The sequence below is a fragment of the Enhydra lutris genome, unplaced genomic scaffold (assembly GCF_002288905.1).
Source record: "Enhydra lutris kenyoni isolate GAN:26980312 unplaced genomic scaffold, ASM228890v2 scaffoldscaffold2, whole genome shotgun sequence".
In the NCBI taxonomy this organism is placed as follows: domain Eukaryota; kingdom Metazoa; phylum Chordata; class Mammalia; order Carnivora; family Mustelidae; genus Enhydra; species Enhydra lutris.
Genome location: NW_019154086.1, coordinates 89,723,209 through 89,795,297, shown reverse-complemented (window position 1 = coordinate 89,795,297; position 72,089 = coordinate 89,723,209).

The window sequence follows — 72,089 nt, the reverse complement described above, 5'->3', positions numbered from 1 at the left end:
TAATCTTTTGTCACAACAGATAGGTAGGAAATATAGACATTCTACAACCTTAAAATCCTTCGTATGAATTTTTTGCTGATAGAGTTTATTGAGATGAGATTTCAACAATTTATGTGTCTTCTAACAATGATTATTCTAAGTAATTTAATACCTGTTAAACATTTGACACTTAAGCTGACCTCATATTTTTCTATAATTTCAAAGTTATATGTGTTTGTGTGCATGTATGTACATTCAAAAGGACAGAACATACTTCACTTCTTGAAATATTATTCAACAGATAAAGCGGTAATTCCTAAGGATAAAAAATGCTGTTATTTGGGTCATATTAACATTAACAGGCATTAACCTTTCCTTAATAATTTGAGCTCATGATTGACTATCATGTCAATTTTATGCTAGTTGAACTGAACCATTATATATCCTTTGATGAATGATTGATATTCTAAAATCTTTGTCTCATTTTTACACTAAGAATTACTTAAAACTACTACAGAGATCATTTAAATGCTATAAATACCTTTAAAATGATACAGTGTTTGAAACACGGCACATAATATATCTATTATACTCAGTATAAGGTTATGCATTTTTATGATACTCAATTAATTTTAAAATAACTACCGTTGTGCATTTAAAAGTGAGTCACACCAGAAAGAAACAAAAAGAGCATATCAAATATATCTTTCTTTGAAGTATAGAAAAATGTTACATGCCATGCTTTGCTTTTAGTCTTACCTTGATTGTACAATTTTGCTATCTAGAAAAGAAAGATTTCCAATAGACAAAAATTTTAATTTTTTAAATATTTTGATTTCTGAGCATCAGGTTAACCATTCATGTAAGAGATTTCTTTCATTTATTTTTGTATTTTTTAAATTAAGGTTATTAACCTAATAATGGGATAAACATATTTTGAATCAACACACATACACCAAAGAAAATCCACTACAAGCACATCTTAGCAAGAATTACAATTTGGCAATAATTTGAGGGTTTTAGGCACAAATCATAAGAACAGTATTGAAGAATAAATTTACTCTCTAGTTTTAGTTAAAAGCCGCCCAGATGTATTGAATGGTTGTGGGAAAAGTTGACAATTTTCCTACGATTAGGGTCTTTTGGTTAGAATAAAAATAGGAATGCATTAATGCTTAAAGCTTTCCAGAGAAACGCTATTGTTAGCAAAATGTATGTTCCTGCCAAGATGCCCATGGTGTGAGTCATCTTGTGCAATGACTGATGTATTACTTTGGCAGTCAGACACCATCCAGCCTGAAAGTGGGAGCACTGAAGTGTTTGGCAGTAACAGCTGTGTTTCTGTATGGAACGCTGGGAAGTTGAGTGGTATGATTCAGACAATGAGAAACAGGCCCAATCAATGTTAGCATCCTTCTCATTATGACATAGGCTTTCAGGTTTTGTAGAATGAAGCTCAACTCAATGATACATTCTTGAAGTATGTATTATCATTGCACTTGTTTAAAAATGTGTGGATAAAAAACTAGTTAAATAATATATTGATAATAGAAGAGACTTAACCTGAGGTGACTAATTGCTCCCTTTGTAGAAATGCAAAGCCCTTATAAAACCAGGTTCTGTGGAAAGTTAACAATGGCCTTTGCAGACGGGGCTGGTGATATAAACTTGAAGCTCTTCTCAGAGACCAGGAATAACAAAGATTTTTCAATTTGGGGTGCCTGGGTAGCTTAGTTGTTAAGTGTGGCTCAGATCATAATCCTGGGTTCCAGACATCTAGCCTTCTATCAGGCTCCCTGCTCAGTGGGAGGCCTGCCTGCTTCTCCCTCTCCAACTCCCCCTGCTTTTGTTCCATCTCTCATTGTGTCTCTCTCTGTCAAATAAATAAATAAAGTCATTAAAAAAAAAGATTTTTCAATTTTAAGTAAATAGGAATTGAAATTATTTCTGTTAGGTGTACCTACTAATATATTAAAATCTAAAAGGAGCTTATGAAGACACCAATAACAAAAACTTTTAAACTCAAAAAAATGATTGATTCCAGATAAAATATTACAAGCAATTGAGACAAGTATCAGAAAAAGTAATCTAAGTAAGTAATCTAAGAATATAGTAAGAGGGGCGCCTGGGTGGCTCAGTGGGTTAAGCTTCCGCCTTCGGCTCAGGTCATGATCTCAGGGTCCTGTGATCAAACCCCGCATTGGGCTCTCTGCTCAGCGGGGAGCCTGCTTCGTCCCTCTCTCTGCCTACCTCTCTGCCTGCTTCTGATCTCTGTCTGTCTAAATAATAAATAAAATCTTTAAAAAAAAAAAAAAGAATATAGTAAGAATGTGGGTTTCATCTGAGACAGAATGGAAAGCTTTTACTAAAAGTTGGCATTTTTCTTTGACACTTATTCCAAATACAACTCAATATTTTTCTTGTGCTATTAATTGGCTTTGGCGAGAAACCAACTACACCCATATACACACACGCACACACACACGAAGCCAATGAGAAATTTGGGGTTAGCAAGAACACTAGTTTAATATTCACTCTTAGAGGACCTGTGTACTTATTTTCTTCATAGAGGTTTTAGAGACATTTTACTGATTTTGTCCTTATAAATAATTATATGAAAGTGAAATTAAATTCTATGATAAAATGTGTGTAAATGATATGAAGGTGAGAGAATTTAGACTAGACAGATGGGTTTGAAATATTCCTGCAAAAGTTACTTGATAATTAAATTAAAACTGAAAAAAACAGTCATTTAAAGAGAAGAATCCAGGGACGCCTGGGTGGCTCAGTCAGTTAAGCCACTGCCTTTGGCTGAGGTCATGATCCCAGCATCCTGGGATCGAGTCATGCAACAGGGCTCCTTGCTCGGCAGGGAGCCTGTTTCTCTCTCTCCGCCTCTGCCTGCCACTTTGCCTGCTTTTGCGCACGTGCTCTCTCTCTCTCTCTCTCTGACAAATAAATAAATAAACAAAAAAATCTTTAAGGACAAGAATCCAGATATTTAAAAGAATGGCTTCTGACTAGAAATCAGCATATCTCATCCAGAATGTAATGTATTTGCTGAATGCCTGTAAGTGAATCATTTACTTGTTTGTTGTTGTTGTTGTTGTTTGGTTGTTTTTTTTTTTTTCCTTCAGTTACCTGCTGTGGAATGGAGTATATACTCTCTTCCTCCTCTCTTCTCATGACACCCTAGGGCACTGGATCTGAAATCTTCCCAAGCACCATAGAAAACTGATTGCTGGCTACCACACCCAGAGATTCTGAGTCAGTAGGACTGGGGTGGGCCCATATTTCTAACAAGTTCTCAGATGTCAGTGAGGATCTTGATCAGGGGACCACCTTTAAGAGCCACCACTCTAGAGTAATAACTAACACTTCAGGTAGGATAGAAATTTAAAAAGAAAACAGTTGGGGAGTAGCTTTTTCAAAATGAAATAGAAGGCAACTGGAAGAGATCCCCCTTGCCAAAGGTAGAACACTTTGAGCCACAAAATTAAAAAAGTAGTATTGGAATAAAATCCAAGGTAAAAAAATAAATACTGATGAGTCTACACTAATATGAATGATTAAATAAATAAATAATTGGAGAAAATAGGCAAAGCTGTGAAGAATTTTATACAATTTATGCAGATGCTCTGCCATCAAGATAAAACATAACTTCCCACCGTTAGGTGTGGGTTGCACATAGTGACTTACTTCCAAAGAGTGCAGCATGAAAAAGAGGAAAGAGGAATAACTTTGTAGTGAAGAAACCTGCCAAACACTATCTCAGCCAAGCGATGAACATTAACATCATGTCAATATGATGTCATGTTGACAGTTTGTATCCTTGATATAATGTGATGAAAATGACATTTTCCTTCTGTGATCTTCCCCCCAAAACTCCTAACCCCACTCTAATCAAGAGGAAAAAAATAAGACAAATTCTAATTGAGGGAGATTCTAAAAATACCTGAATCCTCAAAGCTGTCAAGGTCGAGCTGTCATCCAAAACAAGGAAAGTCTCAGAAACTGTCATAGCCAAGGACTTCAGGAGAAACGGAGGCTAAATATAAATGTAGTATCTTGAATAAGATTCTAGAGCATAAAAGGGACATCAGTTTAGAACAAAGGAAATATGAATAAAATATGGATTTTAATTAATGACAGTGTGTCCATAATGATTAATTAATTATGACAATGTACCATAGTGATATTAACATATAAACAATTGGGGAAATGGATGTGAGGTATATGGAATCTCCATATGATCTTCACAACTTCTCTCTCAATCTAAAACTGTTATCATATGAAAAGTTTGTTACAAAATGGGCACCTGTGTGGCTGAGTCAGCTAAGCATCTGACTCTTGATTTTGGCGCAGGTCCGATCTCAGGGTCTTCATCTCAGCTCATGGGATGAGCCCCACATCTGGCTTTGTGCTCAGCTGTGGAGTCTGCTTGAGATTCTCTGTCTCCCTCTTCCTTTCTCCCTCCTACTCCATGCAAGCTCATGCTAGCTCACGCTCTCTCTCTCTCTCTCTCTCTCTCTCTGTGGATCTCTCTCTATCTCTCAAATAAACCTTTTTTTTTTTTTAAGTTTGTTACCAAAAAAGAGCACTGGTGGTGAAATGGGGAGCAGTTGGGAGATTGGGAGAGACAGGCTACCATGGCATCTTTTATAGCCTCTTTGGTTTTCACTAAAAGAGTTTCTAGTAATGCATGCATTCACTCACAGAGGAAGAGAGATAGAGACAGACAGAGGTAGAAAAGAGAAAGAAAAGATTGAGGTGTGCCTCATTGGACTATTTTAGTGGGTTTTGAGCTTTTCCCCCCAAATGTATTTCTTTTTCACCCGGGAACTAGCCCAGTTTTCACTTAGGTATCCATGCCTTCTCTACTCAACTCATAAATTTTTAATGAACTGATGCCCCCCTTGGTTCAAGGACTGGAACATGCAGCTGATGTGGCTGAAATCTAAGATAATTAGCTGAATTTCATCATCAGAGCCATAGATATTAACAAGCACGGGATCTAATTTAGCCAGTAAGTCTGAATAAGATTAATACCAGAAGCATCTGGGGAAGAAAAATCTACTGAACAATATGCTACACAGACATGAAATCTGGAATAACTGTTGCAAAATTCCCAGCATAATGGCGTCCAGCCTTTAGATCAATCTGATACTACTGAAAAAAAAGGAGAGAGGGAGAGATGGAAGGTGAGAGGGAAGGAGGGAAGAAAAGAGAGAAAGAAGAGAGAATAAACATAGGTCATAACAAACATAGATCAACTTAACATATTTTAATATATATAATAATTTGAAATATATTTTTAAAGAAAAAAGTTATATAGCATTTAACCAATCTAGATAAAATACACAAAAAGCTTCAGCTATACTAAAATGTGGAAATTAGCTTGCAACAGCAATTTTGTGTCTAATAATAGACTATATTTGCTTGAGGCAAATAAATACATATTATATTTTGTCTTCCTTTTTCTCCCTAATTTTTAGTCACAAAATTTTGAATTTTTGCATTGAACTGTTATCCATTCAACTCTACATTATTACAAGAACATTCAAAATTTTTTAAATGTGATAATATTGAAAATTAATTATATATTTTCTAAGATAGTGACCAAATCACTAATTTGTAAAGATAGCTAGGCCATATTTAAAAATAGAAGATTTTCCAATTAATATCTGGCCAGAATCTATAGGAAGTCTTTATTATCAAAAAAATGGCAAGGACAACAGCATAGGAAAAAATTTGGTAGTGTGCCAAAGATGACATATTGAATATTTCGAATTTTTTTATTGTGAGAAAACATCTCTTTGGCAGCTCACATTAACTGAGGATGTTTCAAGGAGACTAATACGACTTGGGGACTCCTGGGAAGGAGCACTGACGCAAATCAGTCCCCAAAGATGATGGATTTAATTAAGCTTCAAGTAAAAACATCCCTCAACTAAGGTGCAACGACTCAGCAAAATCAAAATAAAAGTTCCTGGGTTGCCTGGGTGGCTCAGTTGGTTACGCGTCTGCCTTCGGCTCAGGTCATGATCCTGGGGTCCTGGGATTGAGCCCCACATTGGGCTCCCAGCTCCATGAGGAGTCTATTTCTTCCTCTCTCTCTGCCCTTCCCGCTGCTCATGCTCTCATTCTCTTTCTCTCAAATAAATAAATAAAATTAAAAAAAAAAAAAAAAGCTTCCTGAAATATATACTCAAATTCACACGGGATACTGCTAAGTATCTTTCTCAGAAAAAATGTTGGAAGTATAAAATGATGATGAGTCCCTGGGATTGTTCAAAAATGTATGCTTTGCCCACACCTTCACTTGGAGGAAAGCAAGGAAAGAGCCGCAGAGCTGGGGGCACGTCCCTCTCCAGCGTAAGTCTTGGAATTAGGAGAAGTGGCTCTTCAGTCTGATTTCATCAGTCTTGGTGCTTTGGGAGGCGTATCTGTTACTGTCATCAGAAGAGCGAGGGGCAGTTTATCAGTGGCGGCACAAGATATATGTCATGATTTACAGGGTTCTGATGCTCTGGAGAATTCTTTGTCTCTCTCTGTATTGAGCTCATGTTTGGAGCTGTAAAGAAGAAAATGATACAGCCATTCATTTTCCATTTCATTTTCCTACTTCAATTCACTTACAGCTTCCCAGTAAGTAGAGTCTGACAACTCTGACGAGTGTTTCAGGCATTTTATAACATAGACAAAGGTACAACAACACATATTTTAGATAATGATGGCTTTGGGCATCGCCTTCTTACTTTTGTTTGGGCCAAAACACTAGTAACAGAAGACAACAGCTTAACTCATTATCCCACTTTATAGTTTCATAGAGTTAAAAAAAAAATTCATAAAAAAAAAAAAAAGCTTGGGGCGCCTGGGTGGCTCAGTGGGTTAAGCCGCTGCCTTCGGCTCAGGTCATGATCTCAGAGTCCTGGGATCGAGCCCCGCATCGGGCTCTCTGCTCAGCAGGAAGCCTGCTTCCTCCTCTCTCTCTCTGCCTGCCTCTCTGCCTACTTGTGATCTCTCTGTCAAATAAATAAATAAAATCTTTAAAAAAAAATTAAAAAAAAAAGCTTTTTGGCCCTTTTTCCGTAATGACTCAATTTTTGCAACCAAGAAATTTAGGGCACTTCACTTTAATCATCTCACCAAAAGTATTATGAAAAGCAACGCTTGACCAATTATTTACCATTGACCATAAAGTCTTAACTATCAAATTATTTTAGTGTCATTCCTGAGAGTGATGAGGCTTTACCGTCCATTTTTCAATTCCTGTTACTGTGATGTCTTTTATTAAATAAATAATAATTTAGGCTATTATTTCATTGATTTGCATGTTCTTTCTACATATATAGATTATATACTATCTATGTTTGGGATATTAAAATGTATCACTCAGATATGACAAATAAGAACAAAAAAGTGGCCATTTATCCCACTTAAAGTCGTTCCATTTGTCACAGTAGTTAGCTTTAGATTCTGCTGGTGTGATAGAATCCCTAAATACCCTTTCCTTTAGAGAGTTTTAAATACACCAAATTGTTGGTTAATTTTTAGAAGCTGGAGAATGTGAAAAGGAAATAACAAAAACAACTTTGTTAATATTTTCTTAAGTTACAGCACTCAGCAAATTACAGTGGCATCTGTGAGTCTTATTGAAGAGAACTCGTTGACTCCTGTAGTCAACCTTTTTTACCGATACCCTAGGCCTTAGATGCTTCTCAGTATTCTTTTTCTTTATTTTATGGCTCCGGTGGCATTTCAGTGAGTGAACATACCATTTTCACTGATTTTCCATATAATATTAAAAATGCTTTCACATGAACCTCTCTCCACTGAGCTAGAACAACTCCCTCTTAATTCGCACAGATAAAATTTTCCCTAAATGGATATGTGTGTGTATGTGTGTATGTACTTGTATTCCAGTGATGTGTTTTATTTTGTCTTTAGAGTCCCGCCCTAAAGGGAAATGATCCTTGGTCAGCCCTGTCTTCTGTTTCTTTTCTTTTCTGAAGAAAGAAAGGTCTTTCTTTTGCTGATCACAATATGGCTAAGGTGCAGAAAGTTTGCTTCAAGAAGGGATTAAAATGTGGGCAGTTTCATTGGAAATGGGGTGGAGGTTGAGAGCGCTCAATGTGTTGAACGTCCTCAAATTATTGTAGCAAATGTGCACTTGGATTTTTAAATGTAGATTGTGCATCTGTTTAAAGAGCTTAAAACAACATTCAGATAGCAAAATGAGTGTTTGAATTTAAGACTTACTTCTCTTCTGAGGGAAGATCTAAAAACCTCCCTAGAAGCTACCCTTGGCATCTCTACTATTTAGATGATAAAAAGGTGCAGGCTCTGGGCTGGCAGTGATCATAGTGATCTGTGAGCCCCCTCACTCTTCTTTCATGGACAGGACATGATCTTTCTGCCCTGGCCTTAGAGGGAAAAGCCTGACAGCTTTCTGACCTTGCTTTCTCCAGAGACAGCGTGTCATTGGCTGCTCAGAAAGATACTGTCTTGCCCTAAGCCCCTCTGGTCTCTGTCATATGCCACATGACCTACGTTAACACACGGCAATTTTACTATTGATTTTCCTCCTTGTGTATTTAGCTTTGCCCATGTCAGATATAGATAAAAATTGTTATATGTACTGAACTTACCTAGGAACTAACACCATGACTAGATTCCAAGTATATAAAAGAGCTTACAAGACTTTAATAAAGAGTGCCTCCTTTCATGTTAGGCTTGGCTCTCCCATTCAAGTCTTGCCTCATGAATACATTGTGAATATATAGCAAACAAATCCGAATTTGCCTTGAAAACTGTATTGAGAAATTTGCCCAAGAAACTCTGTGTGTTTGATGGTCCATGACTGCCCTCCACAGGGTGCAATGCAGACAATTTTTTTTTTTTAATTGTTGTCTCTGTTTAATTTTCTTGAGTGTTCTGTCTTGGATCATTTCTGTATTAGAGAAAATTCATAAAGGCTTGAGAAGAAATTAAATTCCTTGATCTAATTTAGTGAAGGTTTAATCATTTAAGTTAGGAAGCGAACATCAATGCCAACCTAACCCTCACTCCCACTGTACATCAGCCCACTGCATCCAATTGCTTGAAAAGGAGATTCTGAAAAATGCTATTTTGCTTCTTAAACAACAGGTAATGGATTTTTAATAGTTTTTGTTTCAGCTCTTCTTTCTGTAGGAAATTGAGTTAAGAGCACAAATGTTGGCAATTACTCTTGTACTCCGTGGCATTTGTTTGGAACTAGTACTTAATAAATCTGCTGCAGCATTTATACTTTTCTAGACCATTTATCCCAAGCCCCCTGCTTAGAATCCTCATAAAATAGAGAGATCTCCTGACTCTTTCAAGGGAACATTGTGGGATAGAATTTAACCAAGAGAGAGCAGCAATCCAAATATACTCATATTCACTCATTTTGTAAATAATTTGGTATGGATAGAAAAAAATTATCACACATTGCCAGAATAAATAGAAGGGATAAAGGACATCCACATTAGAGGGAAATTTCTCTCGAACAAATAATTATGGCTCAGTTGGTTCCTTAGAGTCCAACCTAGATCCCGTGAGCTGAGAGAAACATTAAAGCAAATCAAACAAAAAGAACCCAACGTTTTGATCAAAATGGCTGTATCAAAATAGCCACTGAGAATTTGTTTTCATTATAAGAGCAGATTCAGAATAACAAACATCTTCCTCCAAGTATTTAAGAAAAGGAAATCTTGCTAGCAACACCATTGCATACCAATGCCATGTCCAACATTAGGCAACCCAGTATAGCTCTACTCTTTCCAGTAACATCCCAGATCTGATCAAACCTGAAGACCAGCCAAGCTGAAGCTCCTGCATCCCTCTGTTTTGGCCTGAGTCCTTGACAGAGAGTGGTACTTTCACGAGGAAAGCCACAAATGCCACACAAGAGGCCTGGAGTGAGATGAGCAATGTAGCTCCACTTTGTTAAAATATACACACACATACACACATATACACATATATTTCCTTGATATTGAAGAATATTTAGTTAGCCATAAATTCAATTTCTTAATTATAGGAAGGACAGGGTTACAGACAAAAATAAGGAGGCTGACCAGTGAGAGAAACTGAGGTCTGCTATGGCCAGTCTACCTTTTCAATCATCTCCAGAGAAGGTAACTTAAGAATTATGTGTTTTAGTTCATTTCATAATGACTTCTGGAATCAATCTATAAATTATCTTTAAGAAATTTGATAAGGTGAATTGTGTCCCATAAGTATTTTTAATAGAAGACAGCACATTCATAAGTGATAGGGGCCCAGGATTCTGTCTCTCACAGCTATGCCATCTGGAGCAGGAAACTCTCAAGGTTACTGCAGATGGGGAAGAGAAGCCTAGAGGATGTTGCAGGACGATTCTTAAGAACAAGGACTGGAGTTGGTTTATATTACCTCTGCCCACAGCCTATTGACCAAAACTCAGCCAGAAGTACCCCATCATGACTGCGGCTGGGATTGGGGGTAATATGGTAAATGTCCTTCTGTGTCCACAGTACACAGGATAGTGATTGTGTATCCTTGTTCCAGTCCCACTTTTCTCTATAAGATAAATACCTAAGCATAATTAAAGCACACCCTTTTCATTTTGGGTTCATTTTCCCAGTATTACATAAATCATCATTGCTTGCCTTGGTACGCTCATTTTTTTTTTAATTTCCCCATATTTTCCAACACAAGCACCTAAATTTTCAAAATGAGTAACTTTCTTTTGTCTTCTTATTCCAAAACCCTTTATTTAATAGGTGAATGTTTTCTGAGGTTATTCCTAAAGAAACAAGGCTTTGGGAAAATATATTGAAGTTTAATTTGAGATACTTCTCTTATTGAGGTAGAAGAGTTAAGAGAAAGCCCTTCAGGGCACTTACTGCGAATGGAACACACAGACATTTACCCAAATTTTACAGTAATGGGATAAAGCAAAAGAAGTCCTTGTCAGTTTAATAGAAAAATCATCACCAGAGAGAATTCTGTTGGCTTTGAGCTTCAGAGCAAGGCATGTTTATTGCTTGATTAAATATTAATATGATTAGAGGTCATGCTCTTTGGTAAAATCCCATTAGTAACACACAGTGGAATAAAAAACATTCAACTTCAGCATTATTTGTAATACGTTTAGAACTATATGATTAACAGCTAAAAAATGGAGACTTGAGTTTACTTGCACACAGAAGCCATAGACCAGACACTGCCATGATCCAGTAATGTCAGAGTCAAGGGGAGATTTAATATGCAAGAGATAAAAAAGGGAGAGTTTCCTTCTTCTGACAGTCTAGACAGTGCGAAACCATATTTCAAGCCTAAGTAGATCAAATTGCCGTTAAGTAAGTACATGTGTCTGTATTAACTAATCAACCATTATGATTATACAGAATAATTAGGTAGAGTTGAATTGTAGCCTATCATAAACTGGTGATTAAATGGTAAGAAGGAAAATCTGAAGACTTGGCTCTGGTAATAACTCACCATGGGAACGCAGAGAAATGAGTGATGTTCATGGTAACCTCCAATTCTCTAACATCAGGATAATACATACCTGGATCTGATAGTTTTAGGACATTTTTAATAATGTCCTAAAATGAATGAAGGTCCAAGTAGGAAATATGAAAAAGATAAATAATAACTAGACTGCTTATCTATGGTGTTTCTGATATTTTTCCATAAATACCAAAATGTAAACTTAACAACACTGAATTATTATAATAAACATGTTAAATACATGTTTAGCAATTGAGAACTAAGCTGCCACTTTAGGCTGGTTTCTAGCTCAGGGTTTATACTGAGGAAACATTTAGAGATTCATTTCAACTGCTATTGTTAAAAAACATCTCTCATCTATATGACGTGAGTTCATGTGATTTTTTTTTTTTTAATGAAGTTTCTACTTGAACAATCATCCTTTGAACTTTTCTGAGAAATTTCTCTTCTGGTATTCTAATTTGATTGAATGTATTTTCTGATGAGATATCTGGAACCCAGAATTATAGACTATTAACTTTTTAAATTTATTTTTCACTCATATGGTCTCAGGTTAATATATCCAAAAGATTAAATCACACATAATTTAAAGTCAGACACCTCTTAAAACCTGGCACATACAATTTTTTTTTTCTTCACAGGTTTAAATAAAAGGCACTGTGGAAATTAATGCCTCCTTATTTTGTTGTATTTTGAATCACATAAATATGAATGAAATTGAGATAATATTGTTTCTTAAGAAATAAGATAAATCTCCACTACTGGTGTACCCACAAATAAGAATCTGGGGATTTAAATGAACAAGATAAGCCTCTAAATGGAAAAGAAGATTTAATTCAATTAAAATTAATATCTCTTTCTAAATTGCATAAGGGAATACTGCATTTCACAAAGGAACGCTATATCACACATACATCAGACGGGGCGGGGGGGGTCCATGACTCCATAAAAGATCTGACTGACAGTCCTAAAGACCTCTCGCTTCAGTGTATCTGTAACACGGGCATCCACTGTGCAAATTTCTCCACAAACCCCACATTTATGTGTGAACTATACACATCCTGAACTGATAACAACAGGGTATTTGTTGCACTTGGTTTCCAGGGAAACGACACTTTCCAGGATCCCCACTTATCCTGCTCCATGCGAAGCTGCCTTAGGATTGCCTTCAAAGAGCCCTTGTCTCCATCTGTGAGCTGAAGGTAAGGTGCTGTGATGGCAGTTGCTAAAAAGCTGACTCGCCTCCATCAGGGCAGGCCTAAATTTATTTCTGCCGTCCCCGTAGGGAACTGTCAACCAGGATATGAGTGAGAGGAGAAGAAATTATTGCCCCTTCCCGGGAGCATGGCACTCTCACTAACATACTTGCTAATTTGATAGTTACAATAAAGGACGGATAGTTAAGGGGGAAAATCCATGTACATTTGCTGGTACTGCAATGTCAGCTAAGTGTTTCCTTCCTAACTTTTTCCAGCAGCAGCTTCTCCCTGCCATGCTCTCTGCATGTGCCTGTGACTCTTCCTTTTGCCAGCCGAGCTTGCTCCTAATTGCAGATTTCACGTTGTGTCTACCATTTCCAGAGGACTGTGTTGCCTTGCTCCTAATCTGTGACTGACAATGAAGAATTTTAACAGAAGCTCCTGGCAACACAAAAACATATGTTTAAGATTGCTGGTTAAAGACAATTTTTGTTAGAGTAATACTCATTAACTGGCCATTGCAATGAGACAGTATTAATGGCAGGTGGCCTCGGTTCATTGGGTTGTATGCCAGGGCCATTACTGCAAATTCAGAGTCACAGTAAGATATGCTAAGAAAGCCTGATTCTGGGGGACAATCAGATACATTCAGCTGAGACTGGAGTAGACTAGGTGAATGATAGTATGCTTCTGGTTTCCTATTTGGGGTAACTGTTATATTGCATTTGGAGATACACTGGAAAATAAGTAAAGGGCAATGGAATTCTTACTAAAGATACTGTAAAAGAGGAAGCTTTGTACAAGAAGGAATTGATCAAAGTAAGGCTGCTGACAAAATTTACAGAAGGTGAAACAATTGGTATCACTTGAGTTGTACACTCATTTACACTTCTGCTACCCCTTATCTAACTGGACTTACTATCTCTTATAGAACAATACATAGTCTAGTTCATGAGGGCTTATACTATTCAATTAAGAGAAAATAATGGTGAGATTTAGATCACTTAGGCTTCCAGAAGCAATTCACTTCCTCAGGAAACCTTGAAGGAGGCAGCAGAGCATATTAATAAGATAGAAGATCAGAAAGGGTGTGTGGGAGATAAGAGGGGTGTTACGGGTGTATCTGTGTGAGTGTGTGTATGTATGAGCACACGCACTTAAACACCTGCATACGAAAGTTTCAGGTTCTGAAATCTTTTACAGTAAAATTATAATAAGAAAACTATAGATTTTCCCCCCAGATAACTGAGAGTAATCCCTATGGCAGCATAGCTAGAGACTGTAGCTGATGGAAAAAGAAGCAGACATAGGAATGTCTCTGAAAGACAAGTTGAAAGGTGAATGGAATGAGAATCCCTTAAAAAATAACAAAAGTGATCTTATGGATAGGAAAAAAAAAAAAAAAAAAAAGCCATCTGTGGAGAGAGAAAAGAAATGTTCCAGCAAGTCCATCCTTAGTTTTTCCCCTTCCAAATTTTATTATTATTTTTTTCTCAAATGCCAGTGTAGCACTGACACAAGAAATTACAGGTTCTCCTTAAAAGACAAGGTACCCAACTGAGAAGTTCAGAATTACTGACGGTTTCTAAAAGAATTCAAGCTCATGTCCTGAAGTGAAGATCTGAGTTGTATCAGTTGGGATTCTCCAGAGAAACAGAAGCCATGGAGTATAGATATACATCAGGAGAGATTTACTACAGGGAATTGGCTTCCATGATTATGAAGGCTAAGTCCCACAATCGGCTGTCTGCAAGCTGGAGGCCCAGGAAAGCCAGCAATGTAGTTCATTCAGTCCAAATTCCAATGTCTGAGAAAAAGGGCAGCCCACTGGTATAAATCCCAGCCCAAAGGCAGAAGACCAGTATCCTAGTTCATGCAGGTAGGCAGGCAGAAAGCAAAAGAGGTGAATTCTTCCCTCCTCTACATTTTTTTTCTATTCAGGCCCTCAGTGGACTGCATAATACCCACCTACAATGGGGAGGACAATCTACTTCACAGAGTCCACCAATTCAAATACTAATCTCATCTGGAAACACCTTCACATATACACCCAGACATAATGTTAATCTGGGCACCCCGTGACACAGTCAATTTGGCACATAAAATTAACAATCACCTTGAGGTAAGCCATGTAAGAATTCTTTGCTCTTTCTTCTAAGTGGATAAATTAAAGGATACACATAAAAGTAATTTTGGAGAAATCCAGGGTGGCAGGGGTGGGAGGGGAGCAGGAATTTGACCTTCATGAGAACTATTGTGTAGATACTTAGCATTCGTTATTTAAGAGACCGTGATGAGGAGATATCATATTTTGTGTGTATATGACTCTTTCCTCTATTTCTTTGTTAAAGATGACTACTTTTCTAGTCAGAAAATTATTTCTGCGCCCCTTCCCCCCCCTCCCCCCCGCTTTGGGGCACTTTTTCTCATTCTGTGTAGTTACATTCCCATCCAATAGTGTGGAATCTTGGAGGAAATTGATCACATGCCTATTGACCCAACTTCCTAAAAGGAAAGCAAGTAAACAAACAAACAATGTATTTCTAATGTGTGTTATAAATAAATCAGAAAATGTTCCTCAGGAGGCACCTGGGTGGCTCAGCTGGTTAAGTGTCTGCCTTCCGCTCAGGTCAGGATCTCAGTGTCCTGAGATAGAGCCCCACAGATCAGGCTCCCAACTCAGTGGGAAATCTGCTTCTCCCTTTCCCTCAGCTACTCCTCCCACCCGCCCCATTCTTGCTCACTTTGTCTGTCTCTCTTTCTCTCAAATAAATAAAATATTTTTTTAAGATTTTATTCATTTATGTGAGGGAGAGAATGAGAGAGAGAGAGAGCGTGCATGAGAGGGGAGAAGGTCAGAGGGAGAAGCAGACTCCCCGCTGAGCAGGGAGCCCGATGTGGGACTCAATCTTGAGACTCCAGGATCATGACCCGAGCCAAAGGCAGTTGCTTAACCAACTAAGCCACCCAGGCACCCTAAATAAAATCTTTTTAAAAAATGAAAAAAGAAAGAAAGAAAGAAAGAAGAAAAGAAAAGAAAAGAAAAGAAAAGAAAAGAGAAAAGAAAAAAAGAAAACATTCCTCAGTCAAGTCTCTCTGGAGAAGACCAGTCAAGGATCTTCTTTGATTGACCTGCAAAAAGGAGGAGAGTATGGTCAAATATAAGCACATATGTGTATCTTGGTGCCATGGGAAATTTTAACTGCCATCTTAATTACTGACTAGATGTTTTCCATTAAATAAATTTCCAGGCAGATAATTTTATCATAAGAATATTCTTTCCAGGTATCTAGTATTCTGAGAAATGCTAGGAGAGTTGAATTGGTCAGTTAAACCATACTCCAACGAAAATGTGCCTATGAAATTTTTTTAAAAGTAAACTACCCTGCTGTTTCATATATGTATATTAGTTTTTACACTGATTCTGTAGGTAGTTGCCTCATATCATTTTGGAAATTAGAGAGGATGTAAATTAAGCAAACAATGAATCAACACAATGTTAATGCATGTGGTAAATTCCAAACTGTACAGAGTAGAGAGGGAAGGATTTGTCTTATAGATACCATGCCATCAGTGAAGTTTGATATTTATAACATTTTAGAAACAATTCACTATTGATTTCTTATTGGTCTTAGAGTTTTGAAAACATCTAAGGTTTTTTTTTTTTGTCCCCATTCTTTGATTTTGCACTTGGTTACATAGGACTTTCTATTTACCACTTTTTTGTTTGTTTGTTTGTTTGTTTATGCAGTCTCTACACCCAATATGGGGCTTGAACTCATGACCCCATGATCAAGGGTTGAATACTTTTCTGATGGAGCCAGCCAGGTGCCCCTCTATTTATCATTCTTAAATGTTACTGTATTAGATTCACCTTATAGACCTAACATAGCAAAATATTTTTGGAACTTGATGAATCCAAAAATCTAGGGTCCAGAGTGCCACTGTCTCCTGACAGAAGCCCAGTCTGCACTAATTTGGGGCGCTGCCTGTCAATATGAATTGGGGATCTAAATCGAGCTGCAAATATGGACATTGTGCTATTTATGTATTCTTCCTCATAACATCTGTTGAGTTTTCTTTGTGTCATACCCATCCCACCCATTCCCTTTTCATTTCCTCCTCATCCTGATGAATAAAGGAAATGTATCTTACTCGCACTTGCATGCCTGCTAGTATTTAATGTGACTTATACATTGCTGATCAAAAAATACATTCATTCAAGCATTTAAAAAGTATATGGTGAGCTCCTCTTTTGACTTATAAATGGTGGTATGTGCTTGATATACAAATATGAATAAGACACAGAATAAAATTGGAGAGCAGGTTTTCACAGTTTTAGCAAGGTAGCAGACTCAAAAAAGTGCAATTATAGCAACAAGCAAAGAATATGTGTCAAATGTTAAATTGAGTTGAAATAATCCTGCCTGCCCACCACCTCAATTATTTTTAGTCCTAAATTCCCAGAGTAGCAAATGGTGGTAAGATGTCCAAAGAAAAACAAATCCTTCCCACGATATACCAAGTTCTTCATAGATATCTCCTCACCCAAAGAGCACTTTCCAATGTAATCATGCTATATGATATATATGTTATATTACAGTATATTAACCATTAGTACTTGAAGAGACAAATAATGTTATATATAATTCTTATTCTAGTTCCATTTCATCTTAAATTACTTCATCCTGTTTTAGAAATACATAGGATTCCCCAAAGTTTCTATAATAAAATGTGGGTAACCTTTCCACCACGATTTTTTACAATAAAATCTTAAAATATTGTCATAAGGTACAATCAAATTATTGGGAAGAGATATAGGATATGAGTGCTCCTCAGGTAAGACCTTGAAAGAGGAAATAATTACAGTATTTGTTATGCACCTGCCACACATTTGTTTCTTATTTTGCCACATGTTTGTCAAATGGAACATAAAATAAAAACTCTTGCCCTGGAAACTAAAGTATAAAAGCAGATGGATGTACTTATTTGTTTCTTTAACAAGCATTTAGTGAGTGCCTACTTTATATCAAGCATTAAACGGAGATCTGCAGAAACAATAACTGATGTTCTTTGTCCTCAGTGATCCCTGACTTTAACAGAGGAAATAGATCCAGAACCACAATTACGCACTTCATAGCACATGCAGAAGCAGAAATGTGTAAGGGGTTTTATAGCTACAGAGAATAAGTACATAGCCTGTTTGCAGTATTAAGTTACTATGGAGATCTAGAGTACCAGGAAAGTCATCTCGAGGTGACCCTTGAGACGAGTTCATAAATTGGAATCTTTAGCCCTTCTAATAGCTATTAAAAGGGCATTTCATGCAGAGGGTTAATGTGACCAATGTCAAAAAAAAAAAAAAAAAAAGTTCTAAAATCCGGAAGATCAATTTAGGAAAGTATGGCAAGAGTTTTGGGAGAATATGATGTGACCTGCACTGGGACAAGAGATAGAGGTGGGGAAAGGAAGGAGGAGATTCAACATGTTTCTAGGTGTTTTGATGAAGAGAGGAAGTGAGTGAAGAGGAGGATTGAAAGATGATTCCCATGTTTTAAGCTTGACTGTGTGCATGATGATTCCCAAATAGGACTTCCAATCCAATGTGGTAATTGATTAAAATTTAGCAGACATTATGTTACCCTAAGATCTCAGGATGGTTAGTAGGACTTAGGAGAGATGAACCCCTCAGCAGGTCACCACAAACCTTGAGAAACCTGCTACATTTCTTCAGATGTATGCTATATATTTTCATGCCCTGTGAATGGTGTGGCATTGGAGCGGTTTACAAAAAAACTTCATGGAGAATTCAGACACAGATAATAAGAATAATATCCATTGTCCAAATATCATCCCATAATGGATCTCTCAGAAAAAGAAACACTGGCAGTACTTTTCCCATTATTGAACTCATATTGCTAAGATATACTTGTGTAGAGTGGATACAATTAAGTTTTTTTAATTATAACTCTGTCTTAAGAGTTACATAGCTTTAACTCCTAGAAGAAATCCAGGGACCTTAAAAAATATAAAATGGAACTCCAGTATATCTAAAACAGGATAATAGTTAATACATTATGAGATCAGGAGGTGAGTTTTCTCTCTGATAGTGAAATAGTAGCAAATATACCTTAAATCTTGTAAGCATCCAATGTAAATTGGATAATGATAATACATGTATTATAATCTTGAATAAAATAAATCCACAACCAAGCTCATTACCTCTGTCACTGTTCCTATCCATTTAATTCCGTCATAATTGCTCCCATCATCCAGGATTAAAAAAACCTTGCCATCATCTTTAATTGCTGTTCTGCTAGGGCTTGGGGAAAAGTATTTTTCTGAAGGAGGATGATAAATCAGGATTAGGAAAGGCTAAGCAGGGCTTGGAGATGAATATAGGGTACAGGAGTTCAGGTGGGCAGTCTATACACATCAACATAGCCTACACCAAGTTGATGGAGACAATTTAGCACTAAAGGAAGCAATATTTGATCAACAACAATTTAGGTACAGGAGATCAGAGCATGGTAGTCAATCAGCTAGACAGGCAGTTTGGGGGTCAAAAGTACACAGGTAAGGAGTTCCCAGAAAAGATGCTGGATGAGTGAAAAGCTGAGCAGGTAGTCGGGAATCAAGAAAATTCGGAGGAAGCAAAGAGCAGAGCAAGGTCACGGGGTCTCCATCCAGATCAGCACAACGAAAGAAAATTTGACAGGCATGAAATCTCCCTAGCTGCTCTTTCCCCAGGCATGAGCAAATACAACCAGCAGTTTTAGCTTTGTTGTTCATGAATTACCTATTATTTTAGACTTTGAATGTCTGGCTTTTAAAGAAGGAAATGTCTTTTTTAATACAGAAGCCCATAAGGCTAAAATGATGAAAACAGGTAGATTTGGAATATTGGTCAACATGCTCTGGCACTGAAACTCTTTTCAGGATTACCAGAAGTCTCCGTTTGCTCTCCATTTGTTATTTGATCTAAATAGGCACATCAACAGCAGTCTTAAACTGTGAGGTGGGTGGTTCCTTCTGTCCCCTCACCCCCACTTTTTCATCTCATCTCCCAGGACCCAAAGATAATTGAAGAAATCCTGGGTTTTATTGATTGACTTGTCCCATATATAATTTCAAAATAGATTTGAGCTAGCTAAAAATATCCCCATCTAAACCCCTAGTCTAACATACCTCTTCAGGCTCATGAGAACATGTATTATCACAGCTTTCCAAGGCTCTTGCTTCAGCCCTCTTCCAAACCCCTCTTTCCGACTCCCCTGACACTCTGTCCTTCAATTATGTTCTGTTTTGGATCTTTCTTTTCTCCTCCTTCTCTCTTTTCTGTTTGGCTGCTAGCATGCAACATTCTTTCCTAGATATTATAACATAATTATTTCCTAAGTAAAACATGCTTCCTAATATTATGACACAATATTGAAACCCAATAGTTAATGCTTTGATCCTAATATCCATTTGATTTCATTTCACTTTCTATATTCTCAAATTGTGATTTACTCCAACTTCTATTCCCCTCCTCTCCATTCTAAACTCACCAACATCTGTCTTCTATCTCTATCAGTTTGATGAAATGACACTTTCCAGTACAAAACTGACCTGTTCCTAATTACTTAGCTCCATGATATTCTCCCCATCCCTCTTGAACTATTTTTGGGTTTTTACATGAGGGGATTCCTCATTCTCTGCTTCTGATAAATTGATCTCTCCTATGCCTATCTAAGATAATAATGTTGAATTTTTCAACAGTGATTATTATTTCCCTGTTAAGTGTGGAGTAACACAGTTTTAGCCTTTAAACTCCTATTTCCTCTTCTCTCTTTCCTCAGAAATGTATCTCTTCCTTCTGGTTAAGTTTGCATTTCTAAATATAACCATTACATCTATACTGATCATCTAACTCCTTTCTGCAGCTCTGTCCTGCATCTCTGAGGAGAATTATTATATTTAATCAATGAAAGACATTTTACCATAGCTAAAACTGAACAGATTTTTCTCTTTTCTCCTTGATAAAAATCTACTTCCTCTTCTTTTTATTTCACGTCCTCTGGGTTTAAATTCTCATGACCGCTTCTCATCTTCTCTGCCTTCTGAGACTGCCACATTTAATCAACCAAAATCCATACTGTTTCCTATTTCCAAATGACTTCTATTTTAATCCTTGCTCTTCTATGTCCATTGCCACTGTCCTAATTAATGCTTATACCATCTCAAGTTTGTTCTATGAAACACATTCTTCAAGGTCTTCTATCGCTAAAGTTTCTCCTCATAAGAATCTATCTTGCAAATAGATTTGTCTTTCTAAATACTGTTTTGATCATGCCACACATCTGATTTAAATACTTTAGATCGAATCAAAGCATCTAAGCCTAGAATTTAAAATTGCACACAATGCATCCCAATCTAACTTCCTACAGTCCTCCAATTACTCCTTCCGACCCCACTCACCAAAACAGACAGATCTTTATATTAACTGGCTTCTGTACATTTCTGGACCACCCAGGTCTCTGACTCTTTTCCCGTGTGCTACCATCCTCACCACCCATCTGGACTTTTCTCAGATTTCAAGCCCAAGTTCAGATTCCACCCCTTGTTTCCTACAACCCACAATAATCTTCTAAATTCTGTATATACAACATTCTCCATATTTCTCACATAAAACGAGGCAATGGATGCTATTTTAGCATATCCAGTGTATCTCTTTGACCACGTTTCAATTATTCTACTTCAGAGAATGTGTCTTATTTTTTCTGTATTAGTCATTTGTTTTTTAGTTCATAGTGAGTGTGGTATTTTGTATTGATTTTATTGAAGGTCATAGTACTTATTAATGAAGTGTAATAATTAACTTAATTTTCTCCCTCTAAAATTTGTAGATTATATATGTGTATATAATCCATTGTTTAATTTTATATATTTATTTCCTTCAATTTTATGGAAAAAGTATTTTTTATTCCCATTTTTACCCCCATGTGTGTACATACACACCTGCATATTCATTCCTTCCTTAACTTCTCTGTGACTTAAACAAGCAATAACATTCTGCCCCTTAATGTCTTTCCTTTTAAATTGGTGATTGGACTACTGGTCTTTATCTTCTTACTTGGGATGTAAACATAAATACCTACTATGTGCTATGCTGTATTTATGAATACACAGTATATACAGCATAGCACTTCAGAGAAAAACCAGTCTATGCAGCTAATTTATTATTGCCATTATCTTACATTATAAGGTGTAGAAATCTTTACAATGAATATGTAACAGGATTTATCTAAGCAAAGCTACTATGGAGTGCCATAAATATCTTTTTCTTTAAGTCTATTTTTTTTTTCTAAATGTACATCCCAAAGACTAGTAGAATTAGTTCGATGGAAGTGTCAATTTAAGTGCTTACAGTTTTTAAATTGTCTTATAGATAATATTAACTGTAACAAATTTATTTTTCTTCTTTTAGAGCATTTCGTATCACAGTCCAAATTTGCCACGTTGAATTCCTAGGTTTTAAATCTTCAGTATTTATTATGGCTACAAGTTGGTTTTAAATAGAGCAGCAGTGCCCTCTAGTGGCTCCTGTCTTTTTGGAAGCTGTGTTTGTATTTATTCCCTTAAATAATTTGGACTACTTTTTCAACTCTTATTTTTCATAAATGTTTTCCAGGGAAGTTTGCCACAAAGTATAATTACATATAATTTTTTCAAGTTGTCTACTCTTTGGAAAATCTATCAAAACATATACAACCATTAATTATTTTTCAAGGCTGTTATTGTTTTTAATGTAGAAATCCTATGTCTAGAACATTTCTCACAACTTTTCATCCAAACCAGTTTTGTTTTCTTGTCAAATATGACTAGAAATTCAACATACATATGAAACTGAGGCAATTTGTAAAAATATTTTTCATTTCTTTTAAATGTGAAAATTTTAAATATAAAATGACTAAGGGGCCCATGAGGGAAAGGACTAGCCTAAGAGTAAGTCCAAATATTTATCCCCCAATTCTGTTGCCCAGAATACACGAAGTTGTTCAAATAATAATTCTCTTCCAGGGGCTTATTCATATACCTAGGAAAATGAGATGTTTATTTGTAGCTTAATTCAGTTAAATAAATATTTATCAAATATCAGTTACTGCTGGGTGGTGAAGATATACAAATAACTATGCTAGAGTCACAAAAAGCATTTCTCCAGCACTTGTTCTATTCAAATAATATCCCATAATAGTTTCATTAGGTTCTTGCATATCAATAATCTTTCCACTTCTTAAATAAGACAACTAAAGCATAGGAAGTTTAAAGTGTATTCAAATGCAGTTTGAACACCAGAGTAGAACCCTACTAAGCATTCAGCATTTCAATTTTACATTACCTTCCAACTGGCGTGATGTGTTAAAATACATGGTGCTTACAAACACATGCACATGTATACTTCAGTCAAAAATGTGAAAAATAATCCCATAAGAAGTGAGCTTTTTAAAGCTTCCGGAACACGCCTATAATTTTGAGAATATGTTATACACTTATGTTGCTTTTATTAACTCCTCAACTATATACAAAGAGTTGTTAAAAAATATTTTATTTTTCTGAGCTTATTTTGTTAATGCCTTCAAACTGCGAAAATGGCTACAAGCCACTTCCATGAAATAATTTTCAAGTTTCTGTTGCACTGGATCTCTTCTCTTCCACTGGTCTCTTTAGGTCCTCTCTCTACCCTTTTCAATTTAGCTCTGTATACTGGGATCCTCACATGCATGTACTAGGGAAGAAGGCTTTCTTGCCTTCCTGAGGCTTCTAGGAAATGGACAAAGGGAAGGAAAAATTCACTCCCCAGGCCTCCTTCTTCTGAGGCTTTGATGTATCTCTCTACCAATACTCACAGCTCCCAACAGGTATCCCTCTCCAAACAGTCTTCTCTGTTTCTGGGTTCATAAGCTGCTTCTTTTCCTCATGTTACAAATTGTAACTTGCAAAGAGCACTGTTAAAAACTGAATTGTATCCCCCTAAAATTTATATGTTAAAGCCCTAACCCCCAGCATCTAAGAATGGGACTGTATTTGGAAAGGAAGACTCCAAAGCAGTGATTAAATTAAAATGAGGCCATTAGTGTGGGCCCTAATCCAATCTGACTGGTGGCCTCATAAAAAGAAGAGATAAGGACAGGTAAGAGGGATGCCAAGGATTCCCTGGGCGCCTAAGAAAGTCCTTGTGGAGACACAGGCAGAAAATGGCCATTTGCAAGCCAAGGAGAGGGCCTCTGGAGAAACAAACTTTGCAGGAACCTTGATCTTGGACTTCTAGCCTCCAGAACTGTGAGAAAATAAATTTCTGTTGCTTAAGCCACCCAATCTGTAGTATTTTGTTATGGTAGTCCCCACAAACTAACCCAAGTACCCCCATCCAACTACCGCCTGTGGCTCCCTACATCCCACAGCTTTGTTAACAGTCATTTTGTTACATAGTCGTGAACACCCAGTCAGAGTGAGCCACACAGTTTCTGATTCACCCTGCATGTGTTAGTCTTGGGTGGTTTATATATATATTTTTTTAATTAATGGCATGATAGAGTATGAGTTTCCTAGGGCAGATGGGGTAACCAGAAATCTGAAATCAAGATGTCACCAGAGCCTTACTCTTCCTGGGTGCTCTAAGGGAGAATCCTTCCTTGTCTCTTCCAGCTTCTGTTGGCACCAGAATTTCCTTGGGGTGCATCACCCCAATCTCTGCTCCATTTTCACATGACGTTCTCCTCTGCCCTACCCTTTCTTCTAAGCATACCTGTTACTGGATTGAGGATTTAGCCTAACTATTCCAACAAATTTCCATTAAAAATCTTCACCTTAATTATATCTGCAAAGATCTGTTTTCTAAAGAAGTTCACAGGTTCCAGGTAGAAATATCTTTTGGAGGAGCACCCTCTCAACCTACTACAGACAAAAGAACAAATCGCAAAAGGAATTTACTATCTTCTTTACTGATGTCTTCTGTTCAGTATAACATCACTCTTGGGAAGAATAATAAAGGAAGAAAACATTATTAAAAAGCATAGGATCCCATAGAATTAACATAGAAGTAGAGATAAGTACAATGTCATACATAAATCACCTTTCTTAACTCAAAATAAAGCACTTGGAGCACATGAAAATGTTAACTAAAAGAATTTCAATAAATAAAATATGTACTTAGCACATTTTAACAAGTATATAAGAAACCATAGTTATTTAAAAAGAGCATCCTGTTGACTACTTCACAAAATATTTTTTATACCTCTATATCCAAGATATGTTTTATCAAAAAAAAATTTTAAAACAGGAATAGTTTTTAAGAATCAGTACTATGAGGCATAAAATAACAAGAATTAAATTTAGAAGTTTATTGGGTATAATCACTTATTTTACAGATGAGAACTCCAAATCTCTTTTCCTAAATCCTTATAATCTAGGAATGGATTTTCCTATCAGAGTCCACACTGCACCTTAACTCTTTCACATTAACTGTGTTATTTTTTTTTTTTCTCAGTTGGGAAAAAAAATCGAACACTCATAATTATTCTCTTTCTATAAAGAGAACACTCCTAATTATTCTACCTCTATAAAACATGACATTGTCTAAAGGAACAGATATAAAAATACAAGCTAAGTTGATCTCTTAAAACTGTAGTTGGTCAGTTATGACCAGAGAAATGTATCCCTAGGTAGTTTTCATGTTCTTATTCGTTTGAAAGAAATCATTTCTCCCTAAGGATTTATAGTCTAAAGGAGTCCTATCAGGTTTTTAAATATCATGTTGTAAGGACAGATTCTTTTAAAATTTGATCATAGCACTTATGAACCCATTGTGCACCAATTAGCAGCTCATAAAAATTCTGGTCCTACAATGTCCGTGACAGGAAACTAACAGCTGTATAGCCTTTGTGTTTTATTTTTATTTCCTCTTTTTCTATGTCACTATGCCCAACTTATTTTCTTTATTTTCCCCCATACAGGGACTAAAGAATGTTCTTCTCTAAACTCCGAGATGTTTACTTGACATGATATATGATGATTTTTTTAACATTTTAATCAGACACAATCTTTTACACTACAATGATTTTGAGAAGACTAGACATTACTCAGTATGTAAGGAATGTTTAGTGTTGCTTCATGACTACCTGACTATGCATAATTATAAGTTCTGCAAATAAAACCTACCTTTATCCATTTTAAGACTTCTTTTGAAGATAGTAAACTTTACAGTGGTCCTTTCAAAAAGTAACATGTTTAAGATATTTTTATTTTTATTGTATTTGTATGTGTTCCCTGAACTTTCCTTTCCTCCCCAGGAGAATGAGATGCCAGCACTAAGCCAGTTAGATGTCTGATGCCTCAAGAAATGACCAGGCAGAAAGAAAAAAGTGAAAAGAAATCAAAGCATTTCCTCTTGGGAGGCAGTTAATATTTGGCTTATATTTGATTCATACACAGATTCAGATATTCCTATAGCATTCATATTCATCAAAATGCCTGTGGAAAATCGACGCAAATATTGAATACTCCTTGAGTATTTCTGCAGGAGGCTATAGTCCACATCAGGCACTGTGGAGCAGTGATTTTCTTTATGCTTAGTGTGACTTGTGGCTCTCCAGGAAGATACCAGATGGTGGTGGAGTCATTAAATTTTTTCCAGCTGGACATGTGAGTCAACTTCATGCCTGATTCCTTATTTACAAAAAAACAGCTGGTTAAGGAATTATTATGAAATATTTGAAATTACAAGGGTCTTTCCATATGATCGTCTAGGCAGGACCAGTGATATCCAAACCAAGAATACACCGACAGCCATGAAAGTGATTAATTCATTGAAAAGTCAAGGATGGAAAAGCCATGAATGAAGCAGTGTGCCTTTCCTTTTTTGTTACTTAGTAAAGTGAACTTTGCCATGACAAGAGCATAGAATATACTGACTTCTGGAGGTATGAAAATAAGATCTGCTTGATATCTAAAGATTTCATATAGAAGCTATGTATATCTTGCTTCTACTCACTATATTGTGAGACCAATGCAAATTCTAGATAAGAACATCACGGTGACTTCTGCATCATTCCACCAGGCCCTGCAAAGACTCTGTAGCTGGTCTCCCCCTTTTCCTCCCAATAATGCCCACTACTGGCTGTAGATGCTTATTCTGTCTTCCAACACTCATCGAAGTTAACAATTCCCTCTTTCTTGCTCCCACCTTCTTTATATCATCAGAAAATAACACACACCTTGAAATAATTTCTGTTTGCATGTCCCTAAGTGTTAATTAAGTGTGTCTTTGTATTCCTACCTTTTAGCATAATGCCTAACACACCATAAACACTCAATAAATTTTACCAAACTGCTGGTAAATCTAACAATGCTGAAACCTATCATTTGTTTTCCTCCAAATGCTGCCAGTAAGCAGGTTTGGACCTTGGGCAAGTAACTCATTCTTTCTAGAGTAGTTTTTAATAACAAAATTAAATATTTTAATTTAAATAATTCCAAATTTAGAGTGCCTAAATAAAAAATACAAAGGATTAGTCTTACAATATCAAACTAAATGGAATCTTGGAAATTTTTCTTTGGAAAATTTTCTTTGGAAAAGCTAACCGGGGGAATACACACACACACACACACACACACACACATATATGTATGTGTGTGTGTGTGTGTGTGTATGTATATATCTTTTTTTCCCTTCAAAACCTCAGAGAAAAATCTATATCCATACATGGGTGCTTAAAATCAAAGGTGTAGTGATCATTACATCTAGTGGCTACATATGCACTACTTAGCACCACACTGAAGGCTAATTGGTTTGGGAAAGCAAAATTTGATCATAACCGCCAAGTGCACATGATATATAATGATTAGTGAAACAAACCTAGTGCATGCTTTCTTCCCACTGTTCAGTTGTAGTTATTAGTGGCTGCCTACCTCCCCGCCTCCAGCAACATCGATGTCTCTAGGGCTCCCGAACCCATTTACTTTCCATTCACTCCTTGCCTCACTGCCTGCAGCTGTATTAATACATCCCAGAAGAATTTGTTCCCATCAATTACGGTAGAAGTTGTAGTCACAGTTCTGTGGCACATCAGCACTACTTCAAGCAGGCACAAATAATACATAAAAGAAAAGAAAATGAAAACAGACTCAGCTCATGAGTCACTGCAATTAAGATGCTGGGGTATGGGAAGAGGAGAAAAAAGAAAAGGTGCTTCTGCTTTACAAGAGGAATGATTTCTTACCTAACATTTGTTATGCAGAAAGTGTAAAATGATTTCTGGAATAATCAATGCATTTAAGGTTAAACTTCCAGAGTGAGGCTAAGGAGCAAGAAGGACAGGTGTACAACACTGAAGAACTAAACTAATTATTCCAAATCCTTAATTGTGACTCCCCTGAGTTTTAGTTTTAGAAGGTTAATTTTCCTCTTAGGAATCTCTTGCTAAATGTTTAATCTTGCTACCAGAAATTATTTGTGAAACAAGAAATGCCATGAGAGAAAAACATGGTGTTGCTAAGATTTAAATACTTGTCCTAGAAATAAAAAATAGTACTTTTCTACATTTTTATTATGGTAATCACTTACGGCTTCTATAAACTCAGAGAATTTTAAAGGCAGAAGAAAACCCAGATATCACACAACTATGTCATTTCATTAATGAAGAAACTGACATACCCTACCTAGGTACTGAGGGGAAATTGGAGCCAATTATAAAACTATTTAAACGTAACCAGCTCATCTTTCTTGAGTACCCCTGGTTTCCTTTACATTGATCTATTCTCTCTTTTGTTTTTCCAGCTTTCTAGCTTCTACTAAGCTAGAAGTTAAAAGTTAACTCTGTTTATTGTTTTATTAACTCTCTTTATTGTTTTTTGGCTTCTCCCTCCCATTATAATGTATCCACTTAGAGAGCACGTTGCTTTGTCAATAGACAAAAAATATTGTTCATAATATTGTTCAAAATATCGTTCATGAATGTATCCAAAACACCTAATGTAGTCTGAACACACAATAAGGATTGAATAAATGTATATGCTGAATAAATAATGAAGGAATAGATAATTGGTGCAGAAAGTCTGCTTTGGAAGTAGGGAGAGGAAATAGGAGAAAATATTCTCATGCACATGAGTGGAAAGACAATTTTACCTTTAACAATGGAAGAATTAATACAAGAGTAGTTTGGGCTACAGATGGGGTTCTTCTATTATATTCTATTAATATAAAAAAACTTAAAGGTTTTGGTAATCTAATATTATTTTATTCCAAGTGAAGTCATTGGGCAAGAATATCAGCTAAAAAGGAGAGTTCAAACATCACAGATGAGGGATGCCTGGGTGGCTCAGTCAATTAAGCATCCACCTTCAGCTCAGGTCATAATCCCAGGGTTCTGGGATTGAGCCCCACATCAGGCTCCTTGCTCAGAAGGGAGGCTGCTTCTCCCTCTGCTAACCACTCCCCTTGACTGACCTCACTCACTCTCTCTCTCTCTCTCTCCCAGACAAATAAATAAATAAAATATATTTTTTTTAAAAACCACAGCTGATAAACCTTAAAGAGACTGTGAGGAATTAAAATTGCCATTGGGAGCAGTGGCTGGGTGGCTCAGTCACTTAAGCATCTGCCTTAAGCTCAGGTCATGATCTCAGGGATTGAGCCCACATCAAGGTCTCTGCTCAGTGGGAATTCTGCTTCTACCTCTCACTCTCCCTCTGTGTTTTCCCTTTCTCTTTCTCAAATAAATAAATAAAATCTTTAAATAATAATAATAATAATAAATAAAATATAAAATAAAGTTGGAAAAATAAGAAAGAAAATTCACCAGGTAGTAATCCCTTTGAGAGGCAGTTCCCTGGGTGGCTCAGCCGGTTAAGCATCTGCCTTCTGCTCAGTTCATGATGCTGGAGTCCCAGGATCAAGCCCCATGTTGGGCTCCCTGCTCAGCAAGGAGTATGCTTCTCCCTCTCTCTCTGCTTCTTCAATTGCTCTTTCTCTTATTTACTCCACTCAAAATAAATAAAACAAAATCTTAAAAAAAAAAAAAAGCAGCACTGAGAGGATTGAGGAAGAAAAATGTAGATGGTATCAATTCAAAGTGCTCCTTAGTATCTTCCTATGCAAAACCAACCATTTGGGTATAATTGTACAAAATGCAGACAATCTGTAGCAACAAAAACTCAGGGCTCAAAACAGATACATATCTGTGAATCATGGAAAAAGTACATCAGGAGACATATTCAACTTCTTTTGCTTTTTTTTTTTTTTTTTCATTTTGTGAGGATAAGAGTAATGATTTGCAAGCTCTGTTCATGTCAGAGCAGAAACAGGAAGAGCATCCATTAGGCAATCCTTATTCTTTAAAATTCACTTAGGGGCACCTTGCTGGTTCAGTCGGTAGAGCATGTGACTCTTTTCTTCCTTTTTTTTTTTTAAATGTAGTTATTTACTTTATTGTTTGTTTGCTTGTTCAAATTCAAGATAGTTAACATATAGTGTAGTATTGGTTTCAGGAGTAGAATTTAGTGACTTATCACTTAACATATAACACTCAGTGCTCATCACAAGTGTCCTCCTTAATGCCCATCTCCTATTTAGCCTATCCCCCACCTACTTCCCCACCAGCAACCCTCAGTTTGTTCTCTACATTAAGAGTCTTTTATGGTTTGCTGTCTCTCTGTTTTTATCTTATTTTGTTTTTCCTTCCCTTCCACAGTGTTCATCTATTTTGTTTCTTAAATTCCACATATGAGTGAAATCATATGTCAGTTGTCTTTCTTTGACTGACTTATTTGACTTAGCATCATACTCTCCAGCTCCATCCATGTTGTTGCATATGACAAGATTTCATTCTTTTTGATGGCTGAGTAATATTCCATGGAATAAATACACCACAGCTCTTTTATCCATTCATCAGTCAATGGACATTGGGTTCTTTCCATAATTTGCCTATTGTTGATAGCATGGTTATAAACATCAGGGTGCATGTGCCCCTTTGAATCATCATTTTTGTATCCTTTGGATAAATACCTACTTGTGCAATTGCTAGATTATATAATAGTTCTATTTTTAACTTTTTGAGGGAACTTCATGCTGTTTTCCAGAGTGTGCACCAGTTTACATTCCCACCAACAGTGTAAGAGGGTTCCCTTTTCTCCAAGTCGTCACCAATATCTATTGCTTCCTGAGTTCTTAATTTTATAGGGCATGTGACTCTTGATCTCAGGATGATGAGTTCAAGTCTCAAATTGGGCATAGAGGTTTAATTTAAACTTTGTAAGATTTGTTTAGATTTGTGTTTTGGCCATAGAAATTATCAGTTTTGGTAAATGCTTCCACATGCACTTGAAAATAGTGGGTATTCTGCAATTTTTGAGTATATAGTCTTATACCTACCATTTAGGTCAGTTTGCTTAATGTTCAATTCTTCTATGTCTACTATGTCTAGTTACGTTCTGTCTACTTCTGTTATTGAGAAAGATGAGTAAACATCTCTAAATATGATACTGGATTTTCTATTATTTTTCAGGTCTAAATTCTTGCTTCATTTATTTAGAAGTCTTGCCATTAGATGCCATTGAAATAAGTTTCTAGGCCCAAGATGGAGATGCTCCTGCCCAATGTGCCAAGCCAGCAAATTAAAAATTATGTAACTTTAGTGTTCCTGTGAATGCTCTGCCTGACCAAAAATGCAGTCTATCCAGTCTCCCAATCCCCAAACACCAAGCCAATTCTAGGCACCATACTTATTTCCTTATTCCTTCTCACCCCAAACAAGGTTGATTATGTGATCCCAGCCAATCAGATGTTTTTATTGTGTCTTCTGTGTTCTTTATTCTTAATCTTATAAAAGCTTCCTGTCTTTTGCCCCATTTTGCAGTTCTCTGAGTAGACACTGCCTCATGAAGTATTAAATAAAGTTTATTTGTATTATCTAAATGACTTTCTTTATTCAATTTTTGGGAGGGTTAAATGGGTGATAGGTACTAAGGAATTCACTTGTTGTGAAGAGCGTTGGGTGTTGTATGTAAGCGATGAATCAGTAAATTCTACACCTGAAACTAATATTTCATTGTGTGTTAACTACAGGAGTTAAAATAAAAACTTGGGGAGGGGGGTTGTCCAGTCAGTTAAGTGTCTGCCTTTGACTCAAGTCAAGATCTCAGGGTCCTGAGTCTGCTTCCCCCTCTGCCTTTTTCTCAACTCATGCTCTTTCTCTCAAAAATAAATAGATAGATGATAGATAGATAGATAGATAAAATCTTTTAACTAAATTATCTTCTTTTAGACATTTTTAATATGTCTAATCATATTAAAATCATTTTTTAATAATTTATACAGAATACCATGGAAGGATCCTTTTTATCACATTAAATACATTATTCTTCCTTACCTCGTCTTTATCTTTATCTCTGCCAATACTTTATTTTGTTATTTTTTTCCACTGAGATATAATTGACATATAACATCATATTAGTTTCAGTTGTACAATATACTGATTCAGTGTATGTATATATTCCAAAATGATCACCAAAATAAGTTAACATCCATCACCACACATAGTTACTTTTCTTCTTGTGATGAGAACTTTTAAGATCTACTCAGCTTCATTTGACGGATGAAGAGACAGTGTTTATAAAAATGTGCTCTTTAACTAACTACCCGTGTAAATTTGGACAAGTTACTTGTCCTCCTTAAACTTTAATTCCCTAATTTTTAAAATATTGGTAATACTTTAGAGAATTTCTGTATAGATGAAGTAGGATAACTCATTTTGGTGCTTTTCCTGGAATAAAATAAGACCTCATTATGTTGACCTATAATATTTAATACTACTATTTGTAGTAGTTTAAAAACTTTGGTTCAACCCTAGGATCAGAGGGCTTCCTTAGGACTTCTTAAGAGAGGGATACCTGTGTGGCTCAGTAGGTTAAGTGTCTGCCTTCAGCTCAGGTAATGATCCCAGAATCCTAGGATGGAGCCCCACTTCAGGCTCCTTGTTCAGTGGGGAGTCTGCTTCTCCCTCTGCCTGCTGTTCCCCCTGCTTGTGTTCTCTCTCTCTCTCTCTGACAAATAAATAAAATCTTTAAAATATGTATATGCACATATATATATATATATATATAGACACATATATATACATATATATATTTAAAAAGAAAATAATACAAATGTACAAACTCCAACTATGTTTGAAAGAATTTCCAGAGTTTTGCAAAGTTACAAGACTAGCATGATCTTGAAATCAATATCTGAAAAAGATGTGACAGGAAAGGAAAACCACAGATTTTTCTCATAAAGATTAATCCTAAACAAAATATCCACTATAGCACAAGAGTATACACAAAAGATGATAATATATGGTTTATTCCAGGAATTACAAGACAAGTTAATATTCATAAATCAATATTATTTACCATATTAATAGAATAACATGAATATTTTAATGAATTGCAAATCATTTAACACAATTCTATACCTATTCATGACTAAAACAAACAAAATGGCTTAGTAAAGTTACAACAGTTGAAATTTCTTTAACCTGATAAATGGTACCAACAAAAGACCTATAACTAACTAATATCACATGTGATATCAAATATTAAGACCTTTTCCCATTGACATCAAGAATACAAAAAGAGGGATGCATGGGTGGCTCACTTGGGTAAGCTTCCAACTCTTGGTTTTAGCTCAGTCATGATCTCAGTGCCCTGAGCACTGCCTGGGGCTCAGGCTTAGCAAGAGTTTGCTTGAGATTCTCTCCTTCATCCTCCCCTACCCCTGCTCTCTCTCTCTCTCTTTGTCTCTCCTTAAAATAAATAAACTAATTTTTAAAAAAGAGTAAAGAAAAGAATATTCACTATCATACCTCCTATTACATATTGTAGTGAAGGTTCTAGCCAGTATAATAAGGAAAGAAAAAATATGTAAGAATTGAAATAATTAGATATATGCAACACCAAATAAAAAAAAAATTATTTATGGGCAAAATGACAATTTTATTTAAAATTTATAACTTAATGCAAAAGGATGAACATAGGTAAAACAATATTGAATAATTAAAATAATAAAAATGTACACATGCAAATATTTCATAAACTTGTAATCAGTAAGACTACATGGTGATGGCACTAGATAATTAAAGTACAAAATAAATAATGGAAACAGAATATAGAATATACAAACAGACCAACACATATACAATCACCTTATTTATGTTAAAAGGCCTATAGTATGGTGGGAAAAAGTAATTTGTTTCAATGAATGGTGCTAGCTCAATTGAAAATCTAAATAGAAAACATTATGGCTTTATCCATACAACATATGATATATAAAAATATATCAGACCGTTTGAATATCTAATTATGAGTGAACAAATGAATGAGTAAATAAATAAATAGCATCTTTCTGAGTGACAAGGAGACAGTTAAGGTTGGAAACAGGTTTGTAACATTGTCTCCCTTTAGTGGTGACATTTAAGAATGAACAAAAGAGTCTGATCAAATTCCCTTGCTATTAGGGAACAGATGCAACAGATGTATTGTAAAAGCATTGTTTAAACTCTTATGTTAAATCCAAACCAGAACATGTTCAAATGCAAGAGATGAAGGGCATGTGAGGGTAGATCTGACAATCTTGGACTTCCTCAAAGACTTGTCATGTCTTTCACGACTGCTTATATCCTCTGATTATTAGTAATTTGGTGCTGGGTAAGATTTTGAAAATCATATTGTATCTGATTTGACCATTTTATCTTTATTTTAGGGAAAAAGAAATATTCGTTCACCTGCTAGCAAATCCCCTCTAGAAACAGATAAATGCACTGCAAAGAGTCACACAATGAAATACTACATAGAATGAGAAAGTACAAACTATAACTATATGTACCAGTATGGATGAATATTACAAAAATAACTTTGGGGAAAAAGAGAAAAAGTGAGAGAAGGCAAAAGATTCTATATATCATATATAATCATATAAAACCTATACAATCATAAAAAGTTCAAAATCAAGACATAGGGGGCACCTGGGTAGATCAGTGGGTTAAGCCTCTGCCTTCTGCTCAGGTCATGATCTCAGGGTCCTAGGATCAAGCCCCACATCAGGCTCTCCCCTCTGCCAGGAGGCTGCTTCCTTCTCTCTTCTCTCTCTACCTACCTCTCTGCCTACTTGTGATTTCTCTCTCTCTCTCTGTCAAATAAATAAATAAAATCTTTAAAAAAATCAAGAGTTAGTTAACAAAATTAACCTTTGGGGTTAGATGTCAGAATATCATTTATCCTTGAAGGTCATTTACTAAATGTGGACACAAGGAGGGCTCCTGGGATGCTAATAACATTTTTTTCTGTTGGATTCTGGTAACATAAGTGGGGTCACCTTGTCAGAATTCATGAACATATTCATAATCATTTATGCATTTTTGTATGAATTTTTTTTAAAGATTTTTTAAAAAACAAGATTTAGAAAACTGAGCTAGGTGGTCAAGGATCACACATTTACTTTAAGGAAAAAGACTGATATAATATCCAGGTTTGCTCCTACTATTTTAATTATGTATACATATATGAATAATCCACATATTAAACAAACATACAAATCTTTAAAGAAGGTCTGTACTTGAATATTCTAATAATTTTGATGGAATTACCAATAAAAAATGGTGTAATATGAAAATACAACCAAAAGAGAAACAATTATGTAGAACAACTTTAAAGACTTGCCCTAGGTCTTAAAAATATCATTATGTAGCAAATGTTAACACCAAAACTCCACTGTTAGAACCAAAGGGCTGAATCACAAGCAGTTGCTAAACATAAGAGTACAATATATTTTAGTTGAGAAATAGCCCAAGGTACAGAGAAATGAACTGAAATGAACTGTTAACTCTTTGGAAAAGTAATAAATGTCAATGACAAATCAAGACTATGCTTTTTCCCTGCTCAAAAAAAATCACGTTGTTTTTTTTGTTTGTTTGTTTTTTCTGTACTCTAGTGTACTTTGATTAAAATTAGAGGATGTAAATATATATGTGTGTGTGTGTGTGTGTGTATGTATATACACATATACACATATATATACATTTTTTTTTTCCAAGCAGTCCAGTCGTTTAAGTGTCTGACTCCTGATTTCAGCTCAGGTCATGATCTCAGGGTTGTGAGATTGAGCCTTATATTAGGCTCCATACTGGGCATGGAGTCTGCTTAAGATTCTCTCTCTTCCTCTCCCTCTGCTTCCCCCACTTCTCCCTCCCCCTATCTAAAATAAATAAAACATATCTACATACAAATTAAAAAAAAAAGAAGAATTGCAAAAAAAAAAATTAAATGTTACAAAAGAATATTAACAAATTTAGCAGGGAATATGGAAATCTTTTTTTTTTAAGATTTTATTTATTTATTTAAGAGAGAGAGAAAGAGAGAGCATGAGTGGGGGAAAGGGCAGAGAGAGAAGCAGGCTCTCGACCAAGCAGGGAGCCCCGTGTGGGACTTGAACCCAGGAGCCTGAGACCATAACCTGAGCCATTGGCAGACACTTAACTTACTGAGCCACCCAAGCACCCTGGGAATCTGGAAATCTTATATAACAATTCTAATGAGGTAAAATGAGGAATTTCTCTGATTAAAGTATATCTAAGTAAAATAGATGCTAATAATATTAATTAAAGGTGTTTGGAAAGAATAAACATTGCTATTTTGGACCCAAGATAATCCAAATTCAGAGATAATCCAAATTTAGAGATACTCCAAAAATATAGAAAAAAACAGGGAAAGGGGTTTTAAAAAATCTTATTTGATTTTGGTAATGAATTGGGTATTTATTAGTAGACTAAAGAGTATAAAGATAAAATAAACTAGAAAAGAGAAAGAATACATTTAAGTTAAATTTCAGAAATAATTATTTCCTAGAAAAATATTGCATCTTAAAATGTCAAACTGGAATAAAGTGTAAGTGTTCATCTTTGGAAGAAAATGAATCTAACTTATAAAATGTCAAGGCACATTCAAAATCTTTTGATATTAAAATGGGTATGGAAATGCTTACTTTATTTATTTATTTATTTAGCATTTGAACTTCATGGGGATGATGGAGAAATGAAAAATATATTGAGGCATAGAAGGTTTATACAGTCTCCATTCTAGTTTTTGTGTGTGTGTTTTTTTTTAAGATTTTATTCATTCTTTTGACAGAAAGAGACACTGCAAGAGAGGGAACACAAGCAGGGGAGCAGACGAGGGAGAAGCAGTACCCCCACCGAGCAGGGAGCCCGATATGGGGCCCAATGCCAGGACCCCAGGACTATGACCCAAGCCGAAGGCAGATGCCCAGTTGACTGAGCCATCCAGGAGCCCCTAGATTTTTTTTATTTTTTATTTTTTTCACTCAGAATATTTTCTTCAGAGTAAATAATGAGTTCACACTTAAGCAGCCATCAACTTCATATAGACTGCTATATGCAGATGATGATATATACAAACTTAACGGCAAAGAGGAAGGAATCCAAGTATATCACAAAGAAAGTTAGCAAACCATGAAATAGAGCAAGAGAAGAAAGAATCAGAGAAAAACTACAAAAAAAACCACAAAACAAATAACAAAAAGACAATAAACATATCTATCAATAATTACATTAAATGTAAGTGGACTAAATATTCCAATCAAAAGACATAGGGTGACAGAGTGGATAAAAAAGCAAGACCTAACTACATGCTGCCTACAAGAGAGTCATTTCAGACTCAAAAACATCTGAAGATTGAAAGTGAAGGGATAGGGGCACCTGGGTGGCTCAGTTGGTTAAGTGACTGCCTTCAGCTCAGGTCATGATCCTGGAGTCCCAGGATTGAGTCCCACATCAGGATCCCTGCTTGGCAGGGAGTCTGCTTCTCCCTCTGACCCTCTCCCCTCTCATGCTCTCTCTCTCTCTCAAGTAAATAAATAAAATTAAAAAAAAAAAACTAAAAAAAAAGTGAAGAAATAGAGAGATATTCATCATGCAAATGGATGTCAAAAGAAAGCCAAGGTAACAATACTTATAAGAGAAAAAAAAAAGATTTTAAAACAAAGACTGTAACAAGAAACAAAGAAGGACACTATTTTATAATAAAGAACACAATCTAACAAGACTATACAACAATTGTTGTTATTATGTTGTTATTGTGTTGTTATTTATGCACCCAATTTAGGTACACTCAAATACATAAAAAGTTAATAACAAACATGAAGAAACTTGCCAACAGTAACATAATAATAGTAGGGGACTTTAACACCCCACTTAAATCAATGGGCAGATCATCCAAACAGAAAATCAGCAAGGAAACAGTAGCTTTGAATAACTCACTGGACCAGATGGATCTAACAGATTTTTCAGAACATTCCTTCCTAAAACAACAGAATACACATTCTCTTCAAGTGCACATGGAACATTCTCCAGAATAGATCACATATTAAGCCATAAAGCAAGTCCCAACCAATTCAAAAGGAATGAAATCATAACATTATCTTTCAGACCACAACTCTATGAAACTAGAAATCATCCATTAAAAAAAAAATCTGAAAAGAGCACAAATACAAAGAAGTTAAATACCAAGCTACTAAACAATAAATGAGTCAATCAAGAAATCAAAGAAGAAATAAAAAGTCACATGAAAACAATGTTCAAAATCTTTGGGATATAGCAAAAATGGCTCTAAGAGGGAAATTTATGACAATACAGGCCTAACTCAAGAAGCAAGAAAAATCTCAAATAAACAACATAACCTTGTAACTAACAAGACTAGAAAAAGGAAAGACAAACAAAACTCAAAACTAGCAGAAGAAAGAAGATAGTAAAGACTAGAGCTGAAATAAATGATATGAAGGAGATAGTAAAGACTAGAGCTGAAATAAATGATATGGAAACTAGAAAAAAAAAAGAAAGAAAGAATCAATAAAACCAGCAGTTAGTTCTTTTTTTTTTTTTTTTACCATTTTAAACACTTTTTTAATTTTATTTTTTCAGTGTTCCAACATTCATTGTTTATGCACCACCCCCAGTGCTTCATGCAATATATGTCCTCCTTAATACACACCACCAGGCTCACCCCCCCACACCCTCCCCTCCAAAACCCTCAGTTTTCTTTGAAAAGATGAATAATTACATATGGTCAATGAGTCTTTCACAAAGGAGGCAAGAGAATGCAAGGGGAAAATGACAGTCTTTTCAACAAATGGTGTCGGGAAAACTGTACAACTACATGCAAAAGACTGAAACTGGTTCACTTCTTACACCATATACAAAAATAAACTTAAATGGATTAAGGACCTAAATATGAGACCTAAAACCATAAAATTCCTAGGAGGGAGCCCAGGTAGTAATTTCTTTGACTCTGATCAAAGCAACATTTTTCTAGATATGTCTCCTGAGGCAAGGGAAACAAAAGCAAAAATAAACTATTGGGATTACATCAAAATTAAAAACTTCTAGGGTAACTGGGTGGCTCAGTTAGGAGGTGTCTAGCTCTTCATTTCACCTCAGCTCATGATCTCATAGGTCCTGAAATGAAGTCGCAGGTCTAACTCTGTGCTTGAGGGAGAGTCTGCTTGGGATTCTCTCTTTCCCTCTCCCTCTATCACTTCATGCTCCCCCTTCTCTCTGTAATAGATAAAATAAATCTTAATTTTTTTTAAATTAAAAGTTTCCATACAGCAAAAGAAACAATGAACAAAACTAAAAGGCAACCTACTGAATGGGAGAAGATATTTGCAAAAGACATCTGACAAAGGGTTGGTATTCAAAATATATAAAGAACGGATACAAGTCAACACCTAAAGAACAAATAATCCAATTAAAAAGTGGGCGGAAGACGTGAACAGTCACTTTTCCAAAGAAGACATAAGGATGGCCAACAGACACATTAAAAGCTGCTCAATATCACTTGCCATCAGGGAAATGTAAATAGAAACCACAATGAGATATCACCTCACACCTATCAGAATGGCTAACCAAAAATACTGAAACAACAAATGTTGGTGAGGATGTGAAGAAAAAGGAACCCTTGTGCACTGTTGGTAGGAAAGAAAACTGGTACAGCCACTCTGGAAAAAAAAAATGGAGTGTCTCCTCAAAAAGTTAAAACTGAGGGGGACGCCTGGATGGTTCAGTTGGTTGAGCGACAGCCTTTGGCTCGGGTCATGATCCTGGAGTCCCAGGATCAAGTCCCGCATCAGGTCCCTGCTCGGCAGGGAGTCTGCTTCTCCTGCTGACCTCTCTCCTCTCATGCTCTCTCTCTCTCTCTCTCTCTCAAATAAATGGATAAAATCTTTAAAAAAAAAAAAAAAGCTAAAACTGTGGAATATGAGATGCCCTTCAACAGATGAATGGTTAAAGAAGATGTGGTTCATATATACAATGGAATATTACTCAACCATCAGAAAGGATGAATACTCACCATTTGCATCAACATGGGTGGAACTGGAGGGGATTATATTAAGTGAAATAAGTCAAGCAGAGAAAGACAATTATCATATGATTTCACTCATATGTGGAGTATGAGGAATAGTGCAGAGGACCACAGGGGAAAGGAGGGAAAATTGAATGGAAAGAAATCAGAGAGGGAGACAAACCATGAAAGACTCTAGAGTCCAGGAAACAAACTGAGGGTTACAGAAGGTTGGGGTAGGGAATGGGGTAACTGAGTGATGGTATTAAGGAGGGAACATGTTGTGATGAGACCTGGGTGTTAAACACAACTAATGAATCACTGAACACTACATCAAAAACTAATGATATATTATATGTTGGCTAATTGAACATAATAAAAAAATAAGGGTGCCTGGGTGGTTCAGTGGGTTAAGCCTCTGCCTTCACCTCAGGTCATGATCTCGGGGTCCTGGAATCAAGTCCTGCATCGGGCTCTCTGCTCGGTGGGAGCCTGCTTCCTCCTCTCTCTCTCTCTGCCTGCCTTTCTGCCTACTTATGATCTCTCTCTGTCAAATAAATAAATAAAATCTTAAAAAAAAAGAACATAATAAAAAAAATGTCTTTTAAAACTTAAAAAAAAGTTCAAAATAGAATTACTCTATTATTCAGTAATCGTACTGCTAAGTATTCACCCAAAAGATACAAAAACACTAATTCAAAAAAATACATGCACTCCTGTGTGTATGATTTACAAATGCCAAATTATAGAAGCAGCCTAATTGTCCACTGACTGGTGAATGAATAAAGAAGAGGTAACATATATATTTAATGGAATATTGCTCAGGCATAAAAAAAGAATGAAATCTTGCCATTTGAAACAACATGGATGGAGCTAGAGAGTATAATGCTAAGTAAAATAAGTCAGAGAAAAACTAATACCACATGATTTCACTCACATGTGAAATTTAAGAAACAAAACAAATAAATAAAGGGAAAAAAAATAGAGACAAAATAAGAAATAGACTCGACTATAGAGAACAAGCTGATAGTTACCGGAGAGGAGATGGGTTGGGGGATGGGTGAAGTAGGTCAGGGGGACTAAGAGTACACTTATCATGATGAGCTCTATGTAATGTATAGAATTGTTGAATCACTATATTGTACACCTAAAACTAATATAACACTATATGTTAACTATATTGGAATTAAAACAAAAATCTTAATAGAAACAGCAAACCAAAACAAAATATTTCTCTCAGAATTGAAATTATATCATTTCTCTGATACACACTCCAAAAGAGATATACTATTCTTAGAATTGTAAAAATATTTATAAATATATTTATATTAAATAAATATACAAAAGTATATTTACTACTATACTTTCTGCAGCATAATTCATAAGGATGACATCAAAATAATGTTCAAATTGGATAGCTGTTAAACTCAATTACTAGTTTTTTATGTTATGATTCAAATTTGTTAATATAAATAAAAGCCAGAGGTAAAATAAAGTGAAACAATGTCATTTTAGTTAGAAATAATTGGAATAATTAGAAGTATAAATATAAATAAGATAATTTAAATCAAAACTATCATATATAAAATTATATCAACATATAATTTCCAAAGAAAACAAAAAAATTTGTATAAGACAAAAATTATTACTATTGAATTATATCTGAGAACAATGTATTTAACCTAATTCATGAAACAACTATTTTCTTTTTTTTATAATTTTTTAATTTTTTAATAAACATATAATGTATTATTAGCTCCATGGGTACAGGTCTGTGAATCAGCAGGTTTACACACTTCACAGCACTCACCATAGTGAAATAACTATTTTCTTAAAGTTTGCTTTCGTGGTTTTTTTTCCCTCTCACTACATTTGATTAGATAAATTAAGATTAATTCGTACAGAATCCAAACCTGCCCTGTGGTTATACAACCTTGAAATAGACCCTTGATTAAATAATGTTTGTATTGTTTTGACTGCCTATTACTTCTACAAAAAATGTAGGAAAAAGCTGTTCTAAGTTAAAATAGGAGAAAAGAGTAAAAAAATAATTAAAAGATAGTGAGGGCAGAACTTTACTAGGGTTGGAAAATGTTAAGTCTTCCCTTTTTGTTTTACCTCAGGATAAGAAATATTTATATTCTAATCTATCTTCTCTCATTTTTGTTTTTGACAGGTTGATAATTTCTGTACCAAGTTAATCAGGCAATGCCCCCAGCCCCTGACATCAAGCATGTGTCAGGAAAAGAAAACATTGGGGAGCAATATAGATTATTATAAATGAAAATTATGTGTAGCATAACCAATCATAATTTATTCTTTGATTTGTTAGAAAAAACAGATTATACACAATATCTATACAACCTAGTGAATAATAATAATGGAATTGGTCAGACACTTTATATACATTATTCTATTTTATCTTCACAACAATTAATTGATGCTATCAAATCCAGTATTTTGCAAATGAACAAAAGGAAGCTCAGAACAGTCAAGAAAACAGAGTTAAGTCAACTGACCAGAGACCAAATGAGGGAGGACTATTAATTATCAGTACTAGTTTATAAACAAGGAAACAAAATATCCAAAAGTTTAAGTAACTTTCCAAAGACTCCAATTATCAAATGATAGAAACAATATTTAAATCCTGGTACTCTGACCCCAGAATTCACTATATCAATCATTACCTGTTATAGATCTCTGGTTTCAAGTTTGATTCCAGGTCATAATATTCAGACTTGATTGAGTTCTATCAATGGGATGATTAATGACTCCCAATATTAATCAGAACAAGTTATGTTTCTTTTTGTTCTTGCATTATGCTATCTTCTTGATAAGTGCCTGTCATTTTAAGAGTAATAACTAGCTAAGTAAACACCACTGACCCTTAATAATTTAACAAGGGCACATGAAAATAAAGCAAGAGTTAATATCCTTTATCTTGCTGACTTGCTTTGAGGTTAATATTAATGAAGCAGAGTCATGAATTTAAATCCCATTTGAGTCACATAAATTTTCTAGACCAGATAGCTACCAAGTGCCCTCTCAGATCCAAGCTAGTCATTTTTCCTGGCAAACAAATACAACTGGTTGCAAAATGAGAATTTATAGATGGACCTGCATGATCACACTGGCAAATCTAAAGTCCATCCATCAACGGCACCCAGTCATTTCATCTTCACTTATAAGGGTATAAGTGTATTAGTTTTAGTAAAATTCAATCCTCGTTTAAGAATAAGCTGGCTATGCCTTCAAATTTTTGTACATGTACAATTCAAATGACATAATTTCACATAATCTCACATAACCTGGCCTGGTTAGGTTATGGAAAGTCTACTAAAATCCCTCAGAACTGATTTATAAAAGGGCTATTATCAATCTAGAGCACCACTCAAAAGGGAATCCCAAAAGATGTAAACAGCCACAGATGAATGGGACTGAAAGATTTCTCAGGATATGGGAATTCCAGTGCTAAAAACAGCATACTCTCCCACAGCTCAGGATGGGTGACCAGTGTATCATAATATCCCCTTACCTACAGTTCTGCTTTCTGGAGTTTCAGTTCAACAGTCAATCACTGACAATGTGATCTGCAAGCAGATGGTCTTCCTCCTGAAATATCATCAGAAGGTCAGTAGTAGTCTAATACTACATCACAAGGCCTATGTCATTCACCTCATTTCATCTCATTGTGTAGGCATTTTATCATTTCATATCATCACCATCAGAAGAAGGGTGAGTATAACACAATAAGACATTTTGAGAGAGAGAATGAGAAACCACATTAACATAACTTTTATTACAATATATTATTATAATTGTTCTATTTTATTATTAGTTGTTGTTAATCTTTTATTGTATCTATCTTATAAATTAAACTATCATAGGTATGTATGTATAGGAAAAAATATAGTGTATATATGGTTTAGTACTAAGCCACAGTTTCAGTCATCCCCTGGGGGTCATGGAATATATCCTCCTCAGATAAGAGAGTACTGTATTATGATAGTCGAAAGAATTGGAAAAAGTTAATGTGAGATAATTCTGGAAAAGCTTAGTGGAACTATATTAGTTTTTTAGGGCTGCCATAAGGAAGTATCACAAACTGGTCTAGAGGCTATAAATCAGAGATTATGGTGTCAAGATATGATTCTTTCTGAGGCCTTTCTTCTGATTTGCTGGTGGTTCACCCCCTATGTATTCACATGGTCATCCTTGTGCACAGTTGTGTGTCTGCTTTCTTCTATATGTTAAATTTTCCTCTTGTGAGGACATCAGTCATATTGGATTAGTTAAGACTTCATTTTAACTTGGTCATCTCTTTAAAAATCTTATTTCCAAATATAGTCACATTTTGAGATAAAAGAGGTTAGGGCTTCAATACATAAATTTTGGGTGGGGACAGAATTCAGCCCAAAACAGAAATCTTCCAGTACTTGAAAAACTCATTTTTGATAGGTTTTTAAATTTTCTTTTACTCTTCACAGGAAAAAAAAAATTGACAATAAGACAAAAATACCATAAATGTACTCATGAGTCAAAACTATCCCATTGAATATGTTGCCCACTTGGGTAGTAAACAATCTTTTCTGGGAGAAAATTTTGACTTGATTACCAAATTATGGTTTCCTGAGAGCTGTTCAATTCTGAATAGACCACATCTGACAATCAAAATCAGTGTATGTGTTTTTATGTATGAATGTATGTATATATAGACATATAAATCACACAAAAAGTTCAGATTTAGGGGCCATTGATATATGGAAGCATTTTACAGAGACAAATCATAGCATAATATTGAAGCTGATTAGCTGATTATATATACACACACACACACACACACACATATATATATATAGAGAGAGAGAGAGAGAGATAAATAGATACAAATATAAATGTAGATATAGATGTAGGTAAATAGATGTAGATATAGAGATACAGATATATAGATGCCCACACTATCAAAGGAGGAAGTATTAAAAGGAAAAAATAGTCATTTGGCAGTGGAGAAACCTGCCAGAAATCATGTTAACTGAATAATAAAGGTTAGCATCACCAATGATTTTATGTCAAAATCATGTATTCACTAGTACTATGTAATAAGATCACTTCATATTTGTGGTACTTTTTCCAAAACCCATAACCCCAGTCTAACCATGAGGACAGCACCAGATGAATCCAAATGGGGTATATTCTATACCATCTCTGGCCAATGTTCCTCAAATCTGACAAGAAATCAAGGAAAGACTGAGAAATTCTCACAAACCAGAGGAGATTGGAGAGACATGAGAGCAGGACCCAGTGTGGTATCTGGAGTGTTCTGAAACAGAGGGAAGATATTTGTGGAAAAAGTGATGAGACCCAAGAACAGCTGGAGTTCAGATAAAGAAATACACCAATGTTGATGTCTTATTATGACAAGTGAACCGTGGTCATGTAAGATGATAATAATGGAGAATTCTTTGTATTGCCATAGTCATTTTTCTACAAATATAAAACTATTCCAAAATAAAAAGGCCACTTTAAAAATAATTGATAGCCTGGAGGATAGAATAGAGAAAGATTAAACTTCAGGCAGAGGAAGTATAGCATAACCCAAATGAGAGATCATAAAATTGGGTAGGGGCAGTGTGGGTGGAAGGATGAAAATAACTGATTTGAAAGTTAAGTGTTAGAAATGACATAACTCAATGATGTTATGCTTTTTTTTAAATTTTTAATATCTTCAAAGGCCACATTAGCTTTTCTAACAGCTACATTACAGAGTTAATGTATATTGAATTTTCTCTGGAAAAAAATAATTATCAACAATCATGTTTAAGAGATTTCAACATCTTCTGCAGATACAGCTATATTTGTGGATCTAAGTATAGGATTAGATTTTACCCTTATGAATTCCATTCCTCACGGATGACTTTATAGATTTGAATGGATATATATTTACTTTACCCACTCAAATCCATTCACTGTTGTCTTGGAAAGAGAACCCCTCTTTAGTTTGGGCAGTAAACACTTCTCCCCTATTTGTAAGAATGGGACTGGAGTCCAAATCCATTCCTAAATCTAAGAATGGCCAGGTAACATAGACCTGAGTTACAAGCAGCTAAAACATTACACATGGTAAGAGTGACTAAATCAGGAAGGACAGTGACCTCAAATCATACTCTCAGAGAAAGGAAAGTGTCTACTTTCTCCAGATGTGCACATTTTTTTTAAAGACTTTATTTTTAAATAATCTCTACATCCAACGTGGGACTCAAATTTACAGCCCTGAGATCAAGAGTCACATGTTCCACTGACTGAGCCAGCTGGGCACACTCAGATATACACTTGAATAAAAGTAGTCCTGGGTGGCTCAGTGGTTAGGCATATGCCTTCAGCTGGGATCATGTTCCCAGGGTCCTGGGATAAAGTTCTGTATCAGGCTCCTTGCTCAGTTGCTGAACCTGGTTCTCCCCCTTCATTCGTTCTCTCTCTTGCTCACATAAACAAAATCTTCAAAAACAAACAAACATCGTCCCTGAGCTTCCAGAAACCAAATGCCATCATTAAAGTCAGCACGGAAAAGAACAGATCAAGACAGAGCAGCTACTTGTGCTCTTGATCAGTCCCTACATGACCTGTATTACATGAATCATGTTTCTTCTCCTTTCCACTCATGTCAGTTTAAGGCAAATTTTCATGTTAATTATTTACATCTAAAAGCTCTAAAGGATAAATGATATCTATAATATTGGACTTTATCATTTTATGCCCTTTGTATCTATAGATTTGATGGCCTTCTTTGACTTCTAATTATTAAATCAAATCACAGAAAAAAGTGTAGAACAGCCTGGGATTCAGTGAGAATTCTGAGTTGTATGATGAGAAATCTCACTCTAATTCGTACCCAGCCTTTGGGAATGAAACATGATTGGTTCAAGTCAGTAATTCTAAAACATTAGAGTACATCCAAATTAACTGAAGGGCTTGTTGGTTAACTGACAGGCTCCACTGCCCAAGTTTCTAACCAAGTAGGATTGGTTTGGAACCTGAGAATTTAGATTTCTAATAAGTTCCCAGAGATAACTCTTTGAGAACAACTGGTCTAAGTGTATAACTTTGATCCTCATTGCTGTCTGTGATTCAAGTAGTGGCTTTTCAGAAACATATTTTTTTTTCACTGTTTTAAGAAAGACATTGGGCAGGGGTGCCTTGGTGGCACAGTGGGTTAAAGCCTCTGCCTTCAGCTCAGGTCATGATCCCAGAGTCCTGGAATCGAGCCCCGCATCAGGCTCTCTGCTCAGCAAGAATCCTGCTTCCCTTCCTCTCTCTCCTCCTGCCTCTCTGCCTACATATGATCTCTGTCTGTCAAATAAATATATAAAATCTTAAAAAAAAAAAAAGAAAGACAGACAGACATAGGGCAATAGAGTCACATTTCTCTAGTCTTTTTCTTCCAAAGTTGGACACTGCAATGACACAATGTGGTGCTTGGAGCTGGCACAACCATGTGGGAATCAAGAGAAAAAGCCAAGAGAACGATTAAAGTACTCATTCCAATGTCCTGACTAGCCCAGGACTGACTTCCTTCAGAGTTCTTGATATGACAACGAATCAATGCTGTTATTATCCAACCATTAGTCAGGCATTCTGTTACTTTTAGCTAAATGTTCTGCTTGAAATGGTTACAAATGGGCTACTGTAACTGATATGAAAAACATTCTTTTTGCTGTAAATTATTTTAGTGCAGCAATTTTAGGTCCTGTAAAGCCATAGCACAGACTACAGTTTCTTGAACATAATAGATGTTCAATAAATATTTACTGATTAAATGCTAAATAATAGCAGTAGTTTGGATTCAGTATCACATAGTTTGGGCTTTTAAGTGTTAAAAAGGCTTTCATGTAATTTCTCCTATTAGCTAAACATGAAGATGGAAAAAAACACTTTTTTTTTTTAAGATTATAGTTCATTTCCCCTTTTCAAAAATATTTCTCTCCCACAAATATTTGAAATATATTTTTCTACAACATATCTAAAAATAGTTTAATAAGGGGAAAAAATCTGGGGTTGCAGTTTGAAATCGTAAAATAATGCATACTAAAAATATGGCGCAAATGTATTCAGGGAATATTTATAAATCTCACTTAGAAGGACATCATTTCTCAGAATGTTACAAGGCCCTAAGTCAGCCATTTAATAGAGAAGAATACTAAGAAATATGATTCAGATAAAATAGTTTTATGGCATACAATTTCTTTTTTCATATATAATTTCTTAATGCTCAGTGAATGTTCCTATAACTCAGACTCGCACATATTACATCAAACACTTCCTTGGCTTCTGTGGAACACAGTAAAATACAATTCTCATTAATACTTAACTTACCATATTCTGCATCACCAAGCCCTTAGCAATTAATGTAGCATTTCTACCTTTCTGTCAATAAAATTAAATCTCATGTTTAATAGATGTAGATAAGGATCATAATTTTACATGGGAAAAAAACAAGGTCCAACACTGATCTTGTTAAAAAAAAAAAAGCCAAAAGTTCAAACTACTGCAAGCTTTAAGTCAAAGTAATTGCTCCCTTGTTTGTAGTATGGGCTTTGTCTCTGAAGTTATAGCAGTTGCTAGTAGTAACTGATAAACTGAGCAGTTTTCAACCTATTATTGTTTAATTTATTATCATTAATTATTCACATGAACAAAAAAGTACTGTGGGGTTTTTTGTTTTGAAATTCCTTTTGTCCCCCTCATTTTGAAATAATTGAGAGGAAAATTATACTTTAAGTGTAAGAAAATATTAATTCTAACTTCCTGGGTTTAGTTCATTTTGTCTTACAACATCAAACAGTCAAAAGACAGATTTTTTTTTTTTTAGCTCAAACTTTACTTCAATTTTAGAAGTGATTACCAACAGAAATACTACTTCGGAATTGGCATTTACATATGACTCAAATCAAATAGATCAACTAATCTTTCTATTGGATTATTACATGAGTACATAATAATTTATAGCCTCTCGTGGAAAAAAAAAAGCAAAACAATGCATTTAAATTTCTGCTCTCAGAAATAATGTTACGATTATAAGGGTCAGATGGAGAAGGATTTTTCATAGAAAGACACTCTATTACACGATCTCACGTCTTTCTAGACCAGGTAACTGAGTGGTCTCATCCTACTCGCGTGAAGCAAGTGTCTCCGGAGAGGCTGTCAAGCTCATTATGATTCAAGTTCTCAGAGAGTGAGCTCTTGCGCCTCTATCTGGGCCCCATGACCTTTGTTCCCTTACCACAGAAGATTAAAATACATTTGTATAGCCCAATTTAGATTAGGTAATCTAACCCCTTCTTGCATAAAGTAGAAAATTGGAATGGAGAATCATGGATCCTAGAAGCACTAGAAGTTAATTACATCTTTTGCTAATATTCTGGAGAGTCCATGAAAACTTATTGTTGTACCTCTGGAATGTCTCTCATTTCTGACCTTCCCAGGGTTCGGCTATTTATTCCTAGCTTCTTTGTAAAATTCCCTTGAATAATCATGATAACCAGTTCATATATCATATGTTATATCCATAGATAAACATAGCAAAAATTTATATTTTTTCTTTATATGTCAGTCTACCTATTTATCCATGTATCTCTGTATATATGTGGATATAGGGATAAATGATGATAGATAGATAGATAGAGATAGAGAGATAGATAATAGATAGATGATACATATGACCTAGGGATATATGGATATTTATAATGGTCTATTTATGAACATATATGACATTTTGTGTTATACATTTCATATTATACAAAGGGATACAGTGAACTTAATAACTGCCCCTTTGAAAATAAAAATCCTTAACCACACTGAATAACTTAATGGTCTCTGGAATATGATCTCTTTAATACAGCTACCTGTTTAATTCCATCTATGTGTATCAATAGACTCAATCACATACCAATGAGACTTTGGCCAACATAGCACAAATCTTTGATAGCAACCTAGCTGAAATAAATACAAAGACAGTAGATTATATGAATAAAATCACCTTTCACAACTTCCTGAATGGGAGAAAATATTTGTAAATCACATATATGATAAGGGGTTAATACGCAAAATATATAAAGCAGCTCATACAACTTAATAGCAAAAATAAAAAAACAAAACAAAAATAGTGCAATTGAAAAATGGGCAGAGGCTCTTAATAGACATCTTTCCAAAACAAAAAGACATACAGATGGCCAACAGATACAGAAAAGATATTCAACATCTCTAATCATCAGGGAAATGCAAATCAAAACCACAATGAGATATCAACTCACACCTGTTAGAATGACTATTAACAAAAAGACAAGAAATAAACAGTGTTGGAAGGATGTGAAGAAAAGGGAACCCTGTATGCTCTTCAGGGGAATGTAAATTTGTGCAGCCTCTATGGAAAACATTATGGAGGTTCCTCAAAAAGATAAAAATAGAATTACCACATGATCCAATAATTCCATTTCTGGATATTTACCTGAACAAAACAAAAGCACTAATTCAAAAAGATATGCACCAAATGTTCACTGCAGCCTTATTTATAGCAACTAAGTATATGGATACAAGTGTCCATTGATAGATGAATAGGTAAATAAAATGTGATACATATTTATAATAGAATATTACTCAACAATAAAAAAAATGAAATCTTGCCATTCATGACAATATGGACGAAACTTGAGAGCATTATGCCAAATGAAATAAGTCAGACAGAGAAAGAGAAATACCATATGATCTCACTTATATGTGGAATCTAAGAAAACCAACCAACAAACAAGACCTGACTAGAGAAAAGATTGATGGTTGCCAGAAGTAAGGAATTGGGGGTTGGGGCCTGGCAAAATTGATGGAGGCAGTCAAAAGGTACAAACTTCCAGTTATAAAATAAACAAGTCATGGGATGTAATGTATAGCATGGTAACTTTAGTTAATAATACTGTATTAAGTATTCGAAAGTCGCATATTTGAAGAGAACAATATTCAAAAGTTTTCACTAGAAGAAAATTTTGAGTATGTACGGTAACAGATGTTAGCTAGATTTTGTGGTGATCATTTGCAATATACACAAATATTGAATCATTATGTTACACACCTCAAATTAATATAATGTTGAATGTCAATTATATCTCAAAAAAATAAAAAAAATAAAAATTAAATAAAATCAACTTTCCCATTCATTAACAAAAAAGTATTAACAAGGACATTGCTATATTTTATTTAAGAATTGCCTTACTCAGTAATAAATTACAATATGGAGGTGCTAAGATGGGAAAGATCAGAAATTAATATTCTATTGTACAACCAATTTTATTTTTTTTGTTAGAAAGAGTAGTTCTCATGTTGTATTCCCTTTAGCTGCTCTAAGAATCTTTCCTAGATAAAGACTGATTTATTCAAAATGTTTATGTGAAGAACAGATAACCTGGAGAGGGATTAAAGCACACACACACATACACACATACACACAATCATTTATCACAAACATAATAAACAGAAAGGCAGTGAAAAGAATACAGAACTATCATAAGAAAGGGCAGAGCTGAGCCTGTTACCTGCTCCCTCGTGCAATTGTGAAGTCTTGTTTTGATCTACAGCATGCTTTTCCTGATTATATCACTACGAATGACTAGCTATGGTTATGGATACAGTCTGCAGATTTTATCAATAAATGCAGGGACAAATTTAAGGGTCATAAACAAAAAAATGCACATTTTATGAATAGCATTCTACTAACCAACCTGAGCTGAATTTTAAAATAAGCCATGCTTTCTCCCCGCCCCCGTCAATAAATCTCTTCTGTCTTTTATACAGATAGTTACTCGAAGGCACAGAAAAATGGGCTTTGATAAATCCACCCCTGTGAAAAGAGCTTCTGATTTTCATGCTGTGCTAGAAACTCAGCTTTGGATAAAAATGCTTTATTATTACGTTTAACTCATTTATTACCTCTCTCCCTTGGGACTTCAAAAATTGGGTTAGGACTACAGCTGGAGCAGATTCCCTATCTAACCTTTAAAAGCGATTGCAATGGAGTATTATTTGGATACAAACAGCATCCATTTCAGAGTACTTAGCAATGTTACCACGTGCTTTGGAAAGAGGTCTTATCCATCTTAAATGCTTTCATTGTACCTCATTGAAATGACTACCTAGAATTCACATTTTCAGCAGACTCTAAAGTAATTATGGTGCAGTTTTTTCTTACTGCCCCAACCTCACACATTCCCATTTATTGATTTTAACATTTGTGTGATTTCTTTTTCTTTTCCTGTGGAGTTACTGTATTGAAATTTGGGGAATGGTTTCTACTGCATCTCTGGGCATATTTCCTCTTCCTAATTCCTACTTACTGTCATGAGCTGCTTTATTTTTGGTCTCATTTCTCGCTTTCTTCATGCCTGTGCCATTCACTTAGACTCATCCAACACTTGATTTACTGTGGTGCTTTGTGAAATTACTTTGAGCTATGCTACTTGAAATCCCAAAGTTAATGCAAATCTCGCCAGTTAAATAATTACCTACGTATCACTCTTTGGCTTTAAATTTTTCCCATCGGCCTGTTTTCTGTGGTAGAAATTACACTCAATGACTGTATTAGAAACAGTCAGTTAAATGTCTTCAGCTCAGGTCATGATCATAGGGTCTGGGGATCAAGCCCCAAGTCAGGCTCCCTGCTCAGTGGGGAATCTGCTTCTCCCTCTCTCTCTGACCCTCCCCCCTGCTCATCCTCTCTCTCTCAAGTAAATAAATAAAATCTTTCAAAAAAAAATACCACTCAAATAGTTGACTACCTGAGTCGAATCCCACATATTAAAGGGAGTAATTCATCTCTGGAATATTACTCATTAATTTAATTTCAGACTAGTTTTTGTTCAGATGTGATATAGAAAGTATGACACTCATTATTTCTACAGCCAGTCTCTCTTTCAATTGAGAAAATATTTTTTTAACAATATGAAAATAAAATTACAGGTAATCAAGAATGGGTGTTACTTATGCAATAATTATTTATCAGCATTTTGATAATCTAAGCTTTCCATCTTAATTTTGTTATTTCTCTAATGAGTGATGTCCACTTCCAAAGCAACTTTTGACTGAAGCAATTTAATCTTCAAAATAGATGGATTATTCTGTCTTTCCCTAGATTTTTATTTTACTTCCCATTTAATGAGTTTGCTTCAGCCCACTGCACAATAGGACAATGTCCAGATTGTCTTGCCCTTTGCTCTTACCCCATCAGGCCAACCACAGTGACTGTGCTGACTTGTTGATCCTCCTCATGTTACTGGATGTACTTAATTATCCTGTCTGTTCTTTTTCCCATGTGGCCAAGTTGGAAAACCTTTTTTGGCTGCTGCCTTGCAGAGAGACAGCAAAGATCTACTGGAGCAGACAACTTGCACTGATATCCCTGGCATATGGACATACAAACTTTTCACACTCCAAGTGATTTTGCCCTTTGAGTAACTAGGTCGGGATGCAAATATCTCAATAAAGATCACCATTAAGTTTTCAAATGTATGCATTATTGTAGAACATGTTTAAGACACTGTATCTATCCCATATGCTTATTCAGTGATGTATGCTTTTTTCTATGCTATATGCTTGTTAGCTTGATCTCCATATTACCATATTATGCTGTTTTTCCTTCAAAACCTAATGTCTAAGAAAACTGCAATCACTGCAGGAAATACAGAGACATGTAGTTAGAGATTTAGCCCATTTACTTTCATTTGGTTGTATAAAATGTTAAAAAAAAAAAAAAACCACAACAGCTAAAATAACTAAGAGAGTGGTGACCAAGTAGAGAACAATTTATCTAATTCAATAACAAAACAAATACTATAGGGGCACCTGGGTGGCGCAATTGGTTAAGCTTCCAACTCTTGGTTTTGCCTCGCATCATGACCTCAGGTGGAGTCTGCTTTGGATTTTCTCTCCCTCTCCCTTTACCCCTCCCCCTACACTCTCTCTCTCACTCTCCCTCTAAAATAAATAAATAAATCTTTTAAAAAACAAAACAAAACAAAACAAAAACAAAAAAAGCAGAAGGGTGCCTGGCTGGCTCAGCAGGTTAAGCGACTGCCTTGGCTCAGGTCATGATCCCAGTGTCCTGCATTGGAGCCCTGCATAGGGCTTCCTACTCCCCAGGAAGCCTGCTTCTCCCTCTCCCTCTGCCGCTCCCCACTCCCTCTGCTTGTGCTCTCTCTCTCTCTCTCTCTGTCAAATAAATAAACAAAATCTTAAAAATAAAATAAAATAAAATAAACAGATACTATCGATAGAAAAGAAAACAACTAATTCATAGACCAGAGCTTACAAATGCATGCAAATTTTTATTTGCATCAAAACCAGCCCAATTTTCTTTAGAAGGTAACTTACAACTTGATGAGGCTCTATTAAACTTTAGAGCACTGAAACCCAATGTTTCTGCCCTTGACAGCAAGAAAAATTGAGTTCCATCTCTGCTAGTTCACTTTGCAGTTTGTTCCACTGTAGAATATGGTGTTCATGTGCCTTCTTTTATATATCAGTCATCCATGGGTAAAAGAGATTTCAGATGTTCTAAAAACTATGATTCTAATTTTTATAGACCTTGTGACATCTCTACTTCTGGACTCCTCTTTTAAATACATGAAGATCGAGTAGCATTGTATGGTGATTGATGGTAGCTACTCTTAAGACACAGAGACCTGTTGAATCACTATGTTGTACACCTGAAACTACTGTAACATAGGTGTCAACTAATTTCCATTAAAATGTTAAAATAAATAAAAACAAAGATGTAAAGATTGATTTCCTAAAAAAGTATCCTGGTACTAAGGGTACTTAGTGGGTCCTTAGGACTAAGATATCTATTAATGGAAAAGCTTATTTATATATTTAAGTTTTTTGATACTATATTTTGACCTCTTTGTCTTGGCATCCCACAATGTTGAATATTCAAGATAAGATTATTTACCCTCTGAATCTCCCCATTCTTTCAGATTTCCTTTTCTTTCTTTGTAATGTCAGCATACAATGAACTTCATTATTATTGAATAATAATAAAAAAAAACACACACACAGAAAAAAGAAAAAAAGAAACTGTGCAGCTCAAGTGAGATAGATATGTGTGGAATTTATAAGCAAACGTTGTCAATATAAAGTTGCCTTATAAATAAATTTTAAATATTAACTTATTCTTATACTGTTTGTTTTATACACATTGATCATCTTCCAGAGTATCACAGAGAGATATAGTTCAGTTGAGGTATAGGTATAGTTTAGGCCTAGGAACATCACAAAGAAATATTAAAATCTGTAGTCCTCAGCCACTTTCTACAGTATTTTTAAATTTTTACAAGAACAGGGAAACTCATAAAATAGCATCTTATTTTTTGTTTTGTATATTGGTATGGAACACATATCTGGAATTGTATGTAAGGAAAGAATAGCTAAGGATGACATGCTGTCCCAAAGAAAAGTTAGAGGGAAATGGGAGAAATGGAAATTGCCTAATATGGATGCTTTAGAACCTTTTTCTTTGGGATGAGACAAAAGATATTCTCCAAGCAATCCTCACTTGCTCCAGAAAGTAGAACTATAGCCCTAGCAGATTTGTTCACCAGAACATTTATTAAAACACCCAGCTACTCTTTCTTTATTGTGGATCCAAGCAAATAAGAAAGTAAAATATATTTAGGGCAATTTACCAAATTTACTTAGGGCTACAATGATCCCATTTCTATTTTAGCCTTCATGGTAAATGATAAAATTCAGAATCATTTTACTTATTTGCAATATGGAAAAATAAAGTCATCTTCAGCTTTAATACAGAAACAGGACTATATTGCACTTCCAAACTATACAGTGATGAGTCTCAGTTATTCTAAAGACTAATAGAAATAAGACTAATTATGTAAAATTTTACTACATACTTGTGTTAACTTTTCGAGGGGATTACAGACAGAGTTTATAGGAGACTTTTGAAATTAACTTGATCATTAATAACCTTGATCATTAAAGACCTTAAATCTCCACCAAAATCTATTATAATACATGGCTTTTGTACTGTATATTTCCTCCTGACTTAAATCAAAGTTTGAACTATTGTAAAAAAATATTATAATGAATTTATATGGGGAGATCCAGGTGGAATTCTATGGTAATTCACTATATAGGCTTTAAAATTTTCACAATTTTTTTTAAAAAGCTAAATATAAAATTTAATATATTTATTTCCTAGCAAGTAGCAAACATTGTTTACCCAAATAACTCTTCTTTTATAATAAAAATGCTTCTCAAGACCAAAAATGACTGATTGAATTCCAGAGAAATCCCAGAATTTAAGGTATCAAATTGTATAATTAAATTTAGGTAAAAAAATATAAACCATAACCTTCAAAAATCTGAAGCGTAAATTTAGGCATTCTCACACTCAGGAAGAAGGTGACCTCTTTCTTTTACTACATTCATCTACACCCAAAGGAATTCTGTAATCAGTTATGCCCTCCTCCGAACTGGAGTAAAAAATAAAGAAAAACTGCTGGAAGTGTAGCGATAGTAAAGGGTTGTGTTCATTAGCCAGGTGGACACAAGAGCTAAGCTTTCAACAGCCAGCTGCTATGGCTTTTCCCTCTGGCATTTATGTTAAAGCGTGTGATTTCCTACTTTATATACGTGCAAATTTTATTAACACCAGAATGATTTCTCTTTCATTCAGAGGAAGTCATAAATACTCAATATTTTGTTTTGCTTTTCCAAACTGCAAGCTATTACCAGAACCCATTTCTTGAAACCTAACAGGGCACACCTTGCACCATGAAAGGTAGAATTACATATGGTACCACCTGGAGATCTTACTGAGAGTAAATTAGAAGCCAAGGAACTAAGTACACATGCCAAGTACAGTTACTCACTTACTGTTATTGAGTGAAGGTAAGGAAACAATTATCCTTTTGTGAAGCAGCCATATATTTTTCAAGCAGTGCCTCATTTCTCAATTTGTAAGTCAGATTACAAATGTTTATAGTGGAAAAGCTCTTGGAAATAATTGATGAAGTAGATTTTTAAAAAGGTGAAACTCTCATCTATTACCTTTTTGTTAGAAGGACTAGCTGTTTTCCTGGTTTGTTCTGTTCTGTGTATGCACCAAAATTTAAAGTTTCCTGGGAGGTTTTGGAAGGTTGAGCCTGTAAAAGACATTGCAGTCAACAAACGAGCAGGAGAAATATCTCCTTCATGAACCAGAAATTACATATCAGTTTTATATCAATCTGAATTGGCTGGCATGTCCCCATAATGAAAATAGAGCAATTATTTATTTTGTCCAGCTTTATTAAGGTATGATTGACAAATAAAAGTTGTATATATTTGGGTTGTACAATGTGATGGTTTTGGTTTTTTTCAAAGGTGTATAGCATGATTTAATACACAGATACTTATAAAATGATTACCACAATCAAATTCATTAACACATTTATTACTTCACAGAGTTAACTCTTTTGTGGTGACAATACTTAAGATCTACTCTCTTAGCAAATTCAAGAATACAAAGCAGTATTATTAACTATAATCATTATACTATGCATTAGACCCCCAGAACTTGTTCATCTTATAATTGAAAGTTTATAGCTTTTGACCAACATCCCCTCATTTCCTCCACCCGTCTGCCCCTCGCAACCACAATTCTATTCCCCTATTTTATGAGTGTGACATTTTTACATTCTGCATGTGAGATCATACAACAATTGTCTTTCTGTGTCTTGTTTATCTCAGTAACATATGTCGTCCAGTTTCCTCTATGCATTCACCAGTGTCAGGATTTCCATCTTTATGGTTGAATAATATTCATGTGTGTGTGTGTGTGTGTGTGTGTGTGTGTACACATGTGTATGCATGTGTGTGCATATATACCACAAAATGGCTATCAGATATTTAAAAAGGTGATTAACATCACTAATTATCAAGGAAATGAAAATCAAAACCACAAAATATCACCTTACATATCTTAGGATGGCTAGTACCAGGAAGACAAAAGATAATAAATATTGGTTAGGGTGTGAAGGAAAGAAAATTTTATATACTATTGGTAGGAATGTAAACTGGTACAGTTGTTTTATGGAAAACAGAATAGAGGATCCTTAAAATATTAAAATAGAATTAAAATGAAAAATAATTAAAATTAGAATTAAAAATGGAACAAATCAATATTCAGCAATTGCATTTCTGGATATATATCCAAAGGAAATGAAATCAGTATGAAAAAGAGACATCTGTACCCCCATGTTTGTTGTAACATTATTTATAGTAGTCGAGATATGTGTCCTCAGACAAATGAACAGATAAACACACAACCTCTCCCTCATGATAAAATTGTATTTTCTCAGGTCCAAGAATTCAAATATTTCTCCTCCTCTCATCTCTCTCCTAAAACACTGTCCAAGTAAAACAAGCTTTGTAAAAAACCTGATATTTTAAATAGTTTGTATTAAAATACTTAAAGGTGAACTACTCTATTTGGTATTTATATCTCAATATTGGATTCATCATGATTTATTACTAAATAGATGCATGTTTCTCCTCACATTATAATTTCATGATAGGTAAGTAGGGCCTTGTTTTTCTTCATCTGAGACTTTCTCAGTGTTCTAAAAACCATGATACTTTTTTAAAAATTGAAATCCATTTCTACACATCAACTTTTCTTGCTTGCATTTCTCATTTTTACTTTCTTTGGACCAAGTGCAAATTCTCAATATCTTAGGGCATTTTTTAATAGATGCTACCTAAGTGCTTCAAAATTTTTATTTTATTTTATTTTGATAATGTGTGAGACAATATTAAAAAACTATGGTGTTCTTTCCTCGTACAGGGTCATTTCCAAATGCAATAGCGACTTTAATGCATCTAACACTAAATGAATTCTGTTCTATGTACAAAGCAGCCCCCTCAGATGAGAAACCTGCATTACAGATATCATGAAAAACACAATAAAACAAAACAGTAATTCCAAGAAGCAAATATAAGACAATCTCATACTCTCTAACATATAGCAAAGGTTTGTAGAAACAAACTATTATAATTTATTACAACTTACCACACCATGTTTTTTATTGCTATTATACATAATCACAAAAACACTTTAATGTAATTTTTAATCTTGTTTCAAGATTTCATTTCTTAAAAGGCCAGCCTTCTAGCTATTAACTGCAGCATTCTGTGACCTTGAATGCCAATAATTTTGTCTCTTTTCAGATTGGAAATGCATTTTCTTTGGGCTATGAGTGATGAACAATGATCTTAGCTGGGACTCTTTCACCATCACTTAAATGTACACAATTGTGTTAGAAAGAAAAAATTAAATTTGTATCAGAATTATCAACAAAAAGAAAACAAGATATAATGACTCTCACATTAAGTAAAAAAATAACTTTTACAAATTTAATATATGCTGATCAAGACTGATTTGCATAAGAGATTTATGAAATTTTTGTAAATAATTTTAATTAAAACAGAGAAAGAAAGTCCCATCCCAGGAAGTCTGTGCTTATTTTATAACATATGAAGTGAATTCCAGCCAATCTCAGTATCAAAAGGTAATTGGTAACTTTAAAGGGGCATTGAAAATAAATCCACTTTAAGTTACAACAAAATTACAGTAAATAGTTAAAAGGAGGGAGAGATGTCTGAATAAAAATTTATTGCGAAAAAAAGAAACTAAACGCTCTAAGACAAATTTTAATTTCATAACTTATTTCACAAAATTTTGCTTGTAACAGGAAGTATGTATTATTTCTAAGAACAAAAACTGCATAGATAAAATGTTGACTTCTTTTTCTTCCTGGGAAAAAGGAACAGAAGGATATATATTTTTTTTTCTTAAATTCAAGCTATTATACTTAATACAAGGTGCATATAGTATATTAATATTCTCCATGAGTACATAATCCAGTGAAGAAAATAGCAATAACAATGTGGGCCACAGTGCCCAGATACGTGGTCAAACACTAAAAAGAATGTTGTTTGGAGGATGTTTTTGGATGCGATTAACATTTAAATCCATAGATTTTGAGTAAAACAGATTGCTTTCATTGGTCTTCATTCAATCAGTTGAAGGCCTGAGTAGACCTCTCTTGAGGAAGAAAGAATTCTGCAGTGGGTAGCCTTCAGACTTGAACTGAGCTCCACTCTCTCTTGAGTTTCCAGCCCAGTGGATCACCCTGCAGATTTTGGATGGGCCAGCCTCCATAATTGTGTGAGCAAATTTCTTAAAATAAATCTACTTATACACACACACACACACACACACACACACACACACACACTATTGGTTCTACTTTTCTGGAGAATGCTATTACACAGTGTAAATAAATAGCTGAATAATTTAATTAAATTTTATAGGACTATTATTGAGAACTATTCAAAGCACTGCTAAATTTACCATCTAAACATAATAAAAAAGAAAAATCACATATTCCTCTCAGTAGATGTAGGGGAAAAGAGAAACAAAATTCAACAGCTTATGATAAAAAATGTTAAGCTAATTTAAATTGATAAATGATATATATATATGAAAAACCCACTGTTAATACCATACTTCATGAGTATTGAATTCATTCTCATTATGATTGAGAACAAAGCAAGAATATCTTCTCTGATGACTTCTTTTCAACATTGAATTAGAGGTTCAATCCAATGCAACAGCCAAAAGAAAGTATATAAGTCATAAATATCAGAAGGTAGTAAAATAATCTCTATCTCAGACAACATGATTGTCTCTATTTAAAAAAAGGAATCTACCTGGAAATTACAACAGTAACAAAGTAAAGTTTTTAGGAGTCACAGAATAAAATGTCAAAATATAAAATAATAGTATTACTATATGCTATCAACAAATTAAAAAACTTTTAAGAATCCACATATAAATAACATCAAACAAAATTCTTGGAAATCAATTTAACTATGTGTAAGACCTCTATGCTGAAAATTATAAAATATCTCTCAGCTAATTTATGACATCCTAAATAAGTGGAGAAATGTACCATCTAAAAGATTAAAAGAATTAATATTTTTAAGATTTTAATGCTCCCATGATTGATATATTCAAAACAATCCGCATCAAAATTTCAGCATAATTTTTTAATAGAAATTAGCAAGTCTTTTGTAAATTTTACATAGAAATTAAACTGACCAAAAATATTGAAATAAGAACAATATATCTGTAGTATTTACAGTCTGAAATATGTATTAACTCTAAAGCTGTAGTAATCAAAATATGAGATATTGGCTTTAGAATAGATATATGGATAACTGGAAGTGATTAAAAAGTCCAGAAATAGATGCATACTTATAAGGATCACTTGATTCTTGAAAATGCACCAAACTCATTAAAGAAAAATTCAACAAATCATAAGTGGATATCCATGTAGGAATAAAAAAAAAAGCGAACCTGACCTTATACACACTATATCTCTCACACCATACACACATAAAGAAAACATAATCAGGGCTCCTGGGTGGCTCAGTGGGTTAAAGCCTCTGCCTTCAGCTCAGGTCATGATCCCAGGGTCCTAGGATGGAGCCTTGCATTGGGCTCTCTGCTCAGCAGGGAGCCTGCCCCCTCCCACCCCCGCCTGCCTCTCTGCCTACTTGTGATCTCTGTCAAATAAATAAATAAAATTAAAAAAAAATATCAAAGACATATCACTGAACGATATGATAAAACATAAAGGTATAAAAAAAAACAAGGGACATTTTCAATATCTGGGTTAGACAAATAATTAAGACAAAGATTTAACAATACAAGAAAAATGATTAATTTGATTTCATGAAATCTTAAATGGTACAATCTTTATAAGATATGTTTGCCACTTGAGAAAGCTCACATGATCACTGCTCATGGTATTTTGGGCACCTGCATTTGTTCCTCAAGTATAAATTTTATTTGGGGAAAAAAGTCATGGGTCTGGTAAAATTGGGTTTCTTCTAAAGGTGTTATAGAAACATCATTCAAACTCACCCTTAATCCCTTGTTTGGCCATGAAATGCACAGCTTTTGACTAAGATGTTGACTGCTGCCTCATGTCAGAAATGCCTGCATGGAGATTATTTTGCCCAACTACATTAGAAAAATAGCCCCAGCTCATCTGAGCAATCCTCTGATTTTTATTAAAAAATATCTAGCACCCATTACTCAATGTAATCTTTTTAAGAACCACTTGGGATTTGTATCTTGAAATTTCAAATTTCTAACACTGTTCTGGAACAGTGTGCAGTGCACAGTGTGCACTAAGTCAAGCAACTAAAACTTCCCATCCTGACAGAAGTAGACTTGGTCATTTCTTTCCAATACTACTCTCTGATTTGTCAGAAAATGCCCACCCAATTCCTTTTTTTTCCCCTCCTGCACAAAATTCCAATAGCCATTTCCAAATAGTGTCTGAGTTAGCCAAATGACAAGAGTGGGAAATATTTTACTGTCAATGCTCCTTCTTCTGTCATTCTGATGGAATTACTTCAATACAAAGCTATCAAGAAATAGGCTTCTTTGGGGCACCTGGGTGGTCCAATGGGTTAAAGCCTCTGCCTTTGGCTCAGGTCATGATCTCAAGGTCCTGGGATCAAGCCCCACATCGGGCTCTCTGCTCTCAGGGAGACTGCTTCCTCCTCTCTCTCTCTCTCTGCCTGCCTCTCTGCCTACTTGTGATCTCTGTCTGTCAAATAAATAAATAAAATCTTAAAAAAGAAAAAAAAAGAAAAAAGAAATAGACTTCTTTGTTTCTGGTTAATGGACCAAAAAAAGAGGTAGGTGCACCAACTATACTTTAACTCCTGGCCTCAGTCACAGCACAGGATCCTCTCCTAGTAAAGATGAAATCCCTCTTAATAAAGGGTATTACTCTAAGTCGGTCACTTCTCTAGAATCAAGCTTCATAATGTCTGGGCCACCAAACTAACCCGGTTATTCAAAGTTTATCCAAGTGCTCAGGACACAAAATGTTAAAAGAATAGGCTATTATCAGTTATGGCCCTATTCTTTGAGAAAGATCAGTCACCTTTTAGTGGTTTTCAACTATGAGCATTAGAAATTGTCACCTGCTCCTTCATGATCTATCAACCCCAGAACAGAAGGCTTAATCTTACTACATGTATATATTGTTTATATAATCAAGATCTTCTCATTTGACTTGAGAACCTGTTTCTTATTAGCCCGACTGCTTTATATTCCCTGCTAAAACTAAGTTTTATACTTCAGGTTACACTCACTTGTGTTATTAGTCACTATTATAAGATTGATTTCACAAACAAAACAATGTGAAACATTTGTAAACCTCCAAGGGCGAGATAATCACAGGGAGGAAGGTTAACAGGAAGTTAAGCAATCTCCTGTACAAAGCTATACCACCTGGGGTTCTTAACTACAACCACATAACACCCATTCCAACCTGAGTTGAGGAGTAAGAAGTTACTTCTGTGAGTAGGCTCTGGGGCAGAGCTTTATTTCTCCCAAGTGAGTTGGAGTAAGGGAGAAGCATATGTGTCTCTAATAATTCTTTCTAGCCTAACTGAACAGAAAACGTTCAAATATTCTAAGGCTGATGCCTGCTACCTCTTCACTTTCTTTCTTCCCATGTGCCCCTATATAACAGTCCACATAAACTGAGGCACTTGGTAAAGTGTGCTCAGCAAGTTACATGTAATTTTTCAATTCTTTCAACAAACCTCTGAAATAGTTACTGTCTGTACTTCACAGTGAGGGAACAGAGGCTTAGATGGGTCAAGTGCTTTACTGAAGGTCACACAGTAAGAGACAGAACAAATTCCAGTAAAAGTCTGATTTTAGAAACCACTTTCTTAACCACAATACCATGTTGCCTAAGTGTGATGGGCCACAATAAGGAAAATTTAAATTTTGATATTGACTGCCTAATTCAGGCTGCTGATACCTATAGTGTGGGATAGCTTCTATCCTACATTAAACAATGCTACCTATCTTTTGAGATAATTATATCTTTTATAAAGAAAAAAATAAATCTCTGGAAAAAGTCTCTGCTAATTTTGAAATGTATGTATCAAGGGTAATATGTTTATTCCAAGTGTAAACTTTGATTACTCTTATAAGCAGCAACATACTTATGTATTAAATTATTCATTTATGATTTAAATTTGTGAACAATATCCAGCTATAATTAATATTTTTAATCAGCTCTGTAGTAAGAATTTTGCTAAATATTTGTACTGTTTCCCAATGCTATATTTAAAAAGATTATGTTAAGTTAGTGGTCTGAGTATCACATGGGAATTTAGGGAACAAAGTAGCTCTCCTCCGCTCCATTACTAACTTCCTCCTAAAACAGGAAGGAGTTCAGTTTAAATGTTCTGCTGGTTGAAAAATGCAGCTGGCAATATAAGTGGACTTTATATATGCATGTGTGTGATTAGAGTGAATTCTAAATAACATCATTTTAACTGTTAATTTAAGAATCTGTTTGACTAATAATTTCTAAGATAAAAATAAATTTACCTAAGTAGTTAGTTGTTCAACGAAACTGTGATGTTGAACAATCTTTTTATTTTAGGATTTGGAAATAAATGCTGGAGTTCTAAGAAACTCCTGGAGGAGAAAATTAATCCCTGAATGCCCTGTAAATATTTTACTGACTCGTTAAATTCCCTCCTTGTGGGTTCCTTAAAATTATCTATTAAATAATTCTGTATTATCTGTTCAAAAAGTAATTGCAGTAATTTCATTTCTTTGAAGAAAATTATTTGACTTTTCTAATTAAAGGATTTACTTCCCATGTTAATTATATTCATTCAATTTTACTCAAGGAGTTCATTTTACCTTAAATAATTTGCAAAAGGATTGGTATTCATTTTAATAATCTACAAGTAGCCAGAACTTAATTCTTCTGAGGAAACCAAGTCAAATTTTTATCTATATTGTTACTCAATACTCCGCAAGGAAAGACATTTTACTTTTATTCCCTTTTTGGATGTGATTTCATCCTCTCAATTTTTAAAATTAACAATTATTTGTTATCCCTCCTCCTCTAAAATGTTTTATAGAATTAAATAACTGTACTTCTTTTTTCCCCACAAGTTGCTGATTTTCAATGGATATGTGACATAAAGCCAGAGTCTCTAGCTGCGGAATGTAAAGTGGTCCCTCTCAGAGCATAGGACTAGCAGGTGAACAGACATTTCCCTTGCAAAGAGCAAATGTTCAGAAGTGGATTTTGACAAATGAATGATTCCAAGGTCTGAGAATTTAATAGGGATTTAGAAACTGAAGTTCTGATATTTCTGGCAAGTGGAGGCCATGACTTCACCAGCCCAGATATTTCCTGACTAAAGATATATTTTTCATGTAATTCCAATATTGATGAGAAAATATCAAGAACCCATCTAACAGTTTCCATAAAGAACTACAATTATATGACCCAATTGACAATTGAAGCGTTAACAAGATATTAAAATTATTTTCATGTGCTCCTAAGAAGAGCTATGTATTTTCATATTAAAATGGCTTTGGGGGCAAAAGAAACATTTCCTTATAACTGTATTTTCTTGGAAGAATTTAATTACTTAGAATTCTGATGGAAGGAAAGATCCTATCAGAGTACAAAAGTATCACATTAACAAAGAATTAAAACATGGTGCATTCAACATCTACCCAGTTTTTCTAGAAAATGATCTACAGAATGCCCCAATTTCAAATTGGAATTTATATTACAAGTATGAGTATCTGCTTTGGAATTTTGTAAATTAAATCTTTATAAGATATTGTCTCCACTGGAGGATAAAACATTTTAAATATTCCAATATTAAATTTCGAATACTCACATCTCTACGTTCTCTAGATTTCAAAGGACTGAAGTATGAAAATACTTTCTACTGGCTTATGGTATCAGTTCTGTGCTGAAATTTTTGTCAGTAAGTTTGACATTCTTTATATTTCTATTCAATAATGCAGCATTCAAAATCAAAATATTCTACTAAATGTTAATGTTGCATTGTATGTGCTTTCTGTTTCTGTGTGTGTGTGTGTGTGTATGTGTGTTTGCATACTTGGGGCTGTAAGTGAAGAATAACTTAAGTTACTTCTACTCCTTTACCTATGTATGCTCATTTCATGAAAGCATGCCTAAGAAATTATAAATCCAAAGAATCCTGATTAAGTATCTCACTAACCCATTCAACTTCTATGTACTTTTTTTCTTAAGATTTATTTATTTATTTGACAGAGAGACCATGAGAGAGAGAACACAAGCTGGGGGAGTAGAAGAGGGAGAAGCAGGCTTCCCGCTGAACAGGGAACCCGATATGGGGCTCGATCCCAGGACCCTGGAATCATGACCTGAGCCAAAGGCAGACACTTAACTACTGAGCCACCCAGGTGCCCCTCAACTTCTATGTACTTGAAGGTGCCATCACATTTATATTAACTCATCCCTTGCTGAGATAATGCTGATCTCTCTCCTAGAGCCAAAAAAAGTAGGAGGTAGTCACTTAATCTTGCACTGGCTTCCAGAATATTCAGGGGTAGCTTTTGGTCACCAGTAAAATTACAACATATCTTTTTTTTAATTGAGCTGCTTCAGGTGGGAGCAAAAATGGCAAAGATAGACTAAAATCATGACTAAGACAATGACTGCCTTGTGCATGCCATGGGTGTGAACCTTGACAGTAATTATTGGCTCTAAACTTACCTGACCCAAAACTCATAGCCTATTATTCTGTTTTCATCTTGAATTGTCATATAAAAAGTGGACCTCTTCCACCAGGGAGGTAAAGAAAACAGTGAAATGAAAACAAAAGTCAATTTAATAATAAGTAAAAAATGTTAAGTGCCCAACAAAACACAGTATTTCTGCTCTAAATATTTTTTGTAAGTGCAGAAAATTGTTGAAAGACAGACAAATCAGGGCTCAGGTAAGCATGCAAGACTATTCTGTAATACTATCCCAAGTTAGCTCGAAGACCTCGATGCTGCATATCAGGAAGCCAAGATATATCCCATTCCCCACCCCCACCCCGAGAAGAATGGTGGTTTTTATCTTTGGGATCTTTTCATTTTAAAAATGTATACATTTGCAGTTCTGCACAGTATCATGACTTGTCGTCTTATAACAAAGATGTGGCAGACAAATCTATGACCAATTTATTAAAATAAAAATGGACATTTCATCCAGTAGGTTTTCTGTGAACTGCTTACAATCAAAATAACTCCCTAACAACTGATAAATTGATAATAGTATTTGGCACATTATTTCCTTTTACTCTTTTCATGTTCATGTGGACTTTTTATTAAGAAATGCCTTCTTACTTAACTCCAAACTCCCAGGAAACTGAAGAACTTTATTATTATAAGATCTCTAGCAAGATCATTATATCCAAAGTGAAAAAGTATTCAGTGTTAAAAAAAAAAATGGTCCATTTTTTGCATAAATTTGATAAAACATTGCATTGTAATGTTGTGACAGTGTTTAATCTTGGATTATCTTGAAATGAGCAGGATAAAAATAACCAGCCAATTTGTAGTGAATATCACACATAACTATAGAATGTTTTATCCAGGTTCAAATACTAGAATGTCTCCCTGGCTTTGTTATTGTTTATAATGTGTGAATGGACTGAATCTTTATATTCTAGGCTCATATTTACCTTTGCTACCTTGTAATAACTTCCAGTATTTTATTTGAAAAGGCTGGAAAGTATAATACACATGGCAATCAAAGCCCGGAGGCTGACAGAGCGTACCAAGAGAATACTGACATTTAAGGCTACTGTGGATTTTTTTCCCTGGCAGAAGAGCATTTAAGTGGGTCATGGACCAAAGGTATTGAACTTCTTCTCTTGCTGACAGCTATTTACCAGAACACAGTCAAGTAAAGGAAGAAGAGGATTAAGGAACTCCAATTGATCAGAAAATAGCATTCAAAGTTGAAACCTGTCTCTACTCCCAGGACTCAGCTTTTGAAAATCTTTTAGTGAAACCATTGTCAAGGGATGGCATAATCACAGAATGGAGTAAGAAGATTTAATATTCTTAAGCAGAAGAAAAATGCACTGAGATTCTAAGTTTTAAGGGCTCATAGGAAATAGCTATGTGAAACTGAATCACGGGGAATAGTCATTGATCTTTTCAAATTATGACAAAGAGTATCAGAAGAAAATAGATACTTCCATTAAATTAAAGGTGCATTTCATTTAAGTTGAAATAATAATTCATACAAGTAACAAAAATAGGAAGTTGAGATTATTTTTATTAACCTGTGCATTGCATAGAAAAGAATGCAAAAAATGTATATTGAATAAGCTACGTTCTGTGACTGTTCATTCCTTTGGAGCTTCATTCAATTAATTGTTTCCACAAGTTGAAAATGAAATACATACATGAAACTCAAGTGATGGAAACCTGGAGAGTAAATAATTTGAGGGGGGTAGGGAATGACCTTTTATAAATGATACATATTTTGCTCTTGTCTTTTTTTTTTTTTTTTCCTTTTTTAAGTAGGCTCCAGGCCTAGCCCAGAGCCCATCAGCGGGCTTGAATCCATGACCCTGAGATCAAGAGTTAGCCACCTAACCGATTTAGCCTCCCAGGAATCCCTCTCTTGTCTTTTCTAATTAAAGGATTATTCTTTCATTTTGTGTTGATTAGGGTTCATTTTTGAGGGAAAGTGGTAAATTTCCTGGTTTACCTCAGAAGGAAGACAGGCTTTAGAGCCTGTGTGAAATGATTTGAGAGTCACTCACAGATTACACTGAAGAGATGAAAATTTCCCATTGTTAAGATACTCACAATTTTGAAAATTTGGTTTCAATAAAGAAATGACAATGATAAGAACTAGTAGGTATCGACTGATAATTATGTGCCAAGGACTCTTTTAAACACTTTCCACAAATTAACTCAGTAACAGTCACAAACACCTATGGAAGGAGGTTCACTGAGTACCCCCATCTTATATAGGAAGGAACTGAAGTACATATAAGTTCAATAATTTGACCAAAGTCATATAGTAAGTGGTAATGTCAGAAATTAAACTTAAGAATGTTAATTCTTATTTATACAAGAAAAAAAGAGAATGTTGGTAGAACTTGTCATGGTCTCAAAGTCAGAAGACATAGGGGAAAGTAGTACTGTGATAAGTGGTCCCAACTATGAGCTCCTTCCCATCTATGAAATGGACTAACAGTCCCCATCTCACGGTATCACTAAATACTTTAAATAAGACTGACTATGTATAATGGTTGTTTTTGTGACCTGTTACATTTTATATTTTATATATATAGACAGTCTATGTTTTCTATAAAACTGTATTTTCTAAAGCTCCTGGAACAAGGTCATAATTCATTTGATAAATATTACCCTCCTTCATTCCTTTTCTCAAGTGAAGGAACAAAAAGAACAACCATGCTTCTTGGAGGTGGCCCTTAGATCAGAAAAGTGTATATATATATATTTTTAAGATTTTATTTATTTATTTGACAGACAGAGATCACAAGCAGGCGGGGGAGGGGGGAGGCGCAGGGAAGCAGGCTCCCCGCTGAGCAGAAAGCCCCATGTGGGGCTTGATCCCAGAGCCCCGAGATCATGACCTGAGCTGAAGGTAGATGCTTAACCCACTGAGCCACCCAGGTGCCCCAAGTGTATATATTTTTATTAGTAGAACATCTGTCCTTCATTTACCAGCTAGGTTCATATAGCTCATCCATATAAACAGTATAATTATCAAGTATATTTTGAAAGCCAGTTTTATTTCCAAAAAAAAAAAAAGAATAAGACATGCTGGAATGTATTTTTTTTTTTTTTACTCTTTCATTTGAATATAGTTGAAATACATTACATCAGTTTCAGGTGTACAACATAGTGATTCAACTTGTCTATACATTATGCTATGTTCATCCCAAATATAGCTACCATCTGTCACCACACAACACTCTAACAATATCACTAACTATATTCCCTATTCTGTACCTTTAGCTCCATGACTTACTCATTCCATAACTGGAAGCTTAGATCTCCTGCTTCCGTTACTCCTCTTTGCCCATCCCCCACCCCTTGCCTCTGGAATAGATTTTAAAATATTAGGCAACTTTCAAATCATTGATAGAAATATTTTATTTATGTTAATATGTGGTAGTTAATTGGGGAAGGTGTTACTGAACCTAATAGAAACAGTATAAAATAGCAATGAAAGCAGTATTTTGACATACATAAATAAACATGAAACAAATGCAAATATAATGGGTTCTGGGCTTCTGAATATTAGAATGGGACTGCAGTATAACATGATATTTAAAATTATATAAATGCATCATGCAATAACTGTTACCATTATAAGTCATATACTAATAGGTTTAAGTTTGATCATATTCTATGCTTAGAATTTTGATATTTTTTTTCAAAATTCAATAAACAAAAGAAAAAAACAAATTCAGATTCTTCAAAATGCAGCATATATCTTCTTAGTGTGTTCCACCATTGCCTCATTTAATCATCAAACAGCCCTATGAACAAGGTACTTTTAATAACACTACTTTGAAGGTGGTGAAAATGTAACAGAAAGTTTACTTAACTTGTCCAAGTTCCCCAAGCTTGTGAGTGTTAAGTAAACTGGGCTATGCAATAAGGAAATCTGGCTCCAGACTCAGGATTCTTATTGGCCTTCCTTTAGTAAAGTGTATTGATCTCTAAAATCAATTAGACAGTGCCATAATCCATTTTCTTTTCTTTTTTTTTTTTTAAGATTTTATTTCTTCATTTGAGAGAGAGAGAGAGCACAAGCAAGGGAGCAGCAGGCAGAGGGAGAAGGAGAAGCAGATCCCCCGCCCCTGTCAAGCAGAGCCCAACAGGGGACTCGATCCCAGAACCCCAGGATCATGACCCAAGCAGAAGGCAGTCACTTAACTGACTGAGCCACCCAGGCACCCCGTAATCCATTTTCTGATGCATAGACCAATATTTTCAAAGTACGCTCAGAGAACAAGATGCCTATGGATGATGTTAGGGCATTGTATCAAAAAGCACCTTCTTGGATCATCCAAGGCCAAGTAAATCAGAATTCAGTGATGGGTCTGGAAATCTACATTATTTAAAAAAAAAAAAAAAAAAAAAAAAAAACTCTAACTTCAACAAAATATCCAGATGATTCTCAAACATATGAAATTTGAAACACACCATATGCTTTTAAAATAGGATCATGACTGTGTTCTCAGCACTCTCAACATAGAGTAGGCAAGCTCAGTAAATATGTTAAATGAAATAAATTACAAAGAATGAATTAGTATGTCAACAACCATTTTCCATAAATTAGTAATAAGTAAAAGCAAAAATAGTTGCCGTAGTAGATACTCCATACATATACATTAAATCAAACCAACTTTCTTTGTTTCTTTCCCCTCTCATTTTGCTTCACCTATTCAACCACAGTGAAAATCACCTTTACACAGTTCCAGGATTTATGAAACAAAGATGTGAGTTTGGAACTTTTAAATACATAGTTAGCTACTTTGAAGAACAAAATAAAAATTCCCTATGGACTTCTATCAAAATCTCCATATCTGGTGTTTTTAAATTTAAATATAGAAAAGGAAATAGAAATTCTCTCATTTTTAAAGATGAAAATACTGCAATTTTCACTGCCAGCTTTTTTGAACAATTGCATTTCTCATTGTCTTTTTAATTTCTCTAGTAATTCCCAAAGTTGCATTTCCATATATGACTGCAAATCCCAATATAAAAATTTAACATGACCCTGGGTGACATCTCTAGCCCTCTGCAACAAAAGAATTGCTTCCCTTGCCACAACACTAGATATTTATGTTTTCTTTATGTTTGTTTGTTTGTTTTATGTTGTATTGAAATGATCATTAGAGAAGGCCATATAACTAGCTTTCCCTAAAAGTGATTGCATTAATTGTGCCTTAGATATAGTGTGATGA